General features: G+C 44.2%; 1 protein-coding gene across 5 annotated transcripts; it reads left to right on the plus strand.

Annotated features, from left to right (window-relative positions):
• The first annotated feature begins 16387 nt into the window (after positions 1-16387).
• Positions 16388-58269, plus strand: RGS8 (regulator of G protein signaling 8). Of its 5 annotated transcripts, XM_037825211.1 has the most exons (8): positions 16395-16641; positions 17562-17646; positions 32259-32332; positions 34223-34350; positions 36885-36986; positions 37782-37846; positions 51738-51904; positions 53099-58269. In XM_037825211.1, exons 4-8 carry the CDS (start codon positions 34325-34327, stop codon positions 53279-53281), a joined length of 543 nt encoding a protein of 180 aa, XP_037681139.1. In that variant the 5' UTR covers positions 16395-16641; positions 17562-17646; positions 32259-32332; positions 34223-34324; the 3' UTR covers positions 53282-58269. The 5 variants fall into 5 exon arrangements, with proteins under 5 accessions (XP_037681136.1, XP_037681139.1, XP_037681137.1 ...); XM_037825209.1 differs by lacking the exon at positions 17562-17646; XM_037825210.1 differs by lacking the exons at positions 16395-16641; positions 17562-17646 and adding an exon at positions 31773-32131.
• Positions 58270-61820: the final 3551 nt, after the last annotated feature.

Below are 61820 nucleotides of genomic sequence, written 5' to 3' on the forward strand. Positions count from 1 at the left end.
AATTATTGTCCTGATTTATAAGATGCATCTCCAAAAAGCTCCTCAAGGATACTGGGGCACTGGATCTGGCATTAAGGAGAGGACCTATTTGCTCCAATGTCCTCTACAACCTACCCCCACTGCTCCTAAAACTCTCTTCTTTTATAGGAGAAACTATTGAGCAGGTGGCTGTGACACCCTCACAGACTCAGGGATACGGAGAGGCATTTCTGAGAATGTGAAAACCACAAGAATCATAAGGGAGCTGACAACTCCTGGCACAGCCCTGTTTAAAAAGAACTTCGCTCTACACATTCCTTATCTTTTTATTTATTTTGTCATTTGCTTGTACATGATGCGAATATTTACTCTTACTTTGGTATCAATTCAATGAGTATTATGGGATCATCTCTTAGGCTTTCTGCTTCATGCTCAAGCATATCAATGCTATATATTCTACAGGAGCTCTTTTTTGTTTTTTTTTTAACCGTGATACAGAGTAAGAAATATATTGCATATTGTTTTGGTTTGCTAAAGTTGCCAGAATGCAATATACCAGAAATGGGTTGGCTTTTTCAATGGGGTTTTGTTAGGTCACAAATTTACAGTACTAAGGCCATGAAAATGTCCCAATTAAGGCATCAAGAGGAAGATACCTTCTCTGAGGAAAGGCTGCTGACATCTGGGGTTCCTCTGTCACATGGGAAGGCACATGGCAATGTCTGCTGGTCCCTCTCTCTGGTTTCAGTGGCTGTCTCCAAATGTCTCTGTGCACTTTTCTTTCAGTTTCTCTGAGCTCTCTGAATTTCATCTGTCTTTTATCTCTCTTAGAGGACTCCAGCAAGGGGATTAAGACCCACCCTGAATGGGCAGGTCACATCTCCATGGAAACAACCTAATTGAAAGGTCCCACCCACAATAGGTCTGCACCCACATGACTAGATTAAAAGAACATAGGCTTTTCTGGGGTACACAACAGATTCAAACCAGCACATATATCTTCACCAGCAACACACATATGTACATACATATGTGTGTTCTTCCACACAACAATACTTAACCTTTATTATGTGTAAAAAAAAATGCTGCCTGCAATTTCTGAAACAGGTTTCATTGATTTCACAGGTCACATCCTATAGTTAGGAGGTTGGGACTCATGTTTGAACCTGGCTGGGCACAAGTCACAAATGGTGTGAGTGCGTCTGACGATGGGACTGATAATTACAATGTTTGCCCTTGGTAAGCCTGGCTGGCAGCACTTCTTGGTGAGTTCTTCACTCATCGATAGCAAGAGGCCACCCTCACTCCCCAGGATATGTCAAGGACATCTTGTGTCTCCCAGGTAGTCCTCTTGGCCGGGACTGGTGGAAGTGAGGCTGTGCCTGGGATTCATGCCCAGCAAGTGACACACACATAATGTCACCACATCAGCAACTCCTCATTCCATAGAGGAATTGGCAGAGAGGGAATAAATGTTAAATGAATGATACAATTTGTGATCTGACTCCTACCAATTGTTATTTCAAACCAGCTTTCCTCAACACTCAGTCCACCCCATGTACACCTCCCTGACTTTCCAGTCAATGTATGCTGAGGGAATATAAGAAGGTAAATCTACTTTGAAATGCTCACTTATAAACAAATGTAGGCCAAAGGCTAATTTAAGTGATTCTCAGTCTGTGCTGCCCCCAGTTTTTCAGATAATCAGCTTATAGTTGATATTGGTTCTACATTTCCAGTTTAGAACAGAAGGATTGGGGGAGGAGGATGCTGTGAGCATTAAATAGGAGAAAATAAAGTCAGAAAAAACCTGGAGTTGTGGTGAGTTAAAGACACAAAAACGAAAGGGATATTATTTTTCTGGGTGGAAGTCTATGGAAATGTACCTTTAATCCACCCCTATACAAGCTCCAATTCTATTTGTTATGTCATCAGTTTAGTTCAGGGTAAGGGGAGGGAGTCAGTGGATCCGTGGGACCAGAGCAGTTTCTTATTCAGATTAGTGTCACCTCCTTTTGAGATTATATGACTTTCCCAGCCCCAAGGTGGAGTTCTGGTTTACAGCTTTTGCTACAACACAAGTGTCTCTTTGGGTTGCTGGAGAAAGAGGTCATCCCCCTCAAAGGATATGAGCAGGGAGTCTGTAGAGGTCTAAGCCTGAAGAAGAAGGGGTCTTGGCAAAATTTAGATCAGAGCCCTGTCTTTGACTTGTATACTGTGTGAGGACCGTTGAGAACCGCTCTATCTTTTCCAGCATCACTGAGTGCACAACACACAATGGCACTCAATAGGCAACCCTCTGGATGAATGAGTGGGTGAGTAAATGCATGAACTTGCTGGAGTCACTCAAAATGCTCCTGACCTTTCATCATTTGCCTACATATTGCAGTGACCCATTGCACTACCAGTTAGAGGAGGGAATGTACTGACTGGGCCATATTCTTGCAGTTAAGTGGGCTGCAACTATAAGGAGGTAGGTGGGCACTTACTTGGTGTAAATCAAAGGGAAAACATTTTCATTTCTTCCCAAATCTCTTCCAATGACCTGACCCATGCCTTTGACGTGTTCTGAAATTCCCATCATGCTGTTTGGCCCTGGAGCTGCAGTGGTCTTGCTGGGGTGTTACAGCATCTGTCAATGGCTTCTTATCATCACCTGAACAACAAAGTTGAAGAGTTGATTTCCTCTGGTAGTCATGGATAAACTGTAAATATTTTACTTAGGATTTTACCCTCTCCCATTAGTTTTGTCAGATTAGCTAGTTGATCCCTTTGTCAACAGTGTATGAAATATAAGACAATTAATTTTGAAGCAGAGAACCCAGCAGTGACAAGCTCCAAGGGCAGATGGCAGCTCAAGGATTTCAGCCTAAGGATTGACTAGACCCCTTAGTGGGACCCCTTTGCCTCTGTCCATTTAGGTAGGGGTTCCTGCTTCCCAATTTTACCCCGGCTTGGCCCCATCTCTAGCAGGAAGCTAAGATCTTTTGTAAGTATCTTTCAATTTCCCAGGCTGCCAGAGAGGACACATCTAAAAGTAGCTTTGAGGTCAAGCCTGTAATCTTAGATCCTCCCAGTAGCAGCTGCCTCTGATGGAAGCCCTGTAGGGACCTCCTTTCTGATTCACTTTCAGGGGTATATTTTTTTGACCCTAAAAGAAAATTGAAAATGGATATGGCTGAAGGGAGATAATATTTCTGACCTGCTTCTTTCTCTACATCTGACATTGCTGCCAGATTAAATTTCTTAAAATGCTGCTATTACAATGTCACAGTTCTGCTCAAAAACATCCAATGGTGACCTATTGCACATCAGGTCAAATCCTCACTATTGCTAGCCCCTATTCCACCAATTCAACTTATTTGCCTTGTTTGGGACAGAGCTACAGGTAGGGGGAAAAGAGAGTCTAAATGTCAATTTGATACACCTAAGAAGTTTGCAAGAAAACATGCCAAACACCTTGGTAAATTTATATGATAAATTCCTTACAATGATTACCAATTATGTGCAGTTCAGTCATTCAAATTGTGAGGCCTGGGAAGAATATTAGATTGGGATTCAGAACACTTGAATTTAAATCCCACTTCTGCTATTTTACTTGCTATTAACCCTTACATAAATTAGTTCTTTTCTGTTGTCTCAATTTCCTCAAACTTAAGATTGCTATGATGGTCAAATTACATGTTGGCTGTGAAAGGACTCTAAAGTAACTTCAAATATAAAATTTCATCAGTTAACCTAATTTAGAGATTACATCATTTTTTAAAGGGAAGTCTCAATGTTTTAATCTAATATTCCAGAAACTGCCCATTTATACATACAAGCAAAAGGGAGGTGAAGAAACACTTGCCAGTTGTTTTATATTCTTGCATTGATTTTTAAGTAAAGTGCTGTTTCAGTTTTTTGGTATGCCATAAAATAAATCTAACAAAAATTGTTTGGTCTCCCTGAGACACCTATGACTTCCAGCAATCCCACTATTTCCTGAAGGCTAGAGAGATGAGAGGTGGGAGAATCAGCCTGCATCTCCAGCACCAGAGTCAGCTTGAGGCTGAACCCAGGGTCCATTCTGGAATACCATCCTGGACTGGCACTTCCTTTCTCTTGGAAGAGGAGCCAAGATAAGTGTAGCTTGTGGTTGCATTTTGGGAGTATGGGGAAGAGTGCTGAGGGGTAAGAGATTGGTGTGCTCAGTAAAATGTACAGGGGCAGATTAACCCACTCAGTGTAGAGTGCTTACATTGGGTTTTTTTTGGGGGGGAGGGTCAGGTTGGGGTGAGTGGTTACATCTGCTTCCTTCCATTTCTCAGGGCAAATGATTCTAACCGCTGCCCAGCAACAGCAGTTTCATAAAAGCCTTTGAGAGTAGCTTTGAAAACCTGCCAGCCAATAGCGGAGCAGGACCCTACCCAACAGCTGAGGGCAGCCCCCCTCACTGGAGCAAAGAACTGGGCAGGAGCAGATGGAGCCTCCCCCCCCCCACCCCGCCGTGGCTCTCAGGGCACATTGTTATGCATTTAGGACTCAGCTGAGGCTTCTGCCCTCTGCAGTCTTCTTTGTGGGCTGCGAGGTGCCCAATCCTATCCAGAGCGGCACTCTGTAAGGGTTTGCTCTCCTATTAAATGTGCCTCCAGTCTTCTCACATGTCATTAATCAAGCAGCCGAACCGTGCCGGCGCTGCTGGAGCACAGCGTTCCTCAGGCCCCCAGGGATTCCTTTTTCCAGATCCCAGACATTTGGGCTCAGGAAATAGAGACATCCGTCCTGCCAGGAAGGCCCCGGGCCTGCGGCACATTGTGGGCCACTCGGGGGCTTTCCCTGCACCCCTCGCCTGGGATTTGAAAGCTCCATCACAATCCCAAGGGTTCTGTGAATCCCCTTGGATTCCTAACATCCCTGCAGCACGGAACCCACTCTGGGGAGCCACAGCACGGGGAGGGGAGCCTCCAAATGGGAGCTGCGTGGGAGTTTCTGAGGACAACCCTATAGTGCGTGTCTGGCCTGTTACGTGTAATGTTTTCCTCTTTCCTTGTGGCAAGTACTGTTCCCCGGGGACTACTATGGGAAAGTTCTCAAGCCAGCTTCTTCTGGCCCCCCTGCCACCGAAGCCTGGTCCCCAAGCTTATCTGTGCTCCGAGAAGGATGTGAGGAGCTGTCTGCCTGCAAAAGTCAGCCTCTTCCTCTCCTGCTCCACCGCCTTGCACACACGCCATGAGAGCTCCTTTGATTTCTAAATACTGAGCCTTGCCGGGAGACACCCATTAAGCCTTGACTCTCCTTTCAATGCCTTTAATCCTAGATGGAATAAACAAAGTTGATGGGGCCTGCCTGTAACCTGATGAGAAAAACTCTCTGGCCCCGGGGGATGGAGGCATGTGCTGAGGGTGATGACAGTACAGCAGGAGAGGAGAGGTGGCTTTTAATATGAAAAGATGATTCGAAATGTGCAAATCACAGCTCCCTCTATGCAATAACCTATCTTCTGCCTTAACCTTTTCAGAATCACAAGAGATAGTCTAATTTTGCCCAGATAAATAGTTTGTGTCTCTCTGGGCTCTCTTTTGCAGACATACAATAAGGCTACGAGTGCTTACATAGACATTCTGAATATATGAAACCAAACCTTCATTACACAGGCGTGTGCACAGATTTACACGTTCTAATTTCCCCTTGTTCTGATTTATGCACTGAGTTCTGTGCTTATGAAGTAAGGATTATTTCAGGGTTAAACAAAATAATGATAAATGTCAGCTGAGATGACTCTGCCCTTTTCTTATTCAGGGACTGGTGAAATTTTGAACATGGATAAAGGAGTTTGCTCAGTCACAAACTTCACCCTCACCTAAATAATGCTGGTGATTTTTTTTTTTCAGCCATCAAATAGCAGAAACCTTGGGGAAAAGGTTATGTGGTTTTAATTTTATGTGGAAAATCATTGTGTATCAGGGAGGGGCTTTAGGTTGCTTCTGGGAATTGATGGAATTACTTTTTGGAAATTTCATGTAGATGGTAATAATAATAAAGAACTGACTTTACTGAGTGTTTCTATGTGGCACTCATTATTGGAAGTGGACATGAATCAATTCAATTATAATCCCTGTTTTAAAATAAGGAAGCTGAGGCACAGCAGGTAGAAGTAAGGTGCCTTTTAAGTGGTGGAATGGGGATTCAAACTAAAGCAGTCTGGCTCCCTGCCTGCCCTCTTTACTGTGATGATCAGCAATATAACCTAAACAAAGGAACAAACCAGACAATGACCAGATGACACCAGCTCTTTATTCAAAGGTTATCAACCAGTCTGTGGAGTTTGCATGGCTTTGACTTCCTTCTGATTTTACCTTTTCCTCCTTTTTTTTGTTGTTGTTGTTGCACAGCCCTTTGCTAGAAGGCAGCAGGGAAAGGGGTGGACAGGAAAACTCAAATGCATTCATGTCCAGGGATCATCAGTCATTCTAGTAAATGTCAAGTGAGGCAAATGATCACAACCCAGGGCTTCTGGAAATGTCTGGATTCTAGTTATTTGTGTCATCCTTCCCGGTATACCAGAATTACCTCTAATACCCTGAACAATTGATACATTGTAGTGTTTGGAAACCCTGCCAGTTCTTACGCCCTTACTTTTCTCCTACTTCACTTTGAATAATTCTAATAAGCACTTGACTGGCATTTGACCATGAAGAGTGGTTTCTCACTACAGTATTTTCTTAGTTATAAGAATCTATCAGTTGAAAGATGCATTATGTTTTTAATACAGCTTACTTTTTGGAGGGGAGTTGGTGGGAGGGTGCACCAACCACATCACAGAGATACACTCTGATTGTAAGACATCTTGATTATACAAATGTTAAAAATATGAGAAAAAAGTGTTTTAGGGTTGAAAAAATGTAGTATTTTATTGTTTTACTTCTGTCTTCCGACAAAAGGATTAAACCTTGTTAAAGTAGCATTTTGCAAAGGTTCTTCTTATGTGGTCTGCCCTCTCTGGGTATCAGAATTTTGATTACAGTTGTCAGCTGGAGTTCAGCCTGGTTCAGATATCTATTTTTAACAATAGCTGAAGGGGTTCCTTTTTTTAAACACAAGAAAAGGATCATTTAAGAAAAGGGAATTGACTCATGGGAAGAAAGGATCAGAGTTTCCTTCTTTTTAGGAAGGGGCTGGCTTCGGGGTTGCCCCCCAATGGGCAGAGATTCCTATCTGAGGCAGCAGGGTTGGAAATGTCAAAAGAGGTGAGTCACGTCTGAGATCATCAGGGAAAGCTAGAGTGTCACATTCTGGAAATAAATTCAAGTACCGAGACTCCTGTAGGTTCTTCATAAAAATGGTCCCAGTTCTCTACCTCTCTTCCTATCCATGCCTTTATAAGGTGACTTTGCAGCTCCCCTCATCCAGATGTCAAGTCTGCTTCCCTACCCTTGAATCTGGGCTGGCCTTGGGACTTCGTTTGGTCAATAGAATGTGGCGGAAATGATCTACCAGTTTCAAGCTTAGTCCTCAAGAGGTCTTTGTGCTTCTGCTCTTCCTCTGGAGACCCCTGCCTCTGCCATAAAAAAAAAAAAAAAGGTAGGGGCTAGCCGAATGGTTGATGAGAGACATGTGTTCCAGCCCCCCCTGTGCTCCACCAGCAGCCAGCTACGTGCCTGGCATGTGAGTGAGGCCATGCCCACTGACCCACCAATGGACTGTAGATACATGAGCCAGCCCAGCCAAGAGCAGCCAACCCTGGCCCAGAAAAGCCGAACAGCCCAGGCGACTCAGAGACGCAGGATCAGTAACAAACGGTGGTGATTTTAATCCACTATGGTTTTGAGTGGTTTTTGATCGATACAATGAACAAAGGCAGGCTTGAAATTAAGGCACAGATACAAGGGTTTAGATTCAGAGAGAGACTAGGTTTGGAGCAACAGCTGTTTAGGAACAAAAGATAGGCTTTGAGGTCCATTGCTGAGAACAGCTTTGAGTTGTCATGAATTACCTTTGTGAAATGTTGGTGAATTCTTAAATTGCTTAGATTCTGACAGGCGGGACAGAGGTCTGGTAGGTCGAATGAGAACTAGAGAAGAAACCAAAATTGTTTTGTTCGTGGGAGTATCCCTAGCCATGGCATCCTTAGTTCAGTTTCTGGCCCATAGGAAGCACTAAATAAATATAAGTTGACTAAATTAATAAATAAATCCTCCCTCCGGCAGAAGATTCATTCATTCACCCTTTCAACACATTTTATATTGAGCACTACATATGGGTGTAGATGTTCGTTAAGTGAGCAGATGTAGGGATGGGATTCTGTGGAAGTTTTGAAAATTCCACACTTAACAGAGAAGCAGAATGTATATAAAACATTTACTAAACATTTATCCTAAGCATGTGCATATGTACAACAAATTGTAATGTGTTCTGTATTTACTTCCAGTCTCTCCTATCCAAGGACTGTGTGAATGACCCAGCTGGGTGTGGAGTCTCTTCTTCCTTCATCTGCTTCTGCATTGTCTGTTGACCGTTCGTGTAAATTATTAGTCTGAGTTGGAGGGAATGCTTTCTTAAATAGCTATTTAAGAGTGATTGTAGGTAGTTTTACAGTTACCTAAAATTCAGACTCTACCTGCAGAGTCCCCCTCAACAGGAATCCTGAGCTCCGATGGCTGCAAAATCCTGAGCATCCTGGAAAGAAGGAAGGTTTGTTTTCTTTCCAAATACGCTACAAAATGTGAGTCGCATCTGTTTATTACAATGTGTCCATTTTTGGGGGTGCTGCAACCTTTCCTCATGGGATGGGAGGGGTTAGAACCTGCTTCAGCATAGGTTTCCAGAGTTCAAGCTGAAAAAAAGGCTACCCTCTTTTACAGAAGCTGTTAATGCTTAAATATTCCCTATATTTAAGGAATATTTGATATAAATGATAAATGTTCTTATCAGACATTTTCTCTGTGTAGTCCTTTGATATTCTACCAGGAAACCATTTCTTGTATGCAATAATGTAGACCAATGGTTCTCAAATCCAATCTATCCACAGGGGCCAGTCCAATATAAAGTTATCACTGACCATAGCAAAGTGAGAGAAAAAATAGTACAATGCCATGTGTGTATGTGCATATTCGTGTGTGCACGTGTGTCTCTTCAGACCAATTTCTGTGTACCTATATGTGGGTGCAAGGTTGCAAATCGACTTTCATGGGGAGAATTATCTTTCATTCTGAGATTATGTCCTTCATACTTTTTTTGGCATTAGAAGTATCTTTATTTTGTGAACTGATGATAGGCGGTAAACTTTTTTTAATGTTCTTATTTCAAAAATAAAAGGTTGACGATACTGTTGTTGCTGCCTAGGATTTTTTAAAATTTACCTGGGCCATGGTTTACAAGGCTGTACTAGGCAATGTGAAGAAATACAAGAAAGGACAATTCCTTGATTTCCAAGAGTAAACAACTCCTTTAGGCAAATTAGACATTCAGGCAAGATAGCTGGCTCAAAATTAACTTCCAAGCTGTGTTTGATAAGTGGACTATGTCATGATAGGTGAGTAATTTAATACACTTATTATAGTCAAGAAAAATTTAACCACTCTGAGTCAAAGAAAGTTTGACCAAGCTTTCAGAAGAAACAAACTTTCTATTAGTGAGCCTGGATTTCATTTAGGTTCCTATGTTTGTTCTTTTTATTATTATTATTTTTAATAAATATTTTATTTTGAAGTACTTTCAAACTAACAGGACAGTTAGAAAAATAATACAAACTCCACACAGAGAACTTGAATATACTCAGATACCCTAGGTCCTCAATATTAACATTTTGCCACATTGGCCATATTCCTTCCTCCCACCCTCCCTCCCTCCCTTCCTTCCTTCCTTCCTTCCTTCCTTCCTCTCCCTCTCTCTTTTATCTATCTATCATCTATCTATCTATCTATCTATCCACTTTCTGAATACTTGAGGGTAAGTTTTATACTTCTTGCTCCTTGAACACAATACTGCCATGTAAACTTCTTAAAAATAGGATATTGACTTAAGTAAACCACCTTAAGTTCAAGAGATTTAATGTTGATATAAAGATGACAGTCTATATTCCAATATTTTCATATGTCCCAATAATGTCCTTTTCAGTCTTTTCTCATCCAGGATCACATATTAAATTTAATTGTCATTCTCCCCCTCCCCTCAGCTTGTAGAAGAATATCTATTTATTTGAGAGGGTAGTTATTTATTTATGCTTGTAGATATTAGTACAATTGTGGGTTTACAGAAAAAATCATGCAGAAAGTACAGAGATCCCATATATATCTCCTCACACACACAGTTTTCCTTATTATTAACATTTTGCATTAGTGTGGTAACTTTGTTACAATTGATGAAACAACTCTATTATAATTATGTTATTAACTATAGTCCATAGTTTACATTAGGGTTCATTCTTTGTGTTGTACAGCTCTATGGGTTTTTAAAACTATTATTCTGGTAACATATCTACAACCTAAAATTGTCTCTCTGGTTGTTCTTTCTTATATTTTTAAATTGTGGGAACATATATACAACATAAACTTTCCCATCTCAGCCTCTCTCAAACATACCACTCAGTGGGATTAACCACATTCACAATGTCGTGGTACCCTCACCAACTTCCATTATTAAAACTTCCCATCTTCCCAAACGGAAATCCTACACCCATTATGTATTAACTACCCATTTCTACTGACTCTGCCCCTGGCAACCTGTATTCTACTGTCTGTCTTTATGAGCTTGCATAGTCTCTGATATTGTCTCTGTAGTTACCATGGGACTTAAATTTAATATCCTAAATCCATGACAATCTTGTTTGCTTTGATACCAACTTCACTTCAATAGTATACACAAACTATGTTCCTATTCTCCTTTGTCCCCCACCTTTATGAGGTTCTTGTCACAGATTATATGTTTATACATTACGAATCCAAAACCAATGATTTATCATTACATTTTATGCATTTGCCTTTTACATACTATAGGAAGTAAGAAGTGACAAACCCAAAATATTGGCATCTATATTTACCCATTTACATTACCCTCACTGGAGATCTTTATTTCTTATTGTGGCTTCTGTCTATTATCTATTGTTCTTTTCCTTCAACCTGCAAAACCCTCTTTAGTATCTCTTGTGGGACCAGTCTACTGGTGTTTTCTCAGCTTTTGTATATCTGGGGATGTCTTAATCTCTCTCTCATTTTTGAAAGATGGTTTCTTCAGATATGTTGTCCATTCAATCAAAAGGTTCCACCCAAACAAGATTCGGTTAAAAGATCATGGCTTTTCTGGGGTTCATAACAGTTTCAAACTGGCACACCTGGTGACAGTAATACCCAGTAATGACCTTATCAAAGTACTAAGCATCTTTTATCCAAACCACTTTAACAATTTATTTCAAATGGGTGAGGCAAGGAGAAGAAACGTAGTACAAAACTGTATAATTATACAGTTGGAAACAAATTCATAGGTAACTTAACCTAGCCCTTTCATTAAACCAAAGAGGAAATGGAGACCCAAAGTCATTAAAGTACCTGCCCAAAGAACCAGAGCCAGGTACGGATACATTTTTAAACACATCTATGTCTGTACTCAAAGAACTTAATTATCTAGGATGAGAGGTAAAACTCCATTTAGTCATCCGTTTTTTGAGCAAGTAGGATAAGGTGAGGGAAGCCAAGTGAAACAAGACAGCTATAGTCCCTGCCCTCAAGGAGCTTATATTCTTGTGGAAGTGACACAGATCAGAAACTAGGTAATTAAAAATAGTGTATTATACTAAGATCAATACATGGTGTTGTGAGGAGACAAGACATAAACAGGAGATATTTATTAGTACTCTAGGCACTTTACATACATAAACTCATTCTCATAACAACCCTGTGAGGCAGGTACTATGAGCATCCCTATTTTACAAGTAAAGAAACTGTGGCATAGAAAGGTTGAACTGTTAGTGGCAGAATTGTGATTTGAACTCAGAGTACATGTGTGACTCCAGAGTGCATAATCTGCATCACTTCTGTCCGCTGCCTATTGAAACAGAAATAGAGTGAAGTGACTGAAGTTGAAGGATCATTCAGATAGGATGATCTGACTGAGAACAGAATTTCTGGATATTTATTTTACGTTTTATTCCCTATAAATAACCTTCAAATACTTGTGAAATTTAAACTTGTGAGAGTGCGTATATGTGCATGCATACAGACCTATGCCCAAGTATGGGTAGGGTTGAACTCTCATGAATCTCCTTATAAAGTGATCCATACAGTGAGGTTCAGCGGCTTTCTTCTTTTGAACATTAATCTCTCTCTCTCCATCCATCCATTCATTCATCCATCATCCTTCTACCCATGCATTCTTCCATCTATCCATCCATTCCATTTTCTTTCTACATGGAATCTTCTGACTCCTACCTACCCTACGATGGGGTTATTTTGATTTTATTTCTGTTGTTTTTTTAACTTTCTTTCCTCGGGTTGGCAGGTTCTGCTTTCTTACTGTTGCAGCCTCTCTTGTCTTGCTAGGGGAGGTGAACCCCTTCTACACTTTTCTCCCTTTAAAACTTTAGCAGTAATTGTGCTCCCTATGACAGATGATATAGTATGGGAGAGCAACAAAAGCTTTCCTCAACAGTGGCTAATCAATCAGAGATATAAATCTACTTTTTCTGGAAGGGACGGGCACCATTATTTAAGACTGAACTCAGATATTCATTTGTGTGTGTGTGTATGTGTGTGTGTGTGTGTGTATGCATGTGTGTATTACGTATTCTTACGGAGATATTTATGCCTCCTATGTTATATCACTGAAAGATAAAGCCTATCTAATTTCTGATTTCAGTACTTCAACACTCTTCTGTATCTCTGCATTGTTCTATTAATATTTAGTCTCTTTTCCTGCTTCATTCCTGTTGAAATGCAAGAAATATCCTCACTCCTTCCAAGGCCAGCTCCTTTGTATTCATTTTCTATTGCTGCCATGGCAAGTTACCACAAACTTAATGGCTTAAACAACACAAATTTACCATCTTTCCTGACTTCTTAAAATCAAGGTGTCAAAAGGACTGTGTTTCTTTCTGGATGCTCTAGGGAAACATCTGTTTCCTTGCTCATTTGGTTGTTGGCAGAATTCAGTTCCTTGTGGTTGTAGGCCTGGGATCCCTGCTTCCTTACTGCCTTCCAGCAAAGGCTGATCCCTGTTTCTAGAAGCCACCCATTCACTGGCCTGTGGCCTCCTTCTTCCATCTTCAAAGCCAGCAATGGCGAATTGAGTTCCTCTCACACATCATCCTTCCTGCCTCTTCTTCCATCTTATCTTCTGTGACCCACTTCTGACTTCCTTTTCCATGACCAAGGACTCATATGGTTAGATTGAGCCCACCCAGATAATCTGGTATCATCTTACCATCTCAAAGTCCTTAGCCTTAATCTCATCTGCAAAGTCCCTTTGCCATGTAAAGTAACATATTCCCAGGTTCTGGGATTAGAGTGTTGATACTTTTGAGGTTATTATTCCATCTACCACACCTTCTTACTGTGCACTTGCTCCTCTTCCATATCCTTTTATCCTTGCCTCCTTTATTTCCCACCATCCCTTCCTTGCTCCCCCTTTCCTTTCTTACTCTCATTCTATCCTTCTGGAAACAAAGATTTTTGACCATCTACTATGTGACAGGCACTGGCAATGAAAAATTGAATTAGTCACAGCCTTTGCTCTCAGACAGCTTACAGTTTAAGGGGAGACATTCATTTCAATTGAAAGCAAAAAAAAACAAAAAACAAAAAAAACAAAACAAGGCATCAGATGCTGTTTCTCATATATCTAATCTCTTTAACCTCTTCCTCTCACATACTAAATTCTTCCCATCAGAAAAAAAAAAAGAATACTGACAACTGAATTAAAGGGATTCTCCACAATAGCCGAAGTTTCCCCCAAAACCCTACATCTAACAGATAACAGTATATATACAGTTTTAAAAAATTTTATCTTAAGGCTGTATAAATGTACCATGAATTACAGTATAGTCTGATAATACTTCCAATGGCTCTTAAATAAGGAATGGGTGAAATGCCTCAGCCAGAGACAGAAATGTTTCTGCCCTGTACAGATTTCTTTCTCGTTTCTTCATTTGTTTCTGTAATTTTTGCAGGAAACAATTTCCCCCTCCTCACTCTCCAAACAAACAATCTCACCTTGATACTATTTTCCCCTAAAGCTGAGCATCTTTTCCATCTCAGCCAAACTTCTCAACTCAGTTTATTCTAACAAATACAGAGTCACTACACATGACATACTCTTTTGGTACTGGAGATACAAAGATGAAAGAGTCAGTCCCTGTTCTCGAAAGCAAAATCCATTTTTGTTGTGTTGATGGACTTACCATCTGTGCCAGTTTGGATGTATTATTTCCCCCCAAAATGCCATTATCTTTGATGCAATCTTGTGGGGGCAGATGTATTGGTTTTGATTAGTTTGGAACCTTATGATTGAGTGTTTCCATGAAGATGTGACCCACCAACTGTGAGTGACACCTTTGATTAGGGTATGACCTCTTGATTGAATGTTTCCGTGGAGGTATGGCTCCACCCATTCAGCGTGGATCATTATTAGATCATTGGAATACTTTAAAAAGAGCCACACAGGCTCAGACGCTGCTGCAGCCTAGAGAGGAATGTCCTGGGAGAAAGCCATTTTGAAACCAGAACTCCAGAGCAAACGCCAGCCACGTGCCTTCCCAGCCATTGGCCATCCTCTAGTGAAGGTACCTGATTGTTGATGCGTTACCTTGGACACTTATGGCCTTAAGACAGTAACTGTGTATCCAAATAAACCCCCTCTATAAAAGCCAATCCATTTTTGGTGTTTTGCATTCCGGCAGCATTAGCAAACTGGAACACCATTCATTCATATTTTGCTATTTTGCCTTTGCTATTTTCATCCCCCTAAGCCAGAGTTTCCCAATCTGTGTGCCTAGAGTATGCTACAGAGTGCTGAGATATTTCTTCCCTCAGTCTTTGGGCAGCCTGGTAGAACCCTGGACTCCCTTTATTCCAGTGTTCCATGCTTATCCGAGCATTCGATTCAGTTATTTAAACATCCATCTCCTCTTCTGGATGGCCTAAGACATGGCAAAGCTGTCTCGTCATCTTTGCATCCTCCACAGCACTTAGTAGGTCCCCAACAGTTGTTTGCTGCATTGAACTGATGTTGTTGAATTGTTGTGGCCTTTTACGCAGCAGCAAGATTATTAAAGTCTACTGAGGCGGTGTCCCAGGGGTAGTCTCCCTCTCCCAAGGGCTCCTGCATCCTTCTGGTCAGTGCTTGTCAGGACTTCTGCAGACAGGCCTGAAGGGAAAGAGCTGTCTTACAGTGGGGCAGAACAGTTCCCTAGAAATCTGTTTGCAATCTAGTTCTTTGCCCTGTCTGCCTCCCATTGCCTCCCTCCAGAGAAGGCCCTTATTTAAGGTCTCTTTTCTCTTCATTAGCAGCATTTGTTAAGTATTCCCCAGCTGCAGCCTGCTGTGGTCCTTTCTGGCTTCCACTGTTTGTTTATTTCCCTGTCAGCCTTTTTCCCTGGCTGGAGTTGTAAATACAGTGAGCGACTGTCAGCTCAGGGTCCTGTGCAGCGAACCTGCTGCGTGAGGGCACCAATGGTTCATGCTCGCCCTCAAAGGCTGCTCTGGGCGCCGGCTCAAGCTGTCCAGAAGGTTCTGCTCCTGGCCACGCAAATGGAACTTAATGGACAGAAGCATCACGTGATACGCTGTCTCCACCCCTGCCCCCATCGCCTCTTCTGCTCCTATTCTTGCCACCATGACTCCCCAATCTTAGGTGGGACAGATGGCCGAAGGGACATGCGCTTGCCTGGAGCATAAAGTGAAAAGTGACACTGAAGCTTTCATGCGTTATATTCTTCCATGTCTAATTGTTTTCTTCCCTCTTGAAGAAATTGGAGCTGTGCTTGGTATATTGTGTAGCCACTCCAAATTCCTAAGCAAAAGTGGCCTTGCTTGTTGGTTATGGAGGAAGAGAGAAAGACAACTTTGAAGCAAGGCCAGGAATATGGAGCTTTGTCTTTTCTCCTTCACCATCTCATACAGCCAATGCTTGCACCGTGGTCTGTTTTTGAGCCAAAGCAGGTTATCCTTCTCCCCCACGCCCGTGACCCTGCTTCACCTTTCTCCTGCTTGCAACCAGGTAATCTTCTCTCTTCCCCACCTCCACTTTCTGTCACCCCCTTTTGCACTCTGCCTCTCTGAATTCTCGAGAGCGACCGGCCCCTTGGAGGCAGTTTCAGTGAGCAAGCTGTCGACGGGAAGCCACACAGGCAGTGCCACCCTGCTCTGGTCTGCTGTGCCTCCCCCAACTCTGCGTGGCAGTGCGCATCATCTGTCAGCTTGCCCCCTCCCCTCCCTGCGGCTCCCTCCCCCTTTCCCTGCCGCTCGCTCTTTCCCTTTTCAAGAGATGCAAAGCCGGGAGAAGAGCAGAAGGGGAGCAGCATGCTGCAGCAGTTCTTCTAGGAGCGCCCTGGCGCGGTGGGCTGCCCCTGCGCCCCCCTCTCCCATGCACCAGGCAGTGACTGACTCGGTCACTCAGGGGCTCGCCAAGCCATGCCCAGCTGTGGCCCATGCCAGCTGCATCTTCCCTGCTGTGCTGCCCACCACCAGGCAGGTAAGAGAGAGCAGCTCCTTCTAGAAGGGCCTGCCTGGGGTCTCAAACTGGCCAGCCCGAGCCACAGGTCTTGCTGGGAGGTGAAGGACCCCTCGGGGCAGAAAAAAACACTGCCTTCCAATGGTAATTGGTAATTTCCGTTTATTTTCTAACACAGCTCCTCGGAGCAGGTAAATCCTGTCACCCCTGCCAGGAGCAAGGGTGCAGGAACGTGCCTATCCTTCCTAATTGGTGAACTCTAAGCTGCAAATACCTTTTCTGTTTCCCCCTCTTCCTCCACCCCAACTCCCCAGGTCCCCTGAAACCTGCTTTCTGGTAGAGCAAGATGCTGTTTCTTCCCTCGGATCCCTTCACGGGGCACTAAAAATATTATAGGCAGATATCTGGACTATGACATCATCTCTTCATGTTTCGTTTCATTCATATTTTTCTTTTTGCTGCTGTTGTTTTAAACAGGTCACCTGCAAAGCAGCTTGGCTGCACGCAGCATCTGTTTTGCTTCCAGTTGGCAGGGGGGTCTCCAGCGTTGCTGGTGACTAACACGGGTGATACATTCCAATGCAGAACGACTCATGAGCACTGTGAGTTGGAGTGAGATAAAAATACCCTGGAGGTCACCAGTTTCTAAGCAGGGAGTTGAGGGCACAGTTGCCACCTACAGGAGGTGATGAGTTCTTGGCATCAGCTAAATTGTCCTCAGTGCCGTCTCGTGGGTGACTTTTTCCAAAGGGGAAGATGGCTCTTCTCGTTCGGTGCTAAGGCTATTCAATATTCAATCTGTTGTTTGATCACAGATTGAAAACCTGGCTTTAAGGTCTGTGTAGGTCCTGGCCTTGTGGTGCTTACAGTCTAATGAAATAAGAATGAAAGCCTATACCATCCTGCAACTTAGGTGATTTTTGGATTATTTGTTCCCACAGATTTGGAAAACTTCAGGGTTTTCTTGAAAGATTGGTGGAGGTGCTGGAAAGTGAGGGAGGGAGTTAACTGTTACCATGAGATCATGTAAGTGCTTGGGGAAAGTTACAAGCTCTAGAACTGCAGTGTGGCATAATGATGCTGATGTGGCTGTTGTTAATATTTTGGGAATGATAGCCCCCATGGTCAGCCAATCCATCTGGTAAACTAGTTTTTATTAACTGCTCTTTGCCCAATCCTTACAGTAGAGTTCCTGGAAGAAGGGTGTGTTAGAGTAGGAAGGTCGATGGGAGTGAGGTGAGTGGCGAAAGAGAGAGTACTGTGTGTGTCCACACACCCCGCAGCCAGGCCAAAGCAAGCCATAAGTTGTGTCAGGCTGGCTGAGGAGGCCCTGGGCATGGGGTCCTTTGGACATTTCTTTTTTTTCTTCTTTTAAAAATTTCTCACATTGCCTAACACACACAGAAATCTGAAAACTTCCATATATTCTTTGTCTAGCTGAATGAAGCCTGCTAACGTGGCCAAGTCCTTCCCCCATGGGTCAATGAGCTCTGAGCTGAAGAAAAACCTTCCTTAGCCACAAGAGCCAGTTCACAAATGCCAGGCACTTCTGGGGAGTGAGTGAGAGTGTGGATGGATGGCCCAGCGGAACCCACCACACTTTCACTAAAGAAAACTTCCAAAGGCAGATCTCAGTGACGGGTCAGTGGCAGCATCAACAGAATTGCAGAGATGCTACCTCGAGCAGATAGAGCACTGGAGGGCCTGGGTCCAAGTCTCACTAGGGCAATGCATTGATTTGCTGTGGGCCCACCACTTCGGCCACTGAGCAGCCTCGATTTTGTAATCCATAAAATGGGAACAATAACATGCTCTGCTGACCCTCAAAGGTTTTTGTGAGGATCAAATAAAAGGAACAGTGATAGCCCCCAACTGTCAAGCTCCTACTATGCATCAAGCACCTTTGCGAGGCACTTTCCCTACATTATGCTCTTTAATCCTCCCAACTTCCCAGAGGAGATCGAGGCTCAGGGAAGCAAAGACACTTGATCAAGTTCAGCTAGAAAAATGAAAGCACTTCATTTGCACTTTCCCATTTCCTTTTTGTCCAAATATCTACATCTCCAGTGATCTTAGGAATACTCCCTCGCTTTCCTTCCATGCCTTGGAGATTAGGGCATTTTTCACTGTCCAAGTAGCATCAACACCCTCATCAGGACCTTCATCAGTGTTCTCTGTACTGCATTTCCAAAAGGCATTGGAATCCTTCAAAAATAATAATAGTAAAAAGCCCTAGAAGGAAGAGAATAGCTGAGTGTCTTAAGGTATATTCCCACCAGGGCCTGTGTTTCGAGGAGAAGCATCAGGGAGGATGTGCTCAGCATCACACCCACACAACCCTCGTCTCTCCTCCCATCCCCAGTGCAGGCGTTCTTGCGTACTTGGCACATGCCCCAAAAAAAGCAAGGCACCTCATTGTACACCTCTGAGAACGCTCCTCTCCCAGAGAGCTCTGTGAAGGTAGGAGAAGGTCTCAGCAGGAGAACCATGCCCGGAGTCCCCGTTTCAATGCCACTATGTGCTGCTGCTCCTGCTGCGGCTGGACCCCATCCCTGGATCCAACTGCTGTGGATTTTCCTTTTTGCATAATTCTAGGTGGCTGGCTAGAATGGGGCTGGAAGGGAGGACAGGAAAGCCATGGCCAAAGGCATTAAAAAAGGAGAAGTAGAAAGAGCTTATTTTATATTCAGAGTAGGGGCAGACTGCTGGAGTTGCTTTCTGACCACAGCTGTAGACCCTGATGGCAAATGGTAAAGCTTTTGTTACTGCCTAAGAAGGGGAAGAGATGGATACCAGTGCCCTGGCACTGAAAGATAGGAGGAGAGAGCCACAGTTCAATTGTGGCTGCACCTCGTGCTTTCATCTCCGCCCTAAGGCTTTTAAAACTAGGCCTTGCTGTTCCTCTATCTCCGGCCCAGCTGCCCTGTCCACTGCAGCCTCCACCCTCCACCCCCCATGTGGTGTTAAGCCCCTGCCTTCTCATAATTCTGATGATCCCAATGTGGCTTCATGCTTTTGTGACACTGAGTAATTTACAAAGCATGCTTATTTATATATCTTATTTAATATTGACAGTAACACAGGAAGTTGGCATTGTCTTAATAATCCTGATTTCAGAGGTGAGACAGCAAGGTCCTAAGGCAGTACGACCCAGCCATGAAGGGGTAGAGTTGGAGTCAAACCCTTGTCATCTGACCCTAGAGCCTGATGACTACTTCATGCTGCCTCCCCCAGCCAGCCTGCTCTCACTTACCCATCTCCTGGCCAGTTCAGTTAAGTTCAATGAACATTTTTGACCATCTTCTTCATGCCAGGCACTGTGCTAGGTGTTTGAGATGTAGAGATAAATACATCTTTATCTTGTGTCCTAATGCCTGCCATATAGGAGATGCCTAAAAGTCAGTGTAATAAATGAATGAATGGATAGACTTCCATTGTCTTTGATGAATTTAGGGTCTGTTCAGGAGAAGCAAGTTACAGGCACCTAATTGTGCCAGGTGCGGCGGTAGAGAAGTATGCTTGGGAGACACAGGAGCACAAGGGTGGCACCTGCTGAACCTGGGTGTTCAGAGGAGACTTCTTGGAGGAGATGGTCCTGACGTGCACCTTGAAGGATGAGTGAGATTTCATCAGTTCATGGGCATTCCAGGCAGAGCGAATGGCATAAAGGAGGCTCAGAGACATGGAGCCCCATGATATGTGCTGAAGATTAGAGGCAATTTGGAGTTTTTGGAGCCCAAAGCACAAGCCAGGGTTATGGTGGCCATCCTTTGAGGTGGGCAGAACCCAGAGCTTGGAGAATTTATGTGTCAGGATCTTTATTAAAACTTGAATTTGATCCTTAGCCTAAAGTGGCCTCCAGGGATGTGAGTAAAAGGCAATATAGTGATATTTGCAATTTAAACAGATGATTGTGGCTGCAGAATGGAGCTGATTTTAAAGGGACAGGCTGGATCAGGGAGACAAGAGACCATTAGAACTTGAACCAGGGTAGTGGCTATAAGGATGTAGGCAAGAAAGAGTTGAAAACTGTGAAGCAGATTTCCAGGATGATATTGTAATTGATTATCTATAGGAGTGAGAGAAAAAGAGTTGTCTCTAATTACTTCCATATTTCTAGTTTGAGTTACTCGGGATAGTGGTACTAGAAACTGAGATCAGGAATTCCAGAGGAGGCCAGGAGTTGGGTGTGAATGCACGTGTGTGCAGTGGGATGGGGAATGGAGGTAGAGAGGGTGGGAGCTGTGAGGGTATGCGTAAAATGGGTCAGGAAGAAAAGGGGAGATGGTGTGCTCAAATTTTAGATACATTTGCATTTGAAGTGCACATAGAATATCTGAGTGCTATGTTCAGCAAACCTTGAGCCATAGGAATCTATAAGATTGGGAGAGGGGCCAGAGTTGGAGGAAAAATTTCAAAATGGCAGTATATTCAGTGTAGTTAGGACTGTGGGCAAGGATGAGTTGCCCAAGGAGCATACAAGGAGAGAAGAGCAGGATACTAAGACTGTAGTTGGGGAAATGCCAGCAGTTATAGGAGGGTGCAGATGAAGAGGAGGAGTCATTGAAGGAGACCAAGAGGAAGGGCTGTCAGGAAAATGCAATGTCACGAAAGTCAAGGTGAAGAAGTGAGTGGTTCACCATGGCAAATGTAGCCAAGAGATCCAAAAAGCCAAGGACTGAAACATTTCCATCAGACCTCCCAGTATGGAGGCCACTGTTTCAGGGGAGTGGTGGGGATGAAGCCCGATGGCAAAGGATGGAGGAGGAGATAGGAAGTAGGGAACACAGGAGACTCTTCCAAGGAACTTTGCTGACAGAGAGAGGAAAAGCGCAAGGTGGGGGGGGGGGAGTGGATTTTTTAATGGAAGAAGCTTGAGTACTTTTATTGCTACATGTAGAACAACATGGGAGAAGGAGAGAAGAGAATAAAGGCAGAGGATAAAGGAGGGCAAGTGAGGGGGGATTGGCTCAAAGCCACAGGAGGCAGAAATCACCTGGAATAGACATATTTGAAAATGGTGGGAAGAAGTAAAGATGTGTGTAAATGTGGGATAGATTTGTAGAGGGAAAGAAGGGGAAAGAGGTGTGGGTATTTCATACCTGAGGTCTCCATGAACTTGATGAAACAGGAGATCAGGTTGGGGATGTGTGAAAGATGTGTATGTTGCACAAATCCTTTCTTTCTCCTTCCTCTGGCCTCCTGCCTTTCAGCTGCCTTCACAGAAACTAGCTGACCCCTGGAAAGCTACTTTGTGGGAACTCAGTTTGGTGTTTAAGGCTGAGGACACAATAAGAATGGAGAAGGGGCGGGAGGTGAGGTCATTTGCATCCTCATCCACTGTTGACCGAGTGCTCGTTGCCCTGTGTTCAGGGTGTGGAGATGGGCAGCTCAGCAACGGGAAGGAAGGGCTCAGCTGGACCGACCTCATGAGCTCTGGGTTTGAGTCCTGACTATGCCACTAAGAAATGTGACGTTGGGCAAAGTCCTTTTTTTTTTTTTTTATTAATTCATTTTATTGAGATATATTCACATACCATGCAGTCATAGAAAACAAATCGTACATTTGAATGTTCACAGTACCATTACATAGTTGTACATTCATTACCAAAATCAATCCCCGACACCCTCATTACCACACACACAAAAATAACCAGAATAATAATTAAAGTGAAAAAGAGCAACTAAAGTAAAAAAGAACACTGGGCGCCCTTGTCTGTTTGTTTGTTTTTTTCCTTCCCCCACCTTTCCACTCATCCATCCCCAAACTAGACAAACGGGAGTGTGATCCCTATGGCCCCCCCAATCCCACTGTCCCCCCTCATAAGCCACATTTTTATACAATTGTCTTCAGAAAATGGGCAGAGGGCTGAGGTTGCCTCTGAGGAAAAAAAAAAGAAAAAAAAGATTCATGGGTTCTGGGTTGTAGTTTGATAGTTTCAGGTATCCACCACCAGCTACCCCAATTCATTACAACCTAAAAAGGGTTGTCTAAAGTGTGCATAAGAGTGCCCACCAGAGTGACCTCTCGGCTCCTTTTGGAATCTCTCTGCCACTGAAGCTTATTTCATTTCCTTTCACATCCCCCTTTTGGTCAAGAAGATGTTCTCCATCCCACAATGCTGGGTCTAGATTCCTCCCGGGAATCATATTCCACGTTGCCAGGGAGATTCACTCCCCTGGGTGTCTGATCCCACGTAGGGGGGAGGGCGGTGATTTCACCTTTCAAGTTGGCTTAGCTAGAGAGACAGGGCCACATCTGAGCAACAAAGAGGCATTCGGGAGGAGGCTGTTAGCTTGGGCAAAGTCTTTAAAGTTTAGTTTCTGTAGGTGATATCTCAAAGTCATATCCACTCTAAAACTCTATGAATTTTAGCACCTAGTCCCAGGAGTCGAATAATAAATTTTTCTGCAAATGAATTTATTTGTGGGGAAGAAAACTTACAATGAAAAATATCCAGGAAATCCATTCCCATTCAAATTGCATCCTTCTTCTACATTTCAGCTTCCTTGCACTAATCATTTACGCTTCTGATGCTCAGTTTACTGAAGCACACTTTGTCGCTGGCCACTATTTTAAAAAAGTTTTGTTATCAAAAATGTCAAACATACGCAAGTCAAGAGACAAGAATAATGAGCCCCTCTGCACCTACCACCCAGCTTCAGCACTCCCCACTCCCCACCCTAGATGACTTTGAAGTGATTCCCAAATAGCAGATCATTTCAACTAAAAATAGTTCAGAATGTATCTCTTAAGAAAAAATTAACCTCAATATAGATATCACACTAAAAAATTAGCAATACTATCTTAATATTGCTAAATATCCTAATCAGTGGTCAAATTTTCCCATTTGTCTCATAATATTTTTATCGCTTTAAATGTGAATCAGAATCTAAAATAAAGTCCATACATTGCATTTCGATGTGCTTCTTAACTGTCTTTTAACACTGATCACTATTGTCTAAGATACAGTTCTGTAATCTTATAACATCTCCTGATTTTATGTCAGAAACAATTACAGGTTTAGACAGCAAAGCCTCCACAGTTTAATTTTAAAATTCCTTCTAGACACACTCAAAAGAGGAGTATATAGATAGCAAATGAAGAGCAGAGGATAGAAAGAAGAAAAGGCTGAAGCAAGATTTAAGGAGACAAATAAAGCCTCAAGAAGAACAAAAGAAAAATAAAAAGGTAACCCCCTATTGACCAAGAATCTTGAAAATCCTTACAAATGTGTTATCTTATACAGTTTTACATCACCTTAGTTAACAGGTGATAAAAATGAATCCTAAAATAATAACACTCTATTTATATGGTGCATTTTCTTAAAGAGCTTTTTAAATAGCAGAGCAGACCTCATCCAATAATCCTCTTTGTAAAGTAGGGAAGTAGTAGGAATTCTAATTCTCATTTTATAGATGATGAAACTAAATTGATAAGGCTAATAATGATGATAATAGTGGCTCACATGTAACAGTCATTTGCTGTTTGCCAAGTATTGTGCTAAATACTCTATTACATTGTCTAATTTAATCCTCATAACAAGCCATGACAGTGGTATTGTTATTATCTTCATTTTACTAATGATGAAAATGACATTCAGAGAGCCCAAATAACATGCCTGCAGTTACATCCTAGAAAATTATGGAGCTGGGAATTAAACCCAGGTCTGTCAAACCCACTATTCTTTTTTGTTTTTCCAGGTCAGTCTACTCCCTACTAAACCAGCAATCTTTTTTGCATACCCTTGCTCATTGGCAAAATTCCATTTAAAGAGATGCTCAAAGTATCACCAAATATAATAGAGTATAGGGTACTGGAGTTTCACAAAGCACTTTCCCCCAGACTTTCTCATTTCTTTCTTATATCCACCCTGAAAATCGAGAGGAGAGATGTGCTAATTTGTGTTTTGCCAAAGAAGAAATTGAAGTTCTAGGCTCTTGGTTATGTCACTCAGTTAGTTGGTGATCACATAGCTAGTAAGGGTGGTTAGTGGTCATAGAGCTAGTTAATGGCAGGATTAGGGGTAGAGACCTTTCTTCTGATTCCAAATCCAGTGCTTCTCTGCTTGCTTTGCATACCTCAAAGGCCCACACCTTTAACTGCAGACTTCTTTCACGTCCTCCCTGATGTTCCTTGTGAGAGTTGAGCAGGGTTATTACAAATTAAATATCTGGATGCTTGAACTGATGATCAGGAAATGAGGCTGCTAATGCTCAGAGGAATGAAATTGAGATGCAAATTTTTTTTTTGGTAGGATTTTGGGCCAAGTGGCCTCTTTCTGTCCTGCCCTTCCCTGTGTCCTTCCAGTCTCCATGGAAACCCCAAATCAATGCAGCATATGTTGATTCATGTTTCTACTGTTACTAGGAAGCGACGAAGTGGAAATCGCTTTTAGAAGATTTGTGGAAGAGCTTTATCATGCAGACTGGAATTCAAATCTAATATCCAAATGACTGTTTTATTAAAAGCTTTTAATGTGATACTCTCCTAGGTGGTATGTTGATTAAATAAAAACACAAGGGGCATTTGATAATAAACCTCCTCCACTATCATAGCTTCTAAAAATATTATATTGAAGATCTTAATTTTCTTTATCTTCGATTTAATTACATTTGTGGTGGCCTGTGTGACAATGCCAGGGCTCCTTTTGTTCTTCATTAATTCCAGCCTGCCTTGGCAGGGCTGTTGGGAAAGACAATTTGTAAATGCCTTTTGTACCTGTGCTGTGCCCCTGAGTGTCATTAGTGTTACATTCACTTTTCAGTCTTACCTGGAGACTGCATGAGTCTAAAGTGTTTCTGCTATAAAAGATCCTTGGTGATTTGTTCAGATAGTTCTTCATGAACTCAAAATCAAATTCTGCCAGAATTTATTAAACACCTGCTATGTCGGGACAATGAGAATTGATAGCAAGGAGAGTAAGTCACAGAGTTTGTCTTTTTGGAGCACACAGTCAGTTATGAGGATCAGAAAATATAAATCATGAGGATAAACTACAGACTGGGATGAGGGGTGTCCGACCAACATACAGTGATGTGCGGGCATTGGGATGGAGGGCTCCTTCTGATTGATGGAATGCTGAGAAAGCTTTAGAAAGGAGGTTTTTGTTTTTGTTTAGCTTGGAGGTATTGTGCTTAGAGAAGGAGCTGAGAGTTTACACGCAGATCCAGGGTGGGGACATTCTGGGCAGAGGGAACAGTCTGAGGAATGAGGCGTGTGTGTGTGTGTGTGTGTGTGTGTGTGTGTGTGTGCGCGCGCGCGCATGCCAGTTTATGGATGGCTTGGAGTGTCAAGGAGGACAATGAGCTGCAGTGGTGCTCACTAAATGTTGTAATACAGATGAATCACTTTATGGTGTCTGTCACTTTAACGTGCCAGCCTTGTAATTTTGTTGTGAGAATTAAATAAGACAATGCAAGTGCCATGTTTTTAGCACAGTCCCTGGCACATAATAAGTATTCATTAAACATTAGCTTTGTGCATGGGTCCCAGGGAGGATTCCCCTTATGGTGGGTGACTCTCGCTATAGTGTAGTGTGTGAGAAGTTTTGTGAAGGCCAGAAGACACGAGGGCAGGAAGATCAGTTATTTAGGAGGAGTGTTGAATAACCTCTGATGTGGTGGTGTCAATGGATGTCCGAGGATGAAGCTGAGAAATATTTTGGAAATATAATGGCAGGAGTTAGAAACCGATTCAGCAAGGGGAATGGAGGAAAGCCAAAATTAAACTTCAGTGTTTAGCCAGAGGCACTAGGATAGAAGTGATGTCATGAACACAGATAAGAGCCCAAAAGGATGGGGGATTTGAGGAAAAGGTGGTGGTTTCAGGGTCAGTAGAGTCTGCAGACTGAGAGATGTGGAGCTGTCCAGCAGACCTTTGGAAAAGCAGCGTGGGCTCAAGAGAGGCAGGACCAAAGCACTGCGCGGTATGCAGAATGGGAGTGTATAGAATAGCAAGTTCAGAGGGGTGAAGGGCAGCCTGAGAACGAGAACAGGGCTTGAAATCACTGTTTTCCTGGGAAAAAAATGTGAGTCATGGCCAGTTGACATGATATGCTCCCAATCTTCAGCCCGCAACTGATAAGAATCCAGATCTCTACATTCCTGGGCTAGGGCGCTAAGCACAGGGAACACAGAGCCTGAGTAGGTGAGCTCATTTCTGATAAGCATGCCAACCTACCTCTCTTTTCCTGATCCAAAGAGTCCCATCTCTCCTTGCCTCTCTTACTATGCCCTCCAGAAAGAAGCCAATGCTAGAATGCTTGCTTTAGGTTTAGCCTGAAATACAAACTGTGCCCCCAGAGTTCTTTATGCATCTGCCTCTAGGGGAAGCATAAGTTAAGAGTCCTCCAATGAGAGGAGAACTGTACTGGGGTTGTGCTTCTCAAACTGGGGTGCCTGTGGTTACTCCTTGGCATTTAAAAGTGTTTTGATTAAAAAGTTTGGACTAGTTTGATCTCCTGATAACCTGTCTTCTCAACTTTAACTCTCAAATTTCGCTTATCAATGTTAGTTCACATTAGTGAGTCCATAGAGAACCTGTCTTTTTGTTTCTGGATAATTTCACTCAACATAATGTCTACTGTCTGCCTTTTTGACTTTTGGAATTTATATGTCAAATCTTTTTTCTTTATTTTATTTTACTTTACTTTATTTTCCCTCTCTTTCTCTTTTTACTTTCACTGATAGTCTTCATGTCTATTCTCTTCTCCAAACCTCTCTCCTGTCTTCTTCTGTCTCTCTGTAGTACTCCCTTTACAGTTTCCTGTAGAGCAGTTATGTTGTTCACAAACTCTCTTAGTATCTGTTTGTCTGAAAATATTTTGATCTCTCCCTCATTTTTGAAAGACAGTTTTGTGGGGCATAGAATTCTTGGTTGGCAGTTTTTCTCTTTCAGTATCTTAAATATATCATGCCATTGCCTTCTCGCCTCCATGATTTCTACTGAGAAATCTGTGCATAGTCTTATTGAGCTTCCTTTGTATGTGATGAATCGCTTTTCTCTTGCTGTTTTCAGAATTCTCCCTTTGCCTTTGACATTTGATAATCCAGACATTAAGTGTCTTGGAGTAGGCCTATTCAAATCTGTTCTATTTGGGGTATGCTGCGCTTCTTGGATCTGTAATTTTATGTCTTTCATAAGACATGGGAAATTTTCAGTGATTATTTCCTTCATTATTGTTTCTGCCCCTTTTCCGTTCTCTTCTCCTTCTGGGATACCCATGGCATATACATTCATGCACTTCATCTTGTCATTAAATTCCCTGAGACCCTGCTCATATTTTTCTATTCTTTTCCCTATCTATTCTTTTTTTGTGTGTAGGATTTCAGATGTCCTGTCCTCTAGTTCCTGATTCCTTTCTTCTGCCTCTTCAGATCTGCTATTGTATATCCCCATTGTGTTGTTCATCTCTTCTATTGTGCCCTTCATTCCCATAAGTTCCACAAATTGTTTTTTTCAAACTTTCAAGTTCTTCCCTATGTTTGCCCAATGCCTTCTTTATATCCTTCATCTCTTGCCATATCTTCCCTCAACTCATTAAACAATACCCCAAACAGAATAGATCTTAATTTGATTTTTGAATTGATTTAGCATATTTGTTTGAAGATCTTTAATTAGTTGTTTCAATTCCTGTGTCTCATTTGAAGTGCAAGTGTGTTCCTTTGACTGGACCATATCTTTGTTTCTTCTAGTGTGATTCATAATTTTTTGTTGTCTAGACATCTGATTTCCTTGATTACCCCAAACAGACTTTCCCAGACCAGACGGGCCCAAGGTCTCAGGACGAAGGTGTAATCAGTATCAGGTTTCCCTGAGGATGAGACCCAGAAAGTTGTCATACTTTCCTTTGAGGCCACTAGACACTGTGCTTTTACTATCCTGCCCAGCAGGTGGTGCTTGTCAGTCCACAGCTCCCCACAGGCATAAATAGGTGCATTGTCTTTAATTCTCAGCAGACCCTGTCCCTGCCAGGGGCTGAGCGTGTCAGAGCCAAGCTTAAGCTGTTTCTGTCTTTTTATTTTTTTTCCTCCAGGCCCTAGGGTCTGATTTCTTGAGGGAAGGCAGCCACTTGAGCTGGGCCCCACCTCCCCCTGTTCTTAGGGAAGATAAGCCCTTTAGGGATTTATCTCCTACATTTGACTTCTTCCTTTTCTCTTGTACTTTCTTAACTCCACCCTTGCATGGGTAAACACTGACAACTGAAAATGCCTGAGGCTTTCTCTAATTAGCTACATAGTATGAGAGGGAAAAAAATAGAAAAAGAAAGAAATCCCCTTTTCAGAGCCAGTCCCCAGTGCCCCAGTTAGCAGTCAGGAATCAGAGTTGGTGCCTAGTTGTATGTACCCCTTTTCTTGACATAGCCCTTTTTCAGTATTCTGAGCTCAGCTGACTTCAAAAACCTTTGTTTTTATTTATTTATATATATTTTTCCCATCAGCCCCATCTCTTCTCTGCTGAGAGAAACCTCAGGTTCTTTTCCTGCTTGCTCCGGGTTTATCTGTGCTCATAGCTTGTATTCAGTAGTCCAAATTTGTTAACTAAAACTACAGTTGGAGCTTGGTTGAGCTACCTTCCCTTCCTCCTAGTAGACTGCTTCTTTTCCCCATGGGGAAGTGTTTCAGCTCAGCCTACAGTGCTGGTGGGAGAGGGGCACCAGCTCTGCAGTTTGGGGGGCTCTACTTACAGTTCTTATGCTGTGATCTCAGCTGTTCCACCCATTCCAGACTGGTGTACAATGTGTGTCCAGTCACAGATGTCCCCCAACAGTTGTTCCAGACCATGTACTAGTTGCTCCTGGCTATCTCCTAATTGTTCCAGAGGACTAACTAAACTCCACACCTCTCTATGCTGCCATCTTGCCCCACCTCCCTGGACTAGTTTTAATTTTCTCTTCTTACCCTTGCTATATGTATGTCAACAAGCTCTTGTCCCTCCCATCTTTTCTACCCCTGTGCTTTCCTTTTAAACTTTATTAATTACTATATCTTTCCTGAAATATTTTGTGTTGGTTTATTGCCTTTCGGTGACTGCATTATTTCTCTGAAGGCCAATTCCAAATTCTGATGACTGGTTATTATTTATCACCTTCCACTAGAGCCCATCTGCAGCCACACCTTATCCCCTCAGTGGCTTCGATTCCTGGATATCAGACTCGAGGAAGCCTTTATTCCACCATTGTAGCACTGGTAGAGAAAAGTCCCATGAAGATACTACCTTTGTGTTAAAGTGGGGCAGTGGCTGGAAGCACCAAGCTTGGTATCAGCCATCAGCTCTGCCACTTATTTATGACTTGTCTCTATATTTTTGTCTGTAAAATGGGGATGATAAAGGTATCAGCTTGCAGGTTTGTTGTGAGCATTAAGACAACATGAGCACAGTACTTAGCACAGTGTCTGGCACATAGTAAGTGTTCATTAAACATTATGTACATGGGTCCAGGGGTGGGTTCTCCTTAAGGTATAAACATAGCTTGAATTAGGGAACTGCTTGTCAAAGGGATTTTATTTGCCAGTTGATTAGTGTACCCATTTCTTATGGTACAGTTTGCCAGGAAAATGTCCAGGGGTAAAAGATTCTCTTTCTGCTTAAGTTCTAAACCCCAGCTAGCATCACAGTTCAAGGGGTTATGAGAAATGGAACACTCTTCATTTGCATCTCATTTTATAACAGTAAGCCTCCTTTGCCTAATAGAGGGGCACCGTGGACATTGTCAGAGAGAGACAATGAGTCACTGTGGAGGCAGCATCAGAATTTTTATCTCATCCTATCAGCAGGCAATGAGTAGTCGTGGCAGAATCATTTCACTGCACAAATACAGGTTATGTGCCAGTAGATCTGACAGGAAAGGCTGGATCCTAGCATGGCGTAGTAGAAAAAGCTCTGCTGTAGGAATCATAAGACACAAGTTCTGGTCCTTGTGCTGTCTCGTACTTGTTGTGTTACTTGGAAAAAGAAACACTTCACCTTTTCTAGCCTCAAGTTTCTCATCTGTGGCACAGGGACAATAATACCCTTTTTGCTATGATGTAGGATTGCCACGGAAATGCTTATACATTGTAAAAGGTTAAACAAATGAAATCTATTATCTTTATTATAAAGCCATCACTTTCTGTAGAGATTTCTGCTGCCTCTAGAAAATGTTGCCTTCTGGGTTTCAAAAATGACTTGCAGCAATGCGAGGCATATTTGGAGCTGGTTTCTGAGTGGGAGCTACAGATTCAGCCTTAGAAACCAAGACAGTCATGAAGAGATGGCGAGCTTTATTCTAGGACAGTGGTTCTCAAACTTTAGCATGCCTCAGGATCACCTGGAGGGCCAGGCCCCAAACCCAGAGTTTCTGATTCAGTTGGTCTGGGGTGGAGCCTGAGAATTTGCATTTCTAGCATGTTCCCAGGTGATGCTGATGTTGCTGGTCCAGGGGCCACACTTGCAGAATCACTGTTCTAGGGCAAGCAGAAACAAAGATTCCTCTTTTTGGGACTGAAACCGGCAGTATGAAAGTCTATGTGGATGAGGAAGATTGGAAGAAAAGATATAAAAGCCAGAAAAATAGGGATACTGTGCAGATTGGGCAGAACAAAGGGAAAAGTCTCACTCCGTAACCAATGCAAGTAGGGGGAGTTGCTAGGTGATGGATGAGAGAGAGGTGAATTTCCACTGTAGGAAAAGCCAGGTGAGAGGCAAGAGCTCAGAATTGGAAATATGCATGTTTGGGGAGGGCAAGGTGGAAACGTCTCATTAAAATGTGTAGTTGGTGCAGGGGGGAGGAAGCGAAAATGGGCAGGGAGAGAAATGCCTCTGTAGAGTAAGGGGGACAGCTGCGATGTGGCAGAGGGGTAACTTTAGGGCTGTGTGGTTTGGCTTGGTAATGTGGCACAATAGAAATTGGGAGAAAGGGGGTGGAATTTAGATGTGTGACCTGCCTGTAGCTTTCTTGCTCCCCGCATTTATCACATCACATCACACCCAGCAAGACAGCCCCCACCCCACCCCCCACCCCCCCACCTCCTGGCTCATTAGGAGATTTGATTCAGCTTGGCTCCTGCTGTCAGCAGCTGTCTGGGGCAAGATCTTTATGCTCCCTACTCCCTGAGCAGCAGCTAGCTTTCAGCCAGCAGCCGAGCTCATTAGAAGAGGGCCCTGGACACTTGATTTTCAGCCCATTGGTGCCGGAAAGAGTTAATACCTACGGCTTCATAGCCCCCTGCACAGCCTCTGGGTGCAGAGGAAGGCAGCTTTGGGTGGTGGTGACTTCTGCCTGAGCTGCAGCCACAGGAGCAGGGAAGCGGGTTAGTGAGGCTGAGGAGGAAGGTGCAGGAGCAGTGCCAGGGAGCTCTGTTCAGGGGCACCTCCTGCATCCTGCCAATGAGGACGGGCGTGCAGACTGTGCCTGAGAGCCGAGCCACCGCCCGCTGGGTGTAGGCTGCTTCAGGATTTACTGGGTGTGACGAGCGGAGAGAAAAGCTTTCAGCGGAGCTGCTGGCCGCCTGGCTCAAGTGGTGGGAGGTGTGTTGTGCATGTGCGCGTGTATATGCATGCGTGTGTGCCTCTGCATGTGTTTCTACGTGCATGCACACAGGCCCTTCAGTGCCAAGGATATGACTGCTAAAAGAAGGATCTCCTCTTTCCCCAGAGCTCCTTAACTCGCAGTCTCTCTGACCATCCAGTTGGCAGCGACCCTCAGGCCATGAGGACCAGTCAAAGACAGTGAGTACTGCTTTTTTCTTTTTCTCTCTCCTCTCCAGGGTGTCTGTGTGGGCTGATTGCATTATCCATATTTAATTAACCTGCCTCTCCATGCATACTGATTGGTTTCTCCCCTCTGAGGCTCTCTGTTTCTCTCCCCCTCTTTATAAATCTTTGCTGTTAGCTTTCAATATTTGTTTTTCCTTTGAGTATCCTCTTTCTAGTATGTCCCCTCCTGTCTGCCCCAGAGTCACCTATAACTTGACATCCACCAACAAGGGCACATGGACTGTGGGTGCAATCACATCCTTGGCCTCCTGGATTTTGGGTAACCCCAAAATGTGTACCCCATAAATCCAGGGCCAAATGGGATAACTGCCTCGAGATGTGGGGCTGGGCAAGGAAGCTGGGGTCATAGGATACTCCTGATTCTTATTTAATGGAGTCCAAGGCTGAGCTCATCAGAGGGTGGTGGGGGGTCTAAGGGGCAATGATGGGCAGGGCTGGATTTGGAAGAGAGAGAAGCAGGCAAGCAGTGCAGGCTGGCAGTGGCAATGGGAAGAGAGTGAGGAAGCCGGGGGAATCCCTTGCCCCAAACGACCTTGTCTGCTGAGTCTGTGGGTAGCAGACCCTAGTACGACTTAGCTACTGGGCAGTGACGGACCCTGGCTATATCTCACAAGCAAGAGAGAATGATGCTTAGGTGCCTGAAACATGATTTCTAAGGATCCTTGTAGGGGTAAAGGGCTTTGATTTCCTAAGTACTGGGCAAGCAGGGTGTGTGCATGGTGAAGACAAAGATTAGGAAATGGCCCTGCTGTCAACACCACTCAGTCTCCTGGGGTGAGCCTTTACACAAAGTCCAACAAATTTCAAAATTTTTTTTTTTTTTAGTTTTAACAAAGCCACCTCTTTATTTTATTTATTATAGCATTATCGGAAAAAGTGATTTTAAAAAGTATTTGTGAAATATTCAGGGTAATAGCAAACTAACTTAAATGGCGTAGCTCCAATAGAAGCCTTATCTATCTAAATTAGGTTTCCTTTAAAACGGATTCTATGTTTGGTGTCAAGGTTCCCCAGGGAAAGCCTTTATGGATGGGCTGCTCTTTTCACCGGTTTCTTCCTATTACCTTCTGTGGGAACAAAGGGTTTGAAATGCTAAGAATGGGCCCTCCCAGAGAGAGAGATTGTAAGTCAATCAGCCTGCAACCTCAGTATCCCCTTTCGTGTCCTCCCTGCTTTGGTCAAGAATGGGCCAGTCCCCAGGCTGAGGAAGGGCAGGTGGCCTCCAAGAGGTAGGAAGGACTGCCTTGCATATTCATTTCTTTGGCCTGTGCCTGTGCTCCTTGCAAGGGAGCGAGCCGGTGTGGTGACAGAGCCCGACAAGCTTCCCTTGGAGTTTCCCGTCCTTCCTCCTACTCGCACCTTCCCAAGGCTTCCCACACTCTCACCTCTGGGACAGGTTCCCTCCCAGGGAGGCAATAATCAGAACAGCATCAGATCAAATTATTTCAGAGCAAGTGCTGACCACCCCCCTCCTCCACCCCTTGCTGGCTGGTCATCCGGCACCCCCTGTAGTAAGAGGAAGGAATGGTAATTTTGGGTGTGCCAGGCTCACCCTCCCCCTGGCATACATGTCCCATTTACTGTTGATGGCCAGTGGTTGGAGAAATATCAACTCCTGGCCAACAATCAGCAAAGTGAAGCTGCTTAACAATTTGTTCTTGTCCATCCTTGGTTGGTGTCTAACCAATGAAAGCCCCCTTGCTGAGGTGAAACAGGGAATGGGATGTGTGTGGGGGGTGGGGGTGTGGGTGTCCCTTGGTGGAAGCCATCTGAGAGGATCTGTATAGTGCAGTCAGATAAGAGAGGGCGGCCCCCCTCTTACAGAAGATTCTTTGATTTTAGGTGAGAGGACGTGAAAGGGCAATCCCTCTGCCCCGCAGTCTTATCTCCTGCCCTGACGCCCCTGCAAGCCAGCCAAAGGGTTAACCATAAGTGGATGCCTGTATGGCTGCCTTACTGATGCCACGGAGGTAACTGATCAATAAGCTGTTTTCTTGCCCCTGCCCCTTTCCTCATTTGGCCCACTTCCCACATCCCCTGCTGCTTGAGCCTGGCCCAAGCCTTCTAATCCCATGGGTGGTCCACTTGCCTCTCTCCCCCTAGGCTTCCTGTGGTGCTGTCTTCTTACTCTCTGTGCTTCTTGCAAAGTTGTGGCCTTGTAAGAAGGAACTGCCTTAGCTCCAAGCCCTCCCATTGACTGACACGATGCCTTGGCAATGACTTATGGGGTGGGGTGAGAGACCGTGCATGAGCTTGTATCAAACCATTTAGGGACCCTCTATGAATTTACTGGGACAGGAGCTGCAGGGAGAAGAAAAATGAGGACAAGCCTAGTATTCTTTTAAAAAAAAAAGTAACCTTGACATTTGACTCTTGCTTTTGCTCTGGTTATTTCAGACCTAACTAACAAGTTTATAACTCACATCTCAGCTAGATGAAATGGAAAATGAACAATCATTTTGTCCCAAAGAGTATCTTCTTGAAGATTTTGGCAAACTATATGGGAGAATCACAGTTATTTTGGTGACAAGAAGCACCCTTTACGCTGGCCCCTCTAAACCTTGTTAAACAGCTTGGGCGGATTTGCCACTTTTTGGAAATCCTCTGAGCCCTCTTGGGGGCAGTGACCTGTTTTATGATTGATGATTCTGAGGCACGGAGAAATGAACCAACTTGCTGAGAGTTGGGTTCTGGCCTGTGGTGCGGCTGGAGCAGGACCTTTCCTTGGGTTCACGGAATGTGTCATCGCACCCTGTGATTTGTAAGAGAGAGCAGATGCATCAGATGCTCGCTGCCTCAAGAGTGAGGACGGCTGCAGCTGATGCTTTGAAATGCCATGAAATAGACGGCTTCGTGGTGCGGCCTGGCTGAGATGAGAGGCAGGTGCACAGGACATGCAGGCCCAGTTTCGGCAGGAGAGGGGCTGTTACTGGGAACTTGAATGTTCTGGCCCTAAAAAGCTCTTCTGAATTGAGCTGTGGAATACAAATGTTGTCCATCCCCAGCAAATGCGATACCATCGCAGTGACTATGTTGGGTAAGAATCAGGGAAGAAAGACAATTGCTAGTGTTGGGGTCAAAAACCCATTTGTAGTAAAAGGAAGGGATTGAATTGGATGCCCCCTAAGGCCCTTGTCTGACCCTTCTGGGATTTGTGAAAAAGGAAGGGAAAGCCAGGCTGGAAGGACTTCCTTTCAACATGGAGAATGGTATCTTCTAGTACTATCTCCATGTGCAAATCCTTAACAATGCATGCCCAGGGGTCCCCGTTTGTACGTCAGGGCTAAGTCCTGATCTGATTACACCAAACCCCTCCCTCTTATATTTGCTCTTCACAGGAGGTATTTGCCATAGTTAAACTTCAGATGTCTGCAAACTCATTCGCTCAAGAGCCAGAGGGTAAATGGTTTTGGCTTTGTGGGCCATAGGGTCTGTCAAACTCTCAAACTGTCAACTATTCAACCCTGCCCTTGTAGTTGAAAGCAGCCTTAAACAATACGTAAACAAATGAGAGTGGCTGTGTCCCAATAAAACATCAGGTACACAAACAGGCAGGGGTTCTTGGCAAGATCTGGCCCAAGGGTTGCAGTTTGCCAGCCCGTGGTTAAAGATAAATGGGGACTGGGAATCAGAAAGAGACCTCAGTATAATTCCTCATTGGATCCTCCACAACAGACAACTATTTACGTGTCTGGTGTCCTGATTATAAGTGTCTTATATGGGTCCTTAGGAAAATTTAAACATATGCAAAATTTAACCACGCATGTTAAGCTTTAAAATATGCCAAAATGTTAATAGGAATCGGAGAGCATGTTGAAGAAGTGTAAGAACTGACAAAATTGTACACCGATTCTTAATTGCAGATTGTACCAATTGCTCTTCCCCTCACCTGCAGGCATCAGTCCTTGCTGGTCTGTAACCATTCACAAGTATAATCAGATTTGTTGGCTCAGTGGGGAGAACCTGACACAGAATTGATCTGCCTTGGAGCCCCATATTTAGTGCTCTGAGGCTCTATGACATGTGCCCCTGTATTATGCAAGCATCCCTCTGCTCTCCATGTGGGTACTACTTCTGGGACACTGCAATCAGGAGCTGCTGCTGCTACGTTGCCCTCTGAGTGGGAGGGCAAAAAGCGGATTGTTATTTTGTCATCACTGTATTTCCTTTCCCAACAGGGAATCTTAATTTAGAAATTCTTCCAAGCTAATGACCTTCATTGACTTACCATCAACTTGCCAGTGTCAGCTTTAAAAAGCATTAAGCCTCTAGGAGTAGGGTACCTATTACTATTTCTGTAGTCCAAGATACGGAGTGAGTATACCCTTTGATCTTCTAGGTTTTTCTCCTCTTGCTCTTGAAATCCTCAGGGGCCACCTGGGGGAAGGAGGGGAGGGGTGGGCAGTGCCGGCTCCAGCTCCAGCAGCTCCGGGAGTCCTTCAGAGAGCTGACAGCTGTTTTCATGACAGTTTCCCCTTCCTTCTGCCCCTGTGCTTGGTTGCAGGAACAAAGGGATGAGGACCCGACTGGGATGCCTGTCTCATAAATCAGATTCATGTAGTGATTTCACAGCCATTCTTCCCGACAAACCCAACCGTGCTCTCAAGTGAGTAGTAAAGCCACACGGCGTTCCCGGGATGCCCACTGAGGGACTCTAACACTGTCCTTCTTTCGGGAGTTACTGATCAGATGGGCCAAGTGACAATGAGTTCCGACCTCATGGCAGCTCACTGTGTGTCTCTGTGTGTGAAAGGAATATTTCTTTTCCGTTTCGAAATGTGTGGTTTAACAACCTCAGAAGGTGGACCCTCTTTTTCATCTCAAGGAAACTTCATCATCGATCAGTCTTCGGAGCTGTGGGTGGTGAAGGATATTTGTTGGTTCTACTTTGTCAATCTGTGCTCTCAATTTGGAAACAAACACTCAAACCTACTCTAAAAATCTGCTTATGCAGATTTAGAATAATCTGGATTCAGCACCTATTCTGTGCAGGTGCTAACTTAAATTATTTCACAAATGTTACTTCATTTAACCCTCATACAGCTCTGCAATGGGCGTTATTACCCCATTTCAGAGTTGAAGAAATTAAGGTGATAGCAAGAGATGGAGGCAGGAACAGAACCTTATTCTCCTTCCATTGCTATCTTGACATGTTTAAAGCCTGCATTTAGCTTTGTTCTTTAGACTGAAAGCCAATCTACTAAATTCCCTGGGATTTCTTGAGGCTTTCCCTTTATTTACTTAAGGATGTGCAAATTAGAAGTGACAGAATTGTAGGAATCCGGAGATAGTCTTCATCTACCCTCTGTGGATCCAAGTTCTTCTGTGCAAATCTTGGTGGTGGCGGAGGGAGAGGAGATCATTTGAGAAATAGTCAATAGAGACATTTCTTCTTTCCTAGGAGACTATCCACAGAAGAAGCTACGAGGTGGGCAGATTCCTTTGATGTGCTTCTCTCCCATAAGTGTAAGTAGAATTCAAGTCACGTCATGTCACAGTAAATCATCCATTTAGTAGAAGATTCACCAAATGCCTCCCATGACTGTGATCTTGTATCCCAGACAGCTCTGATCCCCACCCCCACAGAGCCTAGGGGTATCTAGACAGTCTTGAATACAGTGAGATGAGGGCCTTCTTTTCTGGTTTCTGGGTTCAAAGTATGAATCTCATGAAGCCTTTATGTTGTCAGGGGTTTAAGCAAGAGAGAGTTCAGCTTGGGGCTTGGGAGTGATGGGCTCCATGGAAGTGAGAGGGTGACTCCAGGTTCCAGCCCAGATCTTGTTTATAAATCTAAATGGCCTCCCCTCAAGACACTGGAGGGCTTTGGGTTGCTCATCAAACAAATGAACATTCTGTGCATCTTATTATTCACTGTTGGCAGAGTATGGAAAGATTGGGTTTGGAGTTTTCTTGCTGCTTTTTATTTTGGGGGTTTACTACCTCTCGGCTGATTACACCCTCCAATTTCTGAGTGGGCATAAATTTTACTAGGGCACAACTTCTACCATCCCCTCCTCTTTCATTTTTCCCTTCCTCATATCTTATGCCTTTTGTTTTCCACAAAGGCAGAAATAGTTGTCCTGCGTGTTATAGTGTGGGTTGCTTACTTTGACATTGGCCAAACCTTTCAGCTGTTATTTTTTCCTGGCCATGAGCAAGTCCAATCTCTTTGGGCTTTGAAATCCCAGAGGCACAAAATATATGGGGGTGGGGAGAGTAGGAGCAAGAAAGAAAGAGGGGTATTCTGAGGAGAAAGGAAGGTTTTAAATAGGCATTTGGTACTCCTCTTAAATTCCTTCTGTATATATTAGAAGTCCTAGCTGATCTGGGAGCCGAAGGGCTGCTTTTAGCTTAGAGTACTGTTTCTGCTTAAGAGGGAAGCATGTTTTTATACGATTAAGTTAAGAGCACTGGATGGGAATCAGACTTCTGTTCTCGATTGTGACCCAGCTCTGCTACAAAAGTGCTGGGTGGCCTTGACGGAGTCCCTGTGTCTTCAACGATACCTTTAGAAGTGACTTTGCTTTCAGTTTGATGAGCAGTTCCCTGATCATGCTCCTGATCCTAATGAACTATTTAACAAATACTTTCAAATAGATTTCAAATTGAAACGCAAAATCTAAGAATAAGCACATATTGCAGCAAGTAATTTTGTAAGACCAACAGTCATTTCAGTGTTCTATGGATTACACTTAGGAAGGAAAATACAGCCACGTGGATACAGCATATATAACATATGGCTATACCCCAAACAGCAAGCTTATTGCAGTGAATTTGTCAAAGTAATGGCAAACGTACAAGAATATCCAGGATTTGATAGAAACGCTTGGGTTTCTAAAAGTCAGAAAAGGCTATTCTGACTTTTAATCCAGAGTCTCATTAGGCTAAACAAGTGTCACTACCAATTTACACCTTCTTTCTTGGCTGGATTTGATTCAAGGTCATCTTGAAGTTTGGTTTCTATTTCAGCCTCACAACTGACTCACTTAGCTCAAATCCCTGAGGCTGTTTCCTCATTCTAAAATGGGGATAGAAATACTTGCTTGTTGCCTGTCACCGGGTATGAGAAATTTAATATGAAGATACTTTCAGATAATTTGGGGTTCTCTACTCATAGACGTTGTTTAAGGATATTGTGGCATTTTAAAAAAAATGGTGTTTTTATTTATCAAATGCAAAATAAATGTGCATTGAGAATAAAGTGGCAAATGTCTCTGCCAATTATGAATATTAAGCCACTGTGGACAAAGTTTACAGTGATGAAATTAGTGGTTGGAAGCTTGGGGTATATTTGCTTCGCTGAAGTGGCAAGACCCGGAGATTTAAGAGGTTTCAATTCATTTGTTTGATTCAATGACTTTCAAATCTGAAGACACTAAGTTCTCCTTCTGTCAGGGAAGATTTTGGTTTCTAGGAATGCAATAATACTTTTCTGAAATGGGGATTCTGCAAATGGGTTACAATCTGACACCAGATTGCTCATTTGTAAAACCACCACAGAAATGGGTTTTTTGAACTTTGAATTTCTTTGATCCTTCTTGAAGTCTGATGTTTTGTTTTTACTTCTGTTTAGTAAGGAAATAGAAAGCCAAGATAGTGAAAGTCTTTAAGAAGAAAGGGGTCTTTATTCAGGTGTCACTGGCAGACTTTCAAGCTTTTAGAACTTGTGAAGGCTGTGAAGGAGTCAGAGACCAGGTTGAAGGGTGTTGACAACTTTCTAAAAGTCTAATTAATTTGGGTTAGTATTGTGACTCAGTTAGGGTTGATTAAGCTTTTCCAAAAGGATTGCGTGTGTGCAAGTCCCTTGGGAAGGACAGCCGTTGATCAGAGGTGTGCAGGGCTTTCAGTTACAACAAAATGTCCTAAAAAATAAAGAAAGAAGAGTCACTGAATGACTGGGCTCTAGAGGAATGCGAGTTAGTCTGAAATCCACTGCCTGGTAATTCCCACACTTAGGCAGATGCACTCCCGAAGTTTTCTAGTTTCAGGAAACCCAGATAATGATATTTTTTCCCACTCTCAATCTATAGAGCATCTTTGCCATCCCTGTACTGCCTGAGTGTTTTGGGCACTCACTTATTAAAAAGAAAAGTACTGAGTGTTCATTATGTACAAAGTCTATGAGTCTATGCTAGGCAGTTGGAGGGGGGATCACAAAGATGAAAATTCTCTGGAGGAGAATGCAGCCTTCTGAGAAGACACGCACACACACACAGAACCCAAGAAACAACAGAGCATGCTGACTGCACAGCGAGTAGCCGCTAGCTTTCAGATAGACTTCTGACATTTGGAGCTCCTCTTACATTCCATCTTGTGTACACTAGAAGTCCTAACAGATCTGAGAGCAAAAGGACTGCTTTTAGTTTAGAGCATAATTTCCATCTAATTGGGGAACACACTTTTGAACAAAGAAATTGAGAGCATTGGATGGGAATCAGACCTGTGTTGTGAATTTTGACCCAGCTCCAGGACTAGATAGCTGGGTGGCTTTGACAGGGTAAATCTGCTTCCTCATCTATATAATGAAGGTTTTAGAGCAGGACCTCTCAGAGGCTGGATCCAGTTGCAGCCCTTGTTCTAGGATGCTGTCTAGAGCAAACACCCTGCTAGGCACTGGACAATCACATCGGGGAGGTGGTTTGACTTGGTGCTGTCTGAGGGGTTATGTAAAACCACTTCAAAGCTGAAACGATTCGAGCTGCCAGAAGAGGGGTAAGGCTCCTGGGTTATATAAGCCTTCTCCCCTCCTTGGCAGGGTCCCACTGTGCAGAACAGATAATGGGTTCAAATCTCAAGAAAAATGAAAGTAACTTGGCTGTTTTTTTCAACCTTAGAATAAAAATATCTGGCAGGCAAATCTTTGGAGCAGTTTTGTTTCCAATCACATTTGTTGTCAAATGTAGTCTAAAGCTGAAGCAGCACCCACAGAGGTCTGGGAAAACCATCACCTAAGTGTGATTTTCTTTTCTTTTCTTTTCTTTTTAACTTACAAATTAAAAACAAAATTGCCGAAGGTTTCGCTAGATGGGGGAAGGATTTCTAATGTGTGTTCTTTGGCATCGTTTTCTCTGCTCACTCCAGTGACAATTAGATTTGGTGTCTGTGAGTTGCATGTGCCGTCTGCCCCCTGGGGGATGTGGTATTCAGTGCCTGGCAGCCTTTCTGTCTGTATCTCCCAGCTTGAGGGAGGTCTTTTATGACAGGACATCAGAGGGCAGACACCAAATTGTGGGTCGTCTGCCTCTAGTCCTCACGAGGCTCTGGCGTATGCTTGTTATTTACCCAGCTCGTGATGGGACATCCAGTCCTTAATTCAGAATCAATTCTCCCTCCCTCTTTCTTTTCCTTCCCTCCCTTCTTCCTCCTTCCTTCATTCTGTCTTGGACATACAAGCTGGATGGACAGAGCTTCATCCCAGTTATAAGGTGAAGGTGTAGACAGGGTTCCTTTCCCTTCGTCTCACTTCCTTAGACCCTGACCCCACACCTGTCTAACAGAGCCCTTCACCCTGGGCATCTCTTTGTCCTGGGCTGTATTTTGCTGTTTGCTCCTTATTTTGTTGTTGTATGGAGGGACTGTGCTGACATTCGTGGAGGAGTACAATTGAAAAGCTGTTTTGCATTGCAGAGTTAGTATCCGTCGCTGAGAAAAGGAGACTGTATGAGTTTCCTAGGGCTGCTGTAACCAAGTATCACAATTTGGTGGCTTAAAACAACAGACTTGGATTCTCTCCCAATTCTGGGGGCCAGAAGTTTGCCATCAAAGTTGTTGGCAGGATCATGCTGTGTCTTGCGGGTCTGGGAACGTGTCCTTCTGCCCCTTCCTACTTTCTGGTGGAGGCCAGCAATCTGTGGTGTCCCTTGGCTTGTTGACATATCACTCCCAACCCTGCCTCTGTCTCCATGTGGCCTTCTCCCCTCTGTGTCTGTGTCTGCGTCTGCCCTTCTCCTCTTGAAGGACACCTGTCATTGGATCCAAGGCCCACCTAGGACAGTATGACCCTATCTTAGCTGATGACATTTGTTAAGATTATTTTCGACTAAAATCACATTCCCAGGTACTGGGGGTTAAGACTTCAACATATCTTTTTGGGAGGCAAAATTTGACTCATAATAGAAACCAGTAAAGGCGGCTTTATTTTTTAGAAATTAGCTCCCTCTGGGATAATGGTTGAGATACAGAAAAATATAATGACTTGACCTGGTCATGCAGCAACTCAGTGGAAAACCCAAAACTTCATCAGCTCATGTAATTGCCTAAATTACTCATCTGAATGGATTTTGGCTCTAGAATACAGAGTTTAACACTCAGGCATCCACTTACTGCACTGCCCTCCCTACATCCTTCTCTAAGGAAGAAGGTCTGAGAATCAGAGAACAATTCTACTCAAAGTGTGATCCACGGAAGGCAGCACCAGCAGCTTCTGGGAGTTTGTGAGAAATGCAAATTCCTGGTCCTGCCTTGACCTACTGTGCCAGTATGGATATATCATGTCCCTCCAAAAGACATGTTTTAATCCAATCTTGTGGGATATTTGGATTAGGTTGTTTCCATAGAGATGTGATTCACCCAACTATAGGTGAAGATTTTGATTAGATTATTTCCGTGGAGGTGTGGCCCCACCCATTCAGCATGTGTCTTGATTAGTTTACTGGAGTCCTTTAAAAAGAGCCACACATGCCCAGATGCTTACTGATGCTGATGCTTAGACATGCTTGGAGATGCAGGCAGAAGGACGTTTAGCTAAGAGATGAAGCCCAGAGTTTGCCACGGGATGAACTAAGAGAACACCCCAGATGCTTAGTGAGAAAGCCATTTTGAAACCAGAACCCTGGAGCAGACACCAGCCATGTGCCTTCCCAGCTGACAGATGCCAATGGCCTTTCTTCGGTGAAGGTACGCTCGTGTTGATGCCTTAATTTGGACACTTTCATGGCCTTTGGGCTGTAAATTTGTAACTTAATAAATCCCTTTTATAAAAGCCAATCCATTTCTGGTATTTTGCTTCATGGCAGCATTAGCAAACTGGAACACCTACTGAATCTGAATCTGTGGAGGTGTGGCCCAGGAATCTGCATTTTTACAAGCCTTCTGGTAATTTCTGTGCATACTCAAGTTTGGGAAGAACTGCTCTAAAACACAAGAAGGTAAAACCATAAATCTGGAACATCCTGGTGGGGCAGGTGGCCTATGCTTTCCTAAAGACTGTTGCAGCTTTCCTGTGTAACTCCACATACGTAGCAGGTATGGTGATGGGTGCTCACAGTTGGCAATGCCAAAAATGAACAAATAGCAAGTATGCTTTCTCGATGAATGAGGGTAAGGGTTAGAAAGAGATATGTGAACTAGAGATTGGTGGAAAAGAAACTTTTTCTCCTTGCCATTGTCTCCTCATTGTTGTAATTTTTACCCGCACCTGGGAATGTGAGTGTGTGTTTAGCCTTTTTAGAAGGTGTGACTGTAATATATTAGGCAACTGCTAAAAGCTTGTTGAAAAAGGTTTAAATGAAAGCAACTGGACAGGCTTCTAAAACCCATTCTGTCACCAAATTACCTTCCTCTATAAACCTCACTCTTCTCATCTATAAAAGGGGAAAGATAAGACTTACTTTGTAGAGTGGTTGTGAGGATTGAGTGTGTTATGGATGTGAGATGTCAGTACAATGATTTGTACACAGAGGGGTCAATTAAGGATAGCAATTTTTTTTTTTTTTTTTTGTTATAACACAATAGCAAATTCATTGAGAAAATCTGCATTGCATGCCTCCTATATGCTGGCAATGACATCGGAAGGTTCTCCTTTCCCCCAGGCAGCTTGAGGTTGAGGACTGGGGGTAAGTTAGGGGTTGTATTAGAATCACCAGTGGGGCATTTTCAAATTATTTAATACTTCACTCCCTTAGTCTCATGAGGTTTTGGCATCCCTTTCTCATACCTTCCTTGCTTTGCATCATATGTATGTGAAGGACTCCCTCTGCGGTTGTAATTTTTAAAAGCCTGATAAGGGAATCTGATATGTTCCCTCTTTGAGAGTCCCTGCAGTACTTCTATATCAAATCAACTAGACAAATATTCCCTGATAATTTTTGAAATCATTTTGGACTATGGACTGATAGACTTATGGGTTAGGTTTTACAATATTTTTCTCTTTTTAAAGGAATCATTTGTGAGTGCTAGACTTTTGCCCTATCAGGGGCACATTTCTTTTGTCTTGCTTTTAATAGAAAGCTTCTTGTCAATTTTTTTTATGATAGTTGCACATACAGGCTCTAGCTTTTCACCCTGATTACTTGACTCAGCTTCTGCTTGATAAAATTGGAAAGAACATTGAAACAGGAGTTGTAAGACCCAAGCCTCCTAATGCTTCCGTTACCACATCCTAGCAGTAATTGCTGTACAACCTCAGAACTCTCCCATTTCTTCTCGTCCAAGGTGGGGACTCGATCATAGGCTCTCTCAAGCTCTTTCTAGTTCAAAGACCCTGCCCACCTCCAAGTCCTATTACTAGTATATCTTCTTGCTATTTATACACTAACAAAATAGAAATCATTGAAGAAAATTACTTTAATCACAAGACTGAGTATAATTAGCATACCAATTGCTTGTCAACAAATGTCAGTAACCAGAAATATTGTTCTTTAAATAATCTCCCTACCTAAATCTTCCTTAGCCCTAATTATTCATTTAAATACCTTTATTTTATTGATAGCACAAAAGAAAGGCTTTGACCCCAACTTTATTTTCTTCACAAATTTAAAATTAGTCTCTTGGTTCTGAATCAAAGAGGTTTTGACTTCACCGTTAGTAAATGTCTCCTTGCTTTTATAAATGTATTTTCCTCTCTTCGCCTCTGTCTGACCTTGGATCCCATTCACCAGCTTATTTCCTCCAATTTTTTTAGAGATATAAGAGGACTCTTTGGGACAGCACCCTGGTAAAGAGAGCTAAAATAAAAATAAATCTTTCTGTGATCTTGTATTTTTCGAAGGCCTGGTACCGAGCTAGGCTCAAACCAACCCCTGATGTCAGCTTGAATCAGGGCTTGGTGGACCTTGAACTGTTACCTAAGCCTCCTCCCTCTGCACCAGCTGCACTGCTCATTCATAGTGACCCAATTTCCTTTCTTATGTAAGCACCCTGCATCAAGGAGCTGGAGGGAGAGTGCCGGCAGCATGTGCGGCCACGCGTGTGTTCTTGGAGATCCTGTGGGTGCTTGGAGTGCCAGCATTCTTCCCGCTGCTCCAGGAATCCTGGACACAAGCCTTTCCCTTCCTGCTACTAAATAGATGCCAATCTCAAACATCTGTAATGTTCCAGAGCTTTGACATATTATAGGATCATACGAAGAAAACCAAATGGAAAAGTAAGAATGAAAAAATAAAAATAAAATATTAAAGGGCAGACCTTCCTGTTTCTCTCCCATTTTCCTGCTCTGTTCTCCACCCACTGCCTTTTAGTTACCAGGATTGTTTTTGGGATTAGGCATGTGATGTTCTACATGACGACTCCTCATGTCACATAAGTTCAGGGATACTAGTCACTAACACTGCTCGGGCTCTCACTGTCTGTGTGCCAGGCTCTGGGTATTGTTTGTTTATATTAATTCCCCTCATCCCCACAACTGTATGGAGTAGGTACTATTAGCAGCTGCATTTTACAGATGAGAGAACTGAGGCACAGAAAGGTCAAGCATCCTGCCCAAGGTCACACTTAGCTAGGGTGTGTCAGAGCCAGGACACTGCAATCCCGGGTGGAATAGCCTTGGAGGTCAGGGAGAAGTCACTCTTTCTAACTGCCTAAATGTTGTGGCGGTGGTTGGGGGTTGGGGTGAGGGAGCTTAAGTTCCTGGGTCTAGAAGAGGGTGCTGGGCCTGGGGTGCATGGGGTGCAGGTAGGGTAAGCCCCACAAATGCAAAGCAGCTCACATTGAGAGAGCCTTTCAGAAGTAAACACTCATTTTGCATTTGGAACCAATGATTTATGGACAAGCAGAAGGGAAGGAGAGGGTCCTGGCAGAGGGAAAGGGAAAGATGGAAGGGGCGGGGAGAAAAGGGACAGAGACCAGAAAAAAAGAGAGGCGGGATAGGGAGAGATGCTGAGGAGTCAGTGAGCCTGCAAAAAGCCTGCTGGGAAAAAGTGGGAGGTGAATAGGAAGCGAGAGGAAAGGATACAGGTTGGGAAGAAAAAAAAATCACAGCTGGCTCCAGTCCCCCAGATTCTTTTGCTAGTCGCACAGGCAGGAAAGGTGGGTCAAGGAGGCAGGGCAAATGGTCTGTACATAAAAACCAGCTGCTCCATCTGCTCTGGGGAGGGGGAGGGATTCCTGCAGCCAACAGGGCCTTCCACATCCCTTTGTCACTCCCATTGTTGCAGGGTGACTTTCTCTTTGTACAGTGACCCTCCACCACCTCCCTGGCTCAGTGCCTGCCCTGGGAATATAAAAAGTGGGGGCAGGGAGGTTGGGGCTGAGCAGGGGTAGATGAGCCGGGAGAAAGTGGGAGAGTGGAGGAGGAGGGCTGAGGCCTGGTGCAGCTGTGCAGGGTTTGGAGATCTTCGTGGGGACATCTTTGACACCATCTGTTCTCTAGACACTGCTGCCTCTGAGGTCCAGGCCCACCCAGGGAAAAGCCAGTGAGAGCAGGGACCTTCATGTCTTCCTTCTCATCCCTCAAGTTCTGCTCTTGAAATCCCCTTCAATTCTCCAGTGCTGTCTTTTGCTTTGGCTCTCTTCTCACTCCATCTGGAGCCTCCTCCCCATCCCTGCAGGTAGAAGTCACCACATTATGGGGAAAGACTGCCCGAAAGGACAGAATATTTTTATGAGGTAGGTCACCCACGCTCGGTGACACTGTCCCTGGGACACTGTTGGAAAATACGCCCGTGTGCTCTTTGTGGCACACCCAGCATCTTTCTCACTGACCTCATCCCAAATTAATTTAGAAGATCAACTAGCCAAATTGATTGGTCTCATCTGTGTCCCTTCCCTGAACATTTCATTCTGTCTTCATCCACCCTTTTTTTTCTCTACTTTTGACTCTAAAGAAGAAGACAAATCCTTCCACTTTGTCTTGGTCCCTCTCCTCCTCTAACTGTCTTAACCAGACACTATTCTTTTGCCTCTTTAATTTCTCTCTTCTCTGGCTCTTTCCCTTCTGCCTGCCAACACATCTGGAAAGACCTTGCTTTGGAGTTCTATGGACCTGGCTGTGAATCTTGGCTCTTCTCTTGCCAGCTGAGCAACTCTGGACAATTTATTCAACTTCTCTAAGTGCCAGTTTCTTCATATGGAAAATGAGAGTGACACAATCTATGTTGTGAAAATTAATTGAGCTGGGTGTTTGAAAAATCCCCAGTAAAAAGTATAACATGTAGTAAACCATATTCTGCCTCAAATCCTAAAAAAATAAAAAATAAAAAAAAATAAATTAAAAACTGCTGCCTTCTCTAGGTTCTACCACCTTCTCCAGCTAACATCTGACCGGCACTTCTTCAATATCCTGTGCCAAAATTAGAAATTTCCCTGCATGCGTAACTAGCCTGTCCTCTTTCTCTCCATTATAATTCTGTTTTCAAGAATTTCTTCTGCCTTCGTAGGGGTCACATTATATTAGTTAAAGTCTTTCTTTCTTGAACTTCAACTCCTCCCACTCAAGAAGTCTTTTGTGATCAGATCAACCTTTACTCATACTCAAGACAGTCTGCAAAAAATAAATCTCCTTTCTTCACCTCATGTTTTCTTCCAGTTCTGCTGTGTGATCCCTCTGTTTCCCTTCTCAGACAGATTTCTTGCAAGAGCTCTCTGAATTAACCATTCCCACTTCCTTCCCTCTCATTTGCCCCTACACTTATCACAGAAAGGCTAGAGCCCCCATCATGCTGCTACATCCATTGTTGCCAAGGCCGCCAAGGGTTGTTACATCTTGTCACTTCTCAGACTATATCTAGCTTGACCTCTGGGCCAGCACTGGATACTGCACTCTGACCATTTCTTCCTCCTTGAAATGCCCTCTTCCCAGGCCTTTTGTAGCACTGTTAGCTTTCTATCTCTGGCTCTCTCACAGCTCTCCTGGTGCATGGCTATCCTATCATAGGCACAATACATTTTAGCTCTATTACTATTACCACCACCACCACTACTACTATTATTACACAACAGTCCTACCAAACTATTTCCAATTACTCAAATGAACTTTCTTAATTCTAGCCTTGACTCATGTGGTTCCTTCTTTCTGAAATTCTCGTCTTCATCTTCTCCTTCCTTCTTTCTGTCAGCTTCTTTCTCAACTTCGCATCTCAGCTTAGAAGCCCTTTCTTCTGCAACCCCTCCTTTTCCTCCTCAGGTCTGGCTCAGGCGCCCCTCCTGGGTTTTTCTGCAGCACCCCAGGTTTTCCCTATCATGTAACTTACCACACTACACCATAATTACCATAATTATGTTTTCTTGGACTTTTAACTGCAAGTTCTGTGAGAGTATAACTGTGTCTCTTTTTAGCATCTAGCAGAATACCTGGTCACATGGTGGGTGAAAGAATGAATGAATAAGGATGGCATCATTGATGCATTGGGTAGGGAGTTAGTAAACCTTATATTCAATTTTTTTAATGCTACATATTATTAGTTATGTGGTCTTAGGCAAGTCACTCTACTGCTCTAAGCCACTACTTCCTCATCTATAAAATGGGATGAAGTAAAACAGTGTGCCTGAGAGTGCATTGCAGGTGTTATCTCCTTAAATCTCCATGAAATTCAACAAAGTTGAGACAATATTAAAAGAGGTGATGTCTATATCTCGTCTAGCACAGAACCAGGTACAGAGCTTCCTTAGCAGGGTTATCTTTACCGATACCACTGAGGAAGACAGAAAGGTAATTTTCTTTCCTTATCTATAACTAAATTCAGTTTGCTCACAAGTGCCTGTTCCTGCTTGGTGAAAAACAAAACAAAACCCAACACAAACAACAAACGAACTATCCTAACCAAGAAACTTAGTCTTTTCTAGTTTTTAAAAACAACAGACTCTTCCAAGTTACTCTTCCAAGTCGTTTCCCAGTTACTCTTATAGATAAATGCACCGTCTGTTAAGGCCGTTCCCTTCCCCTTTCCTTCCTGTCCCCTGAGTAGGAAACAGTGGAAAGTGTGTTGAGATGGTGGCAGCAGGGGAGGGCCTCTGGCCAGTGGTCTCAAATCCTCTTCCTTCCCACTGCTCCTGTCCATGGCTCTTGTAACCTGCACTCAGGTCCCTGTGCTGAACCTGCCCCTCCTTGGTTCCGGGGAACATTGAATCTCCTCGGAGGCTTCCACAGCCCCAGCTGTTTTTCCATCCAACCTCCACCTGTAGCCTCGGCCACAGGGTCACCCTTTCACAAGCAGTGATGTTCTCCTGGCAGGCAAGCTAGCCCTCAAATCCGAGTTCCTTCTGGAGCCTGTGGAAACTTCTGGATCTCTGGAATTCCACGGGGAACTTGGAGAGGACATGGTATGGAAGGGGTGGTAAGAGGAGCACCCATGGGGTGGGGATTCTATAATTTCTTCTCTAATGTCTCCCAAGACCTAGAATAGTGCTTTGCACATTAGTAGGTGTTTTAAAAAAAGCATTGTTGAGTTAAGCAAATGATTCACAGACCATCGCTTTGCCTAAACATCACCATGTCACAGTTCTAGGCTCACTTTGATTCTCAGCTTATCAGGGGTTTCTGCTCCCTTCTCCTGGAATTTTGAACCCAAAGTAGGGTTGGGGGTTGAGGGTGCCATGAATAGACCACTCATTTAGGTCTCCTCTTCCTTTCCTGGCACAGGAACAATTTTATTTCCATCCTGCCTAATGGGAAGCAACCTTACATCAGGTCTTACTTCCTCCATACTCCATGGCTTAGAGTTAAGGTAGTCATATGTCCTGTTTCTCACCCATGGTGGTCATTGTTTATGCCCCAGGTATAATTAACAGCCTTCCCCTTTCCCTCTCATTAATGCCCTGGCTTGGATGGTAGACTGTATGGCCACCTACTTTTGTTAAGCACTTTAAGCTCAGGCTTCCAGACTTAAATTTCTTTGTGATCTGAAGCTCAACTTTGGGAGTGCCATGAAAACTCTTTTCTCTCGCATGTTCTTGGCTCTTTCATTTAATAGTCTTAGCTTTTATGACTATTGTTCTAGTATGGGCATTAAAAATTCAATTTTGAAAGTCAAAGATGCACAATGTCTTTTTTATTAGGAGAAATAAAAATGTTTCAGAAAAGTAAAAATGAAATATTTTAATATGTCAACAGCATGGCAGCTCCAATCCATCAGAACAACCCTTGGCCAGGGCACTACCCTTGTGCACATTGGCTGGACGTCAGACATCCAGGCCATTTGATCACCCAGAATTAATCATTGTTAACATTTCATCCTTTCAGGGAATTTTAGAAAAGAAATAAAACATAGCCAGAGTCTGTTTTAACCAATGCAATGACTTGTTTTATTCTCAGTTGTATCTGCCCTTCCCAGGAGGACAGTTTATAAAAAGCTATAGATGTTATCCAGTTAGCAGAGAGTAGGCTAAGGGTTTAAAAAAATTATTTAAAACATTTTTAAATGAAAACATTAAGTAGAAACACAGGCTATCAATAAACATTATTCCCCTTTCCATCTCTATATGCTTATCTTATGCTGGTTGGAAGTGCTGCTTGGCATGATGCATGATGTTGATTAATAAAAAAAAGGTGTATTAATCATTTAATCATTTGGTAGAAAAGTTATAATTAATCTTCATTAAAACATGCAATTCAATAGGCCAGATCTTTTTAAATAAAAGATTCAAGGAATAAAACATTAAAATATAGGGCCTCAAAGTTTCTTAAAAGAGGCTGGGAACCACTGTCTATGTAACAGGGTGGCATGACTGACTGAATTTCAGGAGAATTTTTACTTTCCAATGTTTTCCTGGTAGCATTGAAGGATTTGCCCTGAGACATTGGCAGCCTCAGATACTTTGTCTTCTTATAGACTGTGTGTTTTTTTCAGGGTGGTTGACTTGAGTTAGGGTGGAAAATGAATGCATTACCTTCACTTAATTAGCTCACCAGTAGACCCAGGGGATAGCCAACTGAAAGCGGATTAAAAGTGACCAGGCTTTCCCGTAGTTGCTATTACTGTGGATTCTGAAGCACTTCCTCTAATATCACCATAAGAAGCATGGCTTGCTTCAGAGGGTCTTTGTGGATCTAAGAAAATAGAGTCTTCAAGAGAGTATGGAGAAGCAATGGGGGTTGGGCAATTAGGGCCACCTCACATTACTTCTTTCCTCTCTTTTTTTCTATGTTCTCGAACTTAAGCTTCTTTCTATCTCTGTTCCTGTTTACCTGTCCCCACAACCACAGATGGGGTGGCCGCATTCCGCGCCTTCTTAAAGACGGAGTTCAGCGAGGAGAACCTGGAGTTCTGGTTGGCCTGTGAGGAGTTCAAGAAGACCAGATCAACCACCAAACTGGTCTCCAAGGCCCATAGGATCTTTGAGGAGTTTGTGGATGTGCAGGCTCCGCGGGAGGTGTGTTGGTGGTGGTGATCTTGTCAGACCTCTAGCCATGGCTCCTGGCTCACATCTCTCCTCTGTGGGGGTCTGAGCCAGGTTTGATGAGGACTTTCTTAGGCCTTGCCACTCTGAGGGTTGCTTCAATGAAAAAGGCCCATTTTAAGGAGCTTTTTAAGCCCAGCGCGTCTATAAAAGGAGCTCTATTGGACTGTTTTAAGCTGTTCAGTGTGTTAAATGTGTCAGCAGCAACTGTGTTACTACAGGAATTTTGCAAGTACAGATGCCATTGAGTTCATGTTAATTTTTCTAGTGGAAGGCCATGTGGCTTAATGGGATGAGCATCTGCTTTGGAATCTTGTTCCAAGCTCAGCTCCTCTACCTACTAACTGTGGGATCTTGGTCAAGTTACTTCACTTCTCTGAGTCTCATTCTCCCCAATGTAAAAGGGGAAAATCCCACCAACCCTTCAAGACTACTTACTGTGAGTATTAGGGAGGAAGCACCTATTACAGTATTTGTCATGGCTCATTAATGAATAGCTAGAGCTATTTACATTACTTTATGATAATTTATCCTTACTGTTTATAATAAGGAAATGAATTTCCAGGTATTGCTGTTGTGAGTTATAAAACAGAATTTTACTTAGCAGGTTTAATGAAAGAAGACGCTGTCTACAGGCTTAGGTGCATTACCTACCTTCAATTCTATTTTGTCTTGGGATGCCTGAGATCTTTAGCCAGTTGACCAGGATGCCATAGGCCTCTTCTGATGCTGGTTGGAACAGAGATGTGCATTCTAAGCAGGGTTTCTCTTCCCAGTGCATTTGTTTCCTTAGTAATTAAGAAAGGACGAGAGGATAAGCGTATTTTAGGGAGCCCTTAGTAACACTTGGCTGACATTAGAAGAGACCTGGATTAAGAGTCAGGTGATTTGGAGTTTTGCCTTGGCTCTTTTACCAACTTGCCATGCTACTTTAGACACATCTTTTAGTGTCTCTTTTCTTCAGTGTCCTTACGTATAAATTGGAACTTAGACTATCTGCTCTTCAGACCTCACAGCATTCTCGCAGCGATGAAATCAACTTGAAAAGCATAAATCACTTTATGGATATGTGATGCTGTCAATAATAATTATTACATAGCTAGGGCCAGCTGCCGGATGCCTTGCCCCTTGAGGGCCTGTAACCTTGCTCTCTGTTTGTGTCTCCAGGTAAACATCGACTTCCAGACCCGAGAAGCCACAAGAAAGAACATGCAGGAGCCATCCCTGACTTGCTTTGACCAAGCCCAGGGAAAAGTACACAGCCTCATGGAGAAAGACTCTTACCCCAGATTCCTGAGGTCCAAAATGTACTTAGATTTGCTGTCCCAAAGCCAGAGGAGGCTCAGTTAGACCTCAGATCAGGACTCTTGGAAATCACCGGCTTTCCCCCTTTCCTTGCTGCCAAGAACCATATTCTAATGTGAAATGTCAAAGCAGTGGCGTTTGGTGTGGGAGGCTAGAGGTGAGGAGGGGAAGAGGGGCCATTCCAAAGAACGATCCAGCCTCCAGCCTCGGAATCTATTCCATTTACCTATGTTTATGTTTGGGTTAGTGGTAGTACCTCATCACCCTTCTCTGGGTCAGCAACTTGCCCTCCACTATGCCATGGGTCTTTCTTGCTGAGAAGGCAGATTTGCTATGCTGGGCTAATCTGTAAATAATGCAAATGTAATTTCCACCCCTTGTACACTTTCCTCAGTTAGATTCCCTGACTCCCCACTTGTCCTATAGCCCTGGGAGGAATGGCTGGAAGACTCAGGCTCACATCCGTGATTTGTTATCACAGAGTAGTGACCAGTCCTGGGGTATGGGGACCACTCACCTTTGGAGAGAGGTCTTGTGGAATCCCAGGTGTCTAGCACTGTCACGGACAGGTAACCTCGGAGAGAAAGGACAAACTCCATCGGGTTGGCTGTTCTTCCATTTCCACTAGACCAGTGTGAAGAGCTGTGACCACTGCCCATCTCAGTCTAAGAAATTCACAAGATTCCCTCACCCTTGCATTTCCAAAAAAGGCCCGGGGAGCTGTCCTTCATGACCTCTGACAGGGAGCTGCTATGAAGGAAGACGCAGCTTGGAAGTCTTCCTCAATTCTACCAAGAAGTTTTCTAGAAGTTGAATGAATGACCAGGGAATGTAGCACCAGTAGACTTTTGTGCAGTGGGGCACCGTGTAACCTATCTGTTGCTTCCTGCAACCTCTGCCCTCACCTCCCTGTGGCATCACACACCACCGGTCTCTTAGGATGATAGACGGCTTGGCAAAGGGAGGTGAATTCACAACAGCATGGAGAGCTCTCACGGCGCCTAATATTTTCCTTCTCTCTCCCCCTCCTCACTTCCATGCAGGTCATGTATTTATGATGGGGGAGGAAGGGAACTTAGGCTGAAACTCTTCCAGCTTGCTTCCTGGGAGCACGCTTTCTTAGAAAAGTCCCTCTCTAGAAAGAGGGTGACCTTGACTCTTCAGCAGCTTCTCTCTTGATCTGGACCTTCCTGGGACTGACCATGGAATGGGGGATGTGGCTGAGAAGATCACTGTGAACATGTGGCTGGGGGGCAAGTGGGCCTGGCTGTGGAGAGGCTCCCTGAAACGCTTTCATGGTACCCTTGGTCTCTCTTGAAAATGTGCCAGGAAACTCTTGTGTGGAGGACAAGCGAGCAGCATGTAACCTATTCTCGCTACTCAGGAAAAAGTGGACATTGATACAACAGAGCACTGCCAAGGAGACAATCCTCGGGAGACCCAGAAAGTGGAACAGGATCCTAGAAAGGACTGTTCTCCAGGTGGACTGACTCACAGAGAACTTGGTGGAACTCACAGCTGTTGGATTTGGTTCTTGGATTAACTACAAATCTACAAAACTTTATGCTTGACTAAATGAAACAGCACATGAAATTAGGTGTCAGTTCTGGAGTGCAGGTAATTGAGAGCTGGGCCAAAGCACACTTTTCCGCGTCTGCATTCCTGTCCAAGAGATTTTGTGAATCTCTTTCTTCCTTGGCTGCAGTTAGACGCCTTGAATCCTGCTGGTGTGTAGTCCACTGCCCTGCCACGAGCCTTGTTATCTATGTGTGAGGGTTGGCTTAATCTGTATGAATCATCGAGAAGAAAAGCAGATGCCGTTAGCCTTCACACTGAAGAGATGCATGGAATTTCACTTCCAAGAACTCTGAGGCCTCAAATGTGTGTTTGTAGTTAGATCAGATAGTATCACCCCACACCGGTTAAAAAACACACACACACACACACACAAAACCACAAAAAACCACAAAAAACCATTCTTAGCTAAAACTGCCAGAATTGATTTAATGACAAAATTCTCTAACAGGGTATTTTCAATATTGTTTACATATGAAATGTGCATCTGCTGCCAACTCTACTGTTGAATTTGAGGTGTGTATAAATTGGAAGTGCATGGAGTTATGGAAGTGCTAACCATTCTATGAGGGGACTTTTCACCACTTCCATTATCCCAAGGAGAAAAGTCTGAAAATTGTTGTGCAGTAGCCTCATTTGTAGCCCAGAGTTCTTGCCAGCTATTGGTGGAACGGAGGTTGCAGATGGTGGTGCCGTGGCGCGCTGGTGACTTCTTCCCACGATGGGGAGGTGTGAAGGACCAAGCTTGGGTATCTTGAACTTTGCAGCTAAGCAGGGGTATGTGGGTGTGTGTCTGTGTGTAGAGAAACGTGACAGCTGTATTTATGGTACTTCTGTAGAGCGTCTCTGTGTATGTGTGTGTGTGTGACAATTGTGAGCATTAGACTAGGAGCCTGCAGTGATATCTTCCCGTGTGGATGGAGTCTCCCTCACACCTTGATGTCCTGCTTCCCACAAAAGGTACAGAGTATTGCACTCTGGTGCCCACTCTTAGGCACTTTGGTCTTGCCAACGCAGATTTTGGTTTGTGACAAAACAAAGAAATGTTTACAACATCTAGAGCAATATCCAAGTATACCTCATCCCCAACCTTCAGTGTCTATACATCCTGCCCTCTCCCCCATTCTCTCTTCCCTTCGCCCTCACCCGCCTCTCTCAGTTGGCACCAGTGGGTGCTGCTGCTTCCATTTAATGTCTTCCTTTGCTCCTCGTACCAGGCTTGTGCTAGGAACCACCTTCTGGGCTTGAGCCTTGCTCTAGTCCTGGGACCTCTGCAGACCTGAGGCAAGCCAGGGCAGATAGTTCGGGCAGGGCTGTGACTTTTAGAACTGCTCTCCATCCCCTGAGTGGGCTTTAGAGACTCCACTTGAGGACTAACCTGTTTTGAAGCTCGCATGAGATTTGCGGTTGCCCTTGGCAAACTAAGTAGAACACAGTCAATGACAACCATCTCAGCTCCCAGCTCCCCTGGGGAAGGAAGGGTCCCCTGAGGCAGTGCTTATCCTTAAACTTGAGCATGCACCAGGATGACCTTGAAAGCCCGTGACAAGCTCCAACTCCAGGTTCCGAGATGCTAATATCTGATAGACCTGGGGTGGAACCCAGAAATCTGAATTTTTAACAAGTTCCAGCAGGTATATTGGTGTGACCCTTGGCTGTTCATTAGAATCACCTGTGGAGTTTTAAAAAGTCCAAACACCCAGGCCCACCCCAGAACAATTAAATCAGGAGCTCCGAGGCTCGGTCCGAGGCATCAGTATTTTTTTAAAGCTCCTTCTGTGATTCCAAAGTGCAAATGGCGTTAGGAACTACTTGCCTAAGGAGGAAAGAAGAACACGGCTGAGGGTAAAACACAGCTGGGTGGGTGTTCTAGAGAACATCTAGAAGGAAACAAGCACAATGGCCAGGAATCCTTCCAGCCCAGAGTTTGGCTTCTTGGGGGTCGCTGCCTTCATGCCCTCTCCAATCTGATTTGCTCCTTTAAGATAAATGTGTATTGTGTTTGTATGTGTTTTCTTTTTTGTTGTTTGTTTTGTTTTGTTTTGTTTTTGCCTAAGCTGCATGCACTGTTCAGCAGCAGGTAAGCCAAAAGGGGAGCGGGGAGGAAAGGATGCTGAAAGGGTACTTTATCAAGAGACGTCTTCCTTGTCTTGTTCATAGCACTTCTCTGAGCTTGCCTCACGGGCTGTGTGTCCTGCTCTTTTGTTCCCATGCTCTCTTGTGTCTGGCCCTTTCGAATTAGTTGTGCCTCTGTGCCCAAGGCTGTGTGTCATGGTTAGCTGGAACTCAGGAAGTGGTGAAGAGGGTCGTGGTAAGAATAATAGTGGTAACACAAAACTTCCACATTTCTAAATGTCACTTCCTGGGGATTTCAAGATCTTTGTGGCTTTTCCAAGGTCACAGCGGGATTTTGGTGGCCCCTCTAAGCTCTTACCTTCCCCTCTTTGGTCTGATCCCAGGCTGGATGGGCAGCTGGGAGGTTCCTAGTTGATTTTGCTCTCTGGTGCTCTCCCCAAACTTGCTGCTCTGAATAAACCAAAGCGGTGACTCGGCCTTCCACTCAGGCAGCAAGCCCAGCCCCTGGGTGCAGGACCTGGGTACTTCTCTCCAGAAGGGCCGGGGTGTCCGGGTACCCTAGGACCTGGGACTGTGGAGACGCTTTCCTTGCTGGGAGGGGAAGGTGTGAACCTATTGTGCTGAGATCTGGGGGAGGATGGTGGGAATGGAGAAGACCAAAGAGGAAGGAGCGGGGTGGGGGTGGGGGGCGAAGATGAAGCAGCTTACATGGCATCTGCATCTCCATGAAGGAGAAAGTGCACTATCGTAGGCAGGATGGTCTCCCACCAAGAGTTTCCAGAACGCTTCTGACTGTCTGTGCCCAGTTCTAGGCAAGGCAGAGCAGTTACGGTTTCCAACCTACCTGGTCCTTCAGTCTACCAAGTGTCAGCCCTCTTTAAATCTGCATCCCTGCGGATAAGCAAGAGAGGTGCAAAGTACCTCTGGCATCTAGAGACTGTGCCGCTGTGCCGCTTGGCCTGAATACTGTGGAGGAAGAGGCCGAAAGTGGAGATGTCTTTCTGATGTCTCCCAGGACTCCACGGGATGCTGTGGATCAAGAAGGAAGACTTCAGGATGGGGCCACTGGCCTGCCCATGCTTGGGGTCTGGGTCCTCTCAATAGACTGCTCCCTTCTTTGATTCTTATTCCTTTTGGACCCTCCCATTCCCTCCCTCTGCCAGGTGTGGAAAAGGTGGCTGGGCTCGATGTGGCTCCAACCACTGTAGCATTAGCTGAGTCACGCAGCGTGCACAACAGATGTGTAGCAGCTCATCTGCCACATAAACCGCTTGGCTGATGGAGTCCTCATTGAGTTGTTTCATTACCGCGTAAAGTGGAATAATGTCATTCACCTTTACTATAAACAATGCTGTGAGAACATAATAAACAGAACCTGAACAAGCTGCCCTTCACTCTGCCCACATTTCTGGCCCGCCGGCTCTTTATGAGGAAACTCTTCAAATAACACATGGACATCCCAGGGAGAGCAGGCAGCCCCACCCAGGCAGTGGCTGGCACGAGGCTGGCCACCAGGAAAAGCAGGAGTGTGGGTGGACACGGGACAGGAATGGCCTGAGATGAATGTGGGGGTGGAGAGTGACTTCAGGCTATGAGAGTGGCTTTGAAACCGTAAAGCACTATATAAATGCCATGTGGTATTTTTATAGGTACCACCTGCTGCTTCAAAATGTAAGGAGAGAAAAGGCTAAGGGATGGTTTGTCTATTTGTTCAGCTGGAGCAATCCAAAAATGGAGTGGGTGGATCTTGCTTATGGGCACACCTCACCTTATACAATTGGTGTGCCCCTGAAAAGTGTGCATTAGTCATCTAATCTTTGAGTGTCTCTGATGATGGGAAGCCATGGATGGGGTTGAAGGATCATAAGGCCCAGTCTCTGTTCTCAAAAGCTCATTCTTCAGGTGGGATGATAAGATGGAGATATACAAAATCTTAATAATCAAAATAATTTTAAATGTTCCAGTGAGGGTCTGCCTTTAAAGGAAAACTGAAGTTTCTTTGAAAGGTGAACCTTTTGGGTTAAATTAAAAAGTCTTTTGTAATGCAAATGATCACCCCCAAATTCCCGTTTTGTAGACTGGGCAGTTATGACTGTTTGCTCATTAAACAGGGTCCACCCACAAGAGAAGTAGCATCTCACCTGCCAGGTATCCTGCTCCTGCTGCTGAAGGTTTCTTATGCTTGGTTCTTGTCCTTTCGGCAAAAGGGCTGGCCTTTCATCTTCTCTCTTCCCACTGCCCACACCTTTAGCAGAGTGACAGTGATAACTGCTTGTCAGATCCTGCCTGTTCCTGAGCACTAACAATCGGGAGGCCACCAAGGGGTCTCAAGAGAATTCTGATAAGGGGCCTTCACCTGCATGGTCCCCAGGCAGGGCGTGCTCTGTGCACCTGCTCTCAGGGCTGCCCCCTCAAGGCAAGGGCTGCAGTCCCTACCAAGGTGAACTTGCCTTTCCAGGCCCTTGTAGCCAGGAGCTCTCTGAGTTTGGAGAGCCTCCACCCCAGACCCCAAATTTGGTGCCTAGCTGATGCTCCATATTCTACTACTGAGAGTGAACACATTTGCTTTAAAGCTGTATATCAGCTGAAATGTAAACACCTCTGGGGGAGAGTCTGCAATAACTCAATTAGCTGTCACAGATATCATGAGTGAGGACACATTTATAGCACTTGCCACTGGAGCAAAGAGAGAACAGGCCTCAGGGCAGTGTTGGCGGTGGGTAGGGGCCAGGTGTGAGATGAGGAGGGAAGGGTGAGAAGGAGGACATGAGTGAGGGATGTATCATAGGAAGGTGCTGGGCAGTGGACCCAAGGAGGACAAAGGAAGAGAAGCCCAAAGCTGGATTTCACCAACTTTCCAGTTTGAAGTCCCAGGCCCAACTGGTCACAAGAACACCCACCGTGGGGGTTTCCTCTGTCCTCTCTCTGTCATTAATCCCCTGCCCTTATTCCATGACTTCTCTGGTCAATGATAAAGAAAAGGAAGTCTAGTGCCACCTTAATTCCCAGCCACAGTCTTGATGCAGTATTCAATATGTCCAGTGGAGTGTGAAAATAATTCTGACCTTGATTTAAAGTTAATGCACCTCTCAGAATAAGTGGCTGCAGCCTGGATCTGCAACGGACAGGAGGCCTGTAACTGTGGGTGGGGATATTGTATTAGTCAGGGCTCTCTAGGGAAACAATCAACAGGAGATACCTGTAAATATGAGACTTTATAAAAGAATCTCACGCAACTGTGGGGTGCATGAGTCCAAATTCCGTAGGTCAGGCAGCAAGCTGGCAGCTCTGATGAAGGTCTTCGATGAATTCCCCAGGAGAGGCTGGCTGGCTGAAGAAGTGTAAGTTCTCCCTTTCTCCCTTGAAGTTCTCTCGTCTCCCTTAAAAGTCATCAACTGATTGGATTAAATCCAGCTGACTGAATTCTCTCATTGTAGAAGACACTCCCTTCATTGATGTAATCAGCCATGGATGCAATCTTCTGACTGATGATTTAATAAACCTGCCTTCTGGTTTACTAACCAGCCACAAATGTCCGTACAGTAGCATTTAGGCCAACGCTTGCTTGACCAGACACCTGAGCACCGTCACCTGGCCAAGTTGACACATGAACCTAACCATCACATATGTGACTGATTTCTCTCTTTCCAGCTTCACTTTTCTGTTCCTTCTATTGCTATTGTCACCTGGGGTTTCTGACCCTTCTAGGCCAGAGTGGAGGGGGATGGGGAGAAAAGGAGAGGCAAGGGGTGGGGGTAGTTAGTTCATACCTGACATTCATGCTTTAGGCTCTCCATGCCTGGCAGGACTCTGATGGGTCCTTTGTAGATTTCTTGGAGATGGAGGTGCCTCTCTCTTTGGGACCCCTCGTTGCAGTCCCTTGACAAGAGTGAATGCTTTCTTCCTCTGGCCAGTGGCTTACGCTTTCCTGGGCAATACACCAGCTTCTCTTTACTGTAGTCTGTTTGCCCCTCCAGTACACTCTCTTGCACAGGTCCTAGGATGACCCTGCCAGGTCCGTTTCTCTCAAAAGGCCCACGCTGGCCCAGTGGAGACATTTAGGCCTCACTTACCCTCTAGAATTACCAGGCAGCAGCTGCTCTCCTTTGTTCTGTAGTCAGAGCCTCCTGCCAGCCCACTGATCACTTTTGAAATTTTCCAGGCTGGAATCAGATCCCTGTCTACTGAGTCCCCAGGCATCAGGGGGCACATGCCAAGCTCTCCAAGGGACCCTCCAAGTGTCCCACAGAATCTGCTATCCCTGGGAGTGAGGTGAGAGGCAGGAACCCCCCCACCCAAGTATCCCCCTTCCATTGGGGTGGGATTCACAGCACACTAACAGTTCTCTCCAAAAATTTTCCCAAATCTCAAATACTCACCTCTTGGTCTTTTTCTCTTTTATTGCCCCCTTCACTGGGGTATTTGCCACATGGCCTTGGCCTGGAACCTGTTTCGGTAACTGAGATCTATCTCCTAGGCCATGACAGAAGCTTCTATTCTAACATCCTGTTACACATGAAAATACTTGCCATCTCATTAGCACTCCATAAGTGTGAAGGAAGGAAAGTGAAGTCCCTTGGAAACCATGGCCAGAGGAAGACAAAAAAGGGGTTCTTGAGATAATTCTCTCCTGGGATGCACTTCTTAGTTGGGGCTTGTCCTGGTCCCCTGTCCAGGAGATGTGGGACAAAGTCCACCGGAAGGCTGGAGGGAATGGGTGGGGACATGTATGGGTGCCATCTCCCTGTCCATGCCTTGTTCTCACAGCATAGAGAGGAACCAACACCCATCCCCTCCCTGTGTGTAACAGGGGCTGGGGGCCCAGCCACAAAAACACAAAAGCCACAAGCCTGAGAGGACTGCCCTTTAACCAGGGATATTCATCAGCACACTCTTCCTGATATTTTGAGCTCTGACACTAGACTACTTGGTT

The sequence above is a fragment of the Choloepus didactylus genome, chromosome 2 (assembly GCF_015220235.1).
Source record: "Choloepus didactylus isolate mChoDid1 chromosome 2, mChoDid1.pri, whole genome shotgun sequence".
Lineage (NCBI taxonomy): Eukaryota > Metazoa > Chordata > Mammalia > Pilosa > Megalonychidae > Choloepus > Choloepus didactylus.

What these genes read in the sequence shown, in the direction of transcription:
- RGS8 (XM_037825208.1), top strand. Translation starts at nt 16,435, where the DNA reads ATGCAAAGCCGGGAGAAGAGCAGAAGGGGAGCAGCATGCTGCAGCAGT. An exon ending in ATGAGGACCAGTCAAAGACA is followed by an intron (nt 32,333 to 36,884) that starts GTGAGTACTGCT and finishes GCTTGGTTGCAG; the next exon opens with GAACAAAGGGATGAGGACCC. An exon ending in ATGTGCAGGCTCCGCGGGAG is followed by an intron (nt 51,905 to 53,098) that starts GTGTGTTGGTGG and finishes TTGTGTCTCCAG; the next exon opens with GTAAACATCGACTTCCAGAC.